The 72,089-nt window shown below is 38.2% G+C and overlaps 3 protein-coding genes across 4 annotated transcripts; 1 reads left to right on the forward strand and 2 right to left on the reverse strand.

The window, feature by feature from the left end:
- Positions 34,853 to 39,469, forward strand: LOC109233092 (E3 ubiquitin-protein ligase At4g11680-like). Its single transcript, XM_019398850.1, has 4 exons — positions 34,853 to 35,391; positions 37,616 to 37,735; positions 38,193 to 38,523; positions 39,162 to 39,469. Exons 1-4 carry the CDS (start codon positions 34,940 to 34,942, stop codon positions 39,321 to 39,323), a joined length of 1,065 nt encoding a protein of 354 aa, XP_019254395.1. The 5' UTR covers positions 34,853 to 34,939; the 3' UTR covers positions 39,324 to 39,469.
- On the reverse strand, positions 41,222 to 43,224 carry LOC109233094 (50S ribosomal protein 5, chloroplastic). Its single transcript, XM_019398851.1, has 2 exons — positions 43,098 to 43,224; positions 41,222 to 41,835 (listed from the first exon to the last, which is right to left on the reverse strand). The coding sequence occupies exons 1-2, from the start codon at positions 43,171 to 43,173 to the stop codon at positions 41,483 to 41,485; spliced, it is 429 nt and encodes a 142-aa protein (XP_019254396.1). The 5' UTR covers positions 43,174 to 43,224; the 3' UTR covers positions 41,222 to 41,482.
- On the reverse strand, positions 46,988 to 51,441 carry LOC109233095 (splicing factor 3B subunit 1). 2 transcript variants are annotated; one of them, XM_019398853.1, is made up of 2 exons: positions 51,329 to 51,441; positions 46,988 to 51,083 (listed from the first exon to the last, which is right to left on the reverse strand). In XM_019398853.1, the coding sequence occupies exon 2, from the start codon at positions 51,021 to 51,023 to the stop codon at positions 47,247 to 47,249; it is 3,777 nt and encodes a 1,258-aa protein (XP_019254398.1). In that variant the 5' UTR covers positions 51,024 to 51,083; positions 51,329 to 51,441; the 3' UTR covers positions 46,988 to 47,246. The 2 variants fall into 2 exon arrangements, with proteins under 2 accessions (XP_019254398.1, XP_019254397.1); XM_019398852.1 differs by having other exon boundaries at positions 46,988 to 51,166.

Raw genomic sequence — 72,089 nt, forward strand, 5'->3', positions numbered from 1 at the left:
CTTTATCAACTTGAAGCGTTTGGTGAGATCTTCCACATGCTGTCGATAGGGAATGAGCTTAACATCTCGAGTCTCCCACTCTCCCTGGGCTTGCCAGATAATCAAATCAGAGTCCCCCATGATCAATAAATCTTCAATATCTTGGTCAATTGCCATATTCATGCCCATGATGCAAGCTTCATACTCAGCCGTATTATTTGTGCAGAAGAATCGGAGCCTAGCTGTAGCTGGGTAGTGCTGACCATTGGGTGATATCAAGATTGCCCCAATGCCTACACCTCTTGCATTTACTGCTCCGTCAAAGAACATTTTCCAAGCACGAGTGTCCTCAGAGACGGCTTCTACTGAATTTACCTCCTCATCTGGGAAATATGTGCGCAATGGTTGGTATTCCTCGTCAACCGGGTTTTCAGCCAAATGATCTGCCAACGCCTGGGCCTTCATTGCCGTGCGAGTGACGTAGACTATGTCAAATTCAGTGAGCAAGATTTGCCATTTTGCCAGTCTCCCAGTGGGCATCGGTTTCTGGAATATGTACTTCAAAGGATCCAACCCGATTATGAGATAGGTGGTGTGGGCTTGAAGATAGTGTCTCAACTTTTGAGCAACCTACGTCAGAGCACAGCATGTTCTCTCCAACAAAGTGTACTTGGCCTCGTAGCTGGTGAACTTCTTGCTCAGATAGTAAATTGCCTGCTCTTTCCTGCCGGTTATATCATGCTGCCCAAGAACACAGCCAAAAGAATTTTCCAATACTGTCAGATACAAGAAGAGAGGTTGCGCAGGCTCAGGTGGGACCAATACTGGAGGATTTGACAAATATTCCTTGATCTTGTCGAAGGCCCCTTGACATTCGGATGTCCATTTAATTGCTGCATCTTTCTTCAACAGTTTGAATATGGGCTCACAGGTGGTAGTCAGTTGAGCGATGAACCGACTGATATAATTTAACCTGCCCAATAAGCTCATCACATCCTTCTTAGTTCTTGGAGGAGGAAAATCTCGAATGGCCTTTATCTTTGTTGGATCTAACTCAATACCTCTCCTGCTGACTATGAAACCCAGGAGCTTGCCTAATGGGACTCTGAAGGCACATTTAGCTGGATTCAACTTCAGATCATACTTGCACAGCCGTTCAAAGAACTTTCTCCAATCTCGAACATGGTCACTCTGAGTTCGGGACTTAATGATTACATCATCCACATACACCTCTATCTCCTGATGCATCATATCGTGGAAGATGGTGGTCATGGCTCTCATGTAGGTTGCCCCGGCATTCTTCAGCCCAAATGGCATGTCCCGATAACAGTAGGTACCCCAGGGTGTAGTGAAAGCTGTATTCTCGGCATCTTCTTCATCCATCAACACCTGGTGATATCCTGTGTAACAATCCACGAAGGACTGTATTTCATGATTGGCGCAGTTATCAACAAGGATGTGAATGTTAGGCAACGGGAAATTGTCTTTGGGACTTGCCCTATTCAAATCTCGGTAGTCCACACACACCCGGGTTTTCCCGTCCTTCTTTGGCACTAGAACCACATTGGCTAGCCATGTAGTATATCGGACCACTCGGATTACCCCCGCCTTCAGCTGTTTTGTGATTTCTTCTTTGATCTTATCACTGATATCAGTTTTAAACTTTCTTTGCTTTTGCTGTACTGGAGGACAATCGGGGTAAATTGGCAATTTGTGCACCACTAGATCCATACTCAGTCCTGGCATGTCGTCATACGACCAAGCAAACACATCTTTAAATTCGAACAGGAGTTGGATTATTGCATCTCGAGTTTGCTCATCTGTGTGAATGCTTATTTTGGTTTCCCTTATTTCTTCGGTAGTTCCCAAATTAACTGGTTCAGTGTCATTCAGATTTGGCTTAGGTTTGTTCTCAAATTGTTCCAATTCTCGGTTTATTTCCCTAAAAGCCTCTTCTTCATCATATTCTGGTTCGTGATTCATTATTTCACAATTAGACAGCGTGTTTGAGTCTGGGCATGAAGTCCGCACGCATGTCATGTTATTTAAAGCCGCATTATTATAACTGAAAAGAAAATATGAAAGGGGAAAAATAACAAAATTAGAAAGAATAAAGAGAAAAATGGACGATGAAATATTGATTTCATTTCTTGGAATTGGAAAGATAACAGGGTTTACATTCAGGAATTTAAAGACAAGAAACTAAAAGAAACATCCGAGTTACGCCCTGAAATAACTCGGGATGCAGAAAAGGTGACAGGGCTAGTCTACCGGGACTCCCGCCTGATCGGGAATGGCGTAGCCTTCCAGTTTTGGAGTTTAGCATCTGGTCCCATATAGAGCACCTCAGCGGTGCTAGTCCCTTCGCTTGGCTGAACCATGTTGATTTCATAAAGCATTTGTCTCATAGCTCCACATATATCTTTGATTTCCTCGGCTGTGAACACCTCATCGTCCTCTTCTTTGCCATACTTAGGCTTGACAAAAGTATCATAGAGATGTGGCAATGGTTGTGGCAGAACCCATCCTTCTTTCTTTCTTTCCTCGGCCCATTTCTCATCTTCTCGGGTAGGGTGGAAGCCTATCCCAAAAAACTTTTCTGCTATGGGTAGAGTTACCGGCTCGGATATTCCTTGTAAAGTTTTCCCTAACCCTTTTCCTGGTTTGAAACCGTGCCTAATCATTTCTTTGGCCACCATGATTGAAGCATTAGACAGGAAAGGCTGAGGACAAGGATTTCCCTCCTCGTGCTGATCTGCCACCACAATTTCAAAGGCTTGATAAACAATATGCTCACTTCCTTCCCTCACCTCCAAGCATGGGATAGATGGGTCACGATAAATGGACTGCTCATCTTCTCCGTGGACCACGATTTCCTGATCTTCATATTCGAATTTTACCATTTGGTGGAGGGTATAGGGCACGGCTCCCGCAGCATGTATCCAAGGCCTTCCTAGAAGAAAATTGTAAGATTGTATCCATGTCCAATACTTGGAAAGTCACCTCGAAATCCACCGGGCCTATGGTTAATATCAAATCATTTTCACCGATGGTATCCCTCTTAATGCCATCAAAAGCTCTCACACAAACGTTATTAGGACGAATCCTTCCCGTCCCGATTTCCATTCTTTGCAATGTGGAGAGTGGGCAGATGTCAACCCCCGAGCCTCCATCCATCATGACTCTCTTGACATAATAACCTTCATACTTGACAGTCAGATGTAAGGCTTTGTTGTGAGCTGAGCCTTCCCGAGGCAAGTCATTTTCACTAAAAGAGAGTTGATTGACGGCGAAGAACCTTTCTGCCATCCTTTCGAGCTGTTCGACTGAAGTTTCAATTGGCACATACGCCTCATTCAAAGTTTTCATTAAGATCTTCTGATGTTCGGAGGATTTCGTCACAAATGATAGCAGGGACACCTGTTCAGGATGTTTCCTCAATTGATCCACTGTTTCATAATCGGGCATCTTCATTTTCTGGAAAAAGGCTTCTGCTTCCTCAGCACTCACTGGCTTCTTGGACGGAAAGCGCTTTCGTGTGGCATTGTTTACCTCCTGTACATTTGAATATTTCTCAACAGAGGTTTTCCCTGGAAATTCCCCCGAAATTTCTTTGCCCTTGTATGTAACCACTGTTTGCTGATAGTTCCATGGCACTGCAGAGGGGTCTGTCATTGGCTTCTGTGGTACGCATCCAATAACCACTGGCTCATTCAGCCGAGGCGGCTTAATTGTCCCACGTACCACATAAGCTCCTTTTGGCACATACATTTGGGTTTCCCTTTTTACTTCAAACTTCTTTGGAGCACTGACAACTAATGGTTTTTCTTGGAGTCCTCGCGGAACATAGAGAATTCCATTTTTAGGAGGTTCCGTCTCTGCTTTTGTTTCAGGTTCTTCTCAGGCTCAGTTTTGAAACTTTTATTCTTCTTCTCCCCTTTCTCTTGCTTCGCGGGTACCTTGGGCTTCTTTTCTGCATCGGCAATAGCAAATATAGCTTTTAATGCTGGATCAAATTCTTTATCTTCACAGATCATCCCGATAATCGACCCGTTGTTGTGAGCGGGCAACGGATTATTGGTCACATTCGGGACTTCTTCGTCCCTCAACACTATTTTCCCTTGTTCAATCAAATCTTCCACAGCTTTCTTCAATGTCCAGCAGTTGTCAGTACTATGCCCTTCAGCTCCTAAATGATAGGCACAACGGACACCTCGTTGATAAGCTGGAGATTACGGGTTCTGCCTGTTTTGGGGGATAGGCTGCAGCAGATTCATCTGAACGAGCTTTGGGAACAGACTGGAGTAGGGTTCACCAATCGGCATAAAATTTGGACGTCTGGGTGATTCCCGAGGGCGGAAGTTATTTTGCGGTGGTCAGGGATTATATTGGTTCTGGTAAGGAGGTTGGTTTCTTTGGAATGGAGGTGGGTTTCGGTTAGCTTGTGGTTGCGGTCGGCCGAAAGGTTGAGCATTCATGACCGCATAAGGTGGGGGAGCGTAAGCCATATCAGTGTAGGGATAGTAGTGTTGAGGGGTTCTTTCAGAGAACACCGGTCTAGGAGCTCGGTATCTTCTTCCTCCCGATGCTGCCATCATTGTTTCTTCTTTCTTTTTGTCTTTGGCCATTCCTCCAGACCCGCCTTGGATGGCTTGGGAGGTTGCTCTTATGGCTGACTGGCTCAAGATTCTACCCGTTTTTAACCCATTCTCTACCATCTCTCCGATTTTTATTGCCTCTGCGAAAGGCTTGCCCATGGCCGACATCATATTCTGAAAGTAGTCTGCTTCCTGGGCTTGAAGGAAAACAGTGACCATCTCTACCTCATCCATCGGAGGCTTCACTCTTGACACCTGTTCACGCCACTTTATTGCATATTCGCGGAAACTTTCTGAGGGCTTTTTCTTTAGATTTGCCAAGGAGTTCCTGTCTGGCGCGATGTCTATGTTGTACTGAAATTGTCGAACAAAGTCTCGGGCCAGATCATCCCACATATGCCAACGCGAGACATCTTGGTCCATATACCACTCTGAAGCGATGCCGATTAAGCTTTCCCCGAAATATGCCATCAACAATTCTTCTTTGCCACCGGCTCCCCGTACCTGATTGCAGTACTTCTTCAGGTGAGCAATGGGGTCACCGTGTCCATCATACTTCTCAAATTTTGGTGTTTTGAACCCTGACGGCAAATGTACATACGGAAACATACATAGGTCTGTATAAGAGACACTCTTTTGCCCGCTCAAGCCTTGCATATATTTAAGCTCTGCTCGAGGCTTCTCATTCTCTTTGCCATCTCATCCTGCTCTGGGGCTTTGGGGGTTTTGTCCTGCCCCAATGTAAGCTCGTATGGTGGCTGCTGAGAGTAGGTATATTGAGTATAATGAGGAGGGTCAGCCTGAAAGACGGGATTTTGGAATGTGAAAACCGAGGGATCGAAAGCATGCTTGGGTAGTGATGGTTGTGTGGTTGCGGAGCAGGGTGGAGCCTTGAAGATGTTGGGAGCAGCTCCGGATGGGAACACCTGGGGGCGAACCTCAGGAGGTGTTCCTAGGAAGTGAGCAGTTATGGTAGGTTGCCCCAAAGGAGTATTTGGGTGGCTGATAGGGACAGTAGTAGCACCTCCAGATCTAGGAAATAGTTCCGGGAATCTAGGGATGGTGTTTGGGGGTTTCTTTCCATTGTTCCAAGCATCCCACATTTCCATGAGTCGCAGGTGCAATACCAGATTTTCTTCAGCTGTAAGGGACTCAGAGGCAGGGACCCCCGAGATGGGGCTGTCTTCGGATATAGGAATTGCAGGCAGGGTCATATCTGTAGACATTTCTATGCTGCCTCTTGATCTGGTGAAGTATTGATGTGATGCCAGCGTACCACAACCAACCACCGTTTCTAAAAGCTAGGCTGGAATATGGACAGCAACAACGGTTAGTTTTGAAACAAAATAACAGATAGGTAACCGCACATTGGAGTGTGATGCACCTATATAGTTAAATGAATATCTACATGTTTGCTTCGGTTGCATGCGTCATCCCGGCTTTTCTCTTGTTCCTTTTCTTTTTTCTTTCTCTTTTGTTTTGTTTTCTCTTATTTTCCTTTTCCTCATCTCTCTTTGTTTTCATTTTCTGCTTTTTCTTTTCTTTGACCATGGTTTGTCTCTCAATGCCTTATTTTCTTCTTTTGCGTTTCTTTTTTCTCTCTTGTTTTTCTTTCATTTACTCCCCTCGTATTTTCTTCTCTTTTTTTCTTAGGGTTACGGTCGAATCCTATGGAGATTGCCTACGTATCATGACCCCGCATGAATCAGACCAAGCGTAGTTCTTGCAAATAAGGTAAATAAACTAACTCTTTTTTGAATTTTTTGAAAGAAATGCTTTAGAAGGAAAAAGAAAAATATTTTTGATTTTGATTTTTGATTTTTCTTTTTCTTTTTATTTTTTGAAAGAAAGAATTCTAAAAAAATTCCTTTTCTTTTTGTTGGAACTTTGGGAATTTTAGAAGTAGAAAGAAATATTTTTGTTTGAATTTTCATTTATTTTCTCTTTTTCTAACACGAAAGAAAAATATTTTTTATTTTTGGATTTTGAAAGTTGCCTCTTAATTTTCGGAAGAGGGACTTTTACGAAAAATGTTTTGGATTTTTGAGCAAAAATATTTTTCGGACTCAATTTTTCAAAATTTGTATTATTTTTTTATTTTTTATTTATGAAAGAAAGACATCTAAGGAGTATTTTAATGATTTATTTTGACCTAAAAGGAAAAAGTGGCTATTTAAAGTGATTTAACGATTCGTTTTGTCCTAAAAGAAAAAGTGGCTATTTTTCAAAAATTTTATTTAAGAAAACAAAGACTCGATTTTGCGGATACGGCCTTTCAGCACTTCGGGAAAGAAGATTTTAAGACTGTGCCCGCTAACCAGTTAAAAATGACTCAGGGTGGCTGTTCTTGCAAAAACAGCCTTCCGGCGTCCTTTTTGGGGACATTCGGCTTTTTTTAAAACAAGAATGGCATCACCCGACTTATTTGACAAAAATTAAAATTTTGGTATTTTTTTTGGCTATTTTTGCAAAAGGATGATTGGACCGATGAGGGTTGCCTACGTATCTTGTCACGACCCAAATCCACTACGGGTCGTGATGGTGCCGGACACCGTTGTCAGGCAAGCCAACTAAATTATCAATTAAATTCTCTTTTAATACCTTTGAAAATCTAAGAGTTTTCCTTCCATTTTTCATATATAAAACAATCTCTGTTTCAATTCAAATTAAGAAATAACTATTAACACACATCTTTCGAAAAACCATCCCAGAACCCGGTGTCACAAGTGCATGAGCACTACTGATAAGGAAAATAAATTACAATGTCTGTCCGAAATACAGTGGACAGAAAATAAATAAATAAAGTACTGGAAGGGAACTACACTAGCTGCGGGTCGCCTCGAACAATGCAGCTCACCTAGTCCCCAAATCATCCGAGTTGCTATCTAATGTAAAATATACCTGTGCAACAAAAATGCACAGAAGTGTAGTATGAGTACGTAATCAACGTGTACTCAGTGAGTATCCCGCCTAACCCCGAAAAGGTAGAGACGAGATGGTCAACCTGGACACTCACTAGCGGTCCAATAATAATATACTAAACGTGTGAGGAAATCATGGATTCATATAGCATGTTCTAATTCACAAAGCTGTAAAACAGGTAAACACCTTTTAACAATTAACAAAGGACTTTCAAGATTTTACTTTTCTTCATTTAATCAGTTCATTTCAAGCCATGAAAGGCAATGTCATCATTTAAGATTCCTCATGCATCAATATATAAAAGATATCATGCGCAAATCATACCGAGGCGACAGCCCGATCCAACAGAAAGTAAATGTGCACTTGCCGAGGGTCGACGGCGCGCCTATAGATGCGTCTATTTTCTGCCGAGGCGTTCGGCCCGTTCCAAAATAAACACATATCCTGCTCGCGAATCATACATGCGATGCAGGTACACATAGAGATACATGCTCAATCAATCAAGTAAGGATTTATCAGGGAGTGTTTATCAAAATATATCCAGCTTTCTTTTAACAAGTTTTAAGAAGTAAGGTTAAATCCCTTTAGAAATTAATTTACAAATTCCATGTGATATAAGCGATTTAAGCTATCAAAGAGTTTATAATTAATCCACGTATTCATGCTTTTGGGTCCTAGACTACCCGGACAATAGCATACTAGTAGATACGCACGGACTCTCGTCACCTCGTGCGTACGTAGCCCCCACAAATAGGAGCACATAACCAATTAAACTCACCTATGGGGTAAATTACCCCTCACAAGATTAGAAAGGAGACTCACCTCGCCCCGAAGACTCATAACCGGCATTCTACATTCTTCCGAAGGCTTGAACCGACGCACAATGCACCAAAACTAGCCAATTAACGACAAACTAATGAGAACATGCTCAAATACTTGTTAGAAATTCAAATTATACAGATTCCCAGCTCCGCTTAGTGAAATGAACAAAATACCCTCGGGCCTACGTGCCCGGATTCCGAAATTTCTCGAAGAAAAAGGTTACCCATAACCTTAGGAACTCAAATATATGATTTTCTCCTAATTCCATACTCAAAATCGTGGTCAAATTCGAAGAAATGTAAATTCCTAGGTTTTCCACCAAAACCCCAAATTTCCATAATTTCCTTGCCTAAATCCATGTATAAACCTTGTATTTAACTCAAAGCTAGCATAAATTACTTACCTCATGACAAGTGACGAAAATGGCATCTCCAAGCTGCTCCCCATCGACTCTAATGGAAGAAAAATGGGGTTGAAATGAACTCAACCCCGAACTTAAAACATCTCACTGCCCCAGCTACTCCCGCTTCTGTGGAAATAGTTCCGCTTCTGCGGATGTCGCTTCTGCGACTTTTTGCCGCTTCTGCGGCTTTGGGCAAAAGGAAGCTGACCGCTTCTGCGGTCTGGGGCCGCTTAAGCGGAACCGCTTCTGCGGTCCCTCGGCAGCTTCTGCGGTTTCCTTGGACCTAGCCCCCTTCCGCTTCTGCGAGCTTTTGACCGCATCTGCGGTCCCGCTTCTGCGGTCCAAGAACCGCAGATGCGGTTATGACATAAGCAGCAAATCTCAAGCCTTCCCAAATTCCATTTTTTTGATCCGTTAACCACCCGGAATCCACCCGAGGCCCCCGGGACCCCGACCAATCATACCAACCAATCCCAAAACACATTACGGACTTGCTCGAGGCCTCAAATCACGTCAAACAACGCTAAAATCATGAATCAACCCCCAATCCAAGCTTTATGAACTTTAGAACTTCCAACTTCTACTTTCGATGCTTAAACCTGTCAAATCACGTCCGATTGACCTCAAATTTTGCACGCAAGTCATATTTGACATTACGGACCTGCGGCAACTTCCGGATTCGGATTCCGACCCCGATATCAAAAAGTCAACCTCCGGTCAAACTTCTCAAAAACCTTCAAATTTCCTTCCTTAGTCAAATGGCTCCAAAATGTCCTACGGACCTCCGAATTCACTTCCGATCGCGCCCCCAACTCCAGAATCACCATACGGAGCTATTCACAGTCTCGAAATTCCAAACAGACATCGATAACTCTGAAATGCACTTCGAACCAAACTTATGAAATTCCTTCTAAAAGGCTAACTTCCACAATAGGCGCCAAAACACTCCCGGGTTATCCAAAACCCGAACCGGACATACGCCCAAGTCTGAAATCATCATACGAACCTGCTGGAACCTTCGGATCCTGATTCCGAGGTCGTTACTTAAAATTCCAATCCTAGTTCATTCTTTCAACTTTAAGCTTCTAAAATGAGAATTCTCTTTCTAAATTAACTTTGAACTTCCTGAAACTTAATTCCGACCACGTGTACAAGTCAAAATACCTGAAATGAAGCTGTTCATGGCCTCCGACTGCTGAATGGGGCACTAGGACTCAAAACGACCGGTCCGATCATTACATATCTCACATCCGGTGAGAATCAAACCAGCGTAGCTCGGACAAAATTGGGAATTGAGTAAACTAACTCTTCTTTTTCTTTTTATAAAACTCAGACCATGAAAGCTTTAAGGCAAAAGAAAAATATATTTTTTTTAATTTTTTTGAGAATTTTTTTTTTCTTTTTTTTTTTTGGACTTTTCTAAAAATGCTTTAAAAGAAGAAAGGGAATTTTTTGGATTTTTTATTTTGACTTTATTTTTTGTTTTATTTTTTAAAGAAAGTCTTCTAAAAATATTTTTGGATTTCAATTTTTCAAAATTTTTATTAACATTTACAAAAGAAAGACTTCTAAAGAAGAAAAGAGTATTTTTGGATTTTTGTTTCTGATTCTTTTTGGATTTTTTTTTTTTAAAAAAATACTTCAAAATGAAGGAAACCCGTATTTTTGGATTTTGATTTTTATTGATTTTTCCTTTTTTGTAGAAAGACATTAGAAAGAAGGAAACCATTTTTGAGTTTTAAAAACTTCTTTTTTTTTTGAATATTTTTTAAGGAAAGATTTCTAAAGAAAGAACTGAAAGAAAATATTTTTGGATTTTTTGAAAATTGGGGTCGAAACCGATGAGGTTTGCCTACGTATCTCACATCCGGTGAGAATCAGACCCGCGTAGTTCGGTGAATTTTTCCAAAATCAAATGTATATTTTTTGAACAACAATCTTTTCATTTTTTCAAATATTTTTCTTTTCCATTTTTTCAAAAATTTGGCAGCATTTCGGTACTGTTTGGGCATTGGTTTTTCAAAATAAATGGTTATCTTCACTTAGTCCTAACACTCTATTTTTCTCGATTTTCTCTCATTATATACAAGCCGGTCAACATGCAAAGTCGAGCAAATAAATGCGCAAGTAGCACGTAAGATGCATCAGGATGGTCTTTTTCATTTCAGGTCACCTGTCCTAGACGGCCCCAACCCCTGTGTTGAGTCCCTAAAGTCAAATGCACATGATGCAAACAAACGTTCCTACTAGGGATCCGGCATGAGGTTTTGTTCTTCTAGGTTTAAACCCTAGGTTTATTGGTCTAGACCTGGCTTACTCGAGCGGACAACTCGAGCCGAGCGGGAGGCAACGTACCGGGGATATAGAAGCTCCGCCGGCTTAGCAACTTATCCAAACCTCGTTCTAAATGGGAAAAGACTCTAAGCAGAAGAGAAGCTACACGAAGTGCACCCTTCTCCATGATGTAGAAGACTCAGAGAGAGGAAGGGTTTCGTAACAGTTTATATATACAATTCAACAAATATCAAAGCGGTAAAACATTTAGCACATATAGCATGGAACATGTAGGAAAATTAGATAAAGCCAAATATAACAGTTATACTAAGCTCGAATTCTTGAACCCTGAATCGAAATTCTGGGTTCGTATCCCCAGCAGAGTCGCCAGAGCTGTCACACCTCCTTTTTTACACACCTACCCCGAAGGATAAATGTATAAGGGAGTTTTTCCATTTAAAGTGACATTATTCGAAATGGGAGTTATTTATTTATTTTTAGACTCGCCACTTGGGATAGGATTGGCTTTTGGTGTCCCAAGTCACCGGTTTAACTTAAATCCCAAATCGAGGAAAATTGTCGACTTCCCAATTGGAATCTGCGAACCAGAAATTCTGAATAAGGAATTCTGTTGACCCGAGGGAAGGTGTGAGGCACCCCCGGATCCCGTTGTTCTAGCACGGTCGCTTAAATTATTATAAATGGCTAAAAATCTAACTTTTTTGCATGTTCCAACCTATAGTGCAATTTTAAGATTATTTACCGCTTTTTAGTTAATTTTTAAGAAAGTGAACAGTCGTTTAAAAACGTGTTTTCGGATCGCGTCACATGAAATGCACCCGATCCTCGACACATTCTTATTCAACATTTTGGATTTGGATTTGGGTTGCATGAAATGCACACCCATATTTAAGAAGGTAAAATTATTAAAAAGCGCGCCTAAAGCGACTAATTGGTTATTATCTTTGCGGAGGGCCATGAAATTCGCTAAACGGCACGCCCCAAATTCTAAGTATTTTAATTAAGCATTTAATGAGGGCCCCGCAATTTATGCACTTTTGTTTGGCGAGGCTCATCTCACTTTATTGTCCAACCTAAAGCAAACTACGATTTTCTATTTATGTTTGTCTCTAAAAGGGCCTAATTAATTCACATTTATAAATCCGGGCCCCGAGTTCAAGTCTGGATTCAAACAAAAGGGAGGACCCTCTTAATTTGAACCCACTACCTAACTCGAAAACCTAAATTCATATTGCAAATTAATTCTCATATTCCTAATATAGTTTTAAAAGGGTTTTTAACTTCTAACAATTTTGGACCTTGTAATTTGAAATTTCCAGCATTTATTGGGCCTAAGAATCAGCCAGTTAATCTGCCATACTACAGGTCCAAATGGGGATAAGCCATGACCTGAAATGTGGGCCTTGTACTTGGGCTCAACCTGAAGAGGCCAAAGTCCAGTTATAGACTAGACGGAACCCAGACAGTATTGAAATGAAGCACATTGCTAAAGTCAGGCCCAATAGTCCAGTCATTAAGGGATACCCAACGACTTGGGCCTGCCTTGACTTGTCTTCTTATTTGTTTTACTTACTTAGCCTAACGTGTTGAATATAACAGTAATTGAGTAGTTCCAGGAGGCATATAAGCTAAAACACGTAATGGTTAATAAGCTAAATATAAAAAAAAACAATAAACTGTTGGATATCAATATGGTTAAGTATGGGAATATGAGAATGTTAATCACTTCCTACCCGTTCACAATCTCTGAATCTCTAGGTGATGCTTAATAGTAACATGGAATACATAGACCTGCATTTTTAATTTTTATCGAGCTATGGGTTCATCAAGTGAATCACAGCACTTCAACTCCTCATGTATGACCTAATCTAAAGCATGCTATGAATACCACAAACTCCAACAGTATTTATCCATTACAGAAATTAAGCTATACTAAACTAAACTAATGAAACAAAATGCAATCAATCTAGAGTTTAAGAGTCCAATTAGGTACAAATGATGAAATGTTCAGGTTATTTAAATTCCAAATACCACCACTACATAACCTAACACTCGACCTAACATGTATACAAGTAAACTAATAGGAAAAATACGCGAACAGTGTGTCATTTCTTCAATAGTCCAAAACATTTGTTGATTCAGTTCTTCACATATCAGTTGAGGCTAAAACTTACCTGGAAATTAGAACAAAGTGAGGAAATAAGAGTCAGCTAATTAGCTGTGCAACAGCAGATACAGCCAGCAAATCTCAGCATGATTCCAAGTCAAAATCCAGGAGAAAACAGAGAATAATTGGCAGTAGCTTCTAAATGACTTCAAACCACCAACAAACAAGCTGAATTGGAAAATCAAGCTTGATGAACCCAGGCAATTGGACAAACAACAGATCTGAAAGGATTTCTTATATTATATTTGGTTTGATTTTCAGGATTTCAGGTTTTCTATGATCTAAGGTTTGGTATCTAACTATCTATTCCTACCAGAGAATTTTTTTTGATTTGAATTCTGAAGTTTTCAGATTTCTCTAAGCTATAGGATTTTATTTTTTTCAAACTTCGGGGGCTCTCTCACTTCTAGAAACTTGTGGGAATTTTCAGATTATTCAAAACTTTTGTTTATCAAGGCACTAGGCCCCCCTTTTATAGGCAAGAATAAGGGTAGAAGGTTCTAGAGGTTTTCACTCATTTTTCTACCCCCCCCCCCCCCCTTTTTATTTCAGAATTTAGTGATTAATCCCTGAATTTGTGGCTTGTTGCCCAAGTTACTGCTCTAAGAATCCTGAAACTTACACTAAGACCCCCTTCTAGAAGGACCTAGGATATTCTAGCTTTGTTTTCTACCTATAGTATACCTATACTACCCTTATTTCTATTCTGAAATTACTAATCTTTAACAAACCAGCCCATTTTCAATGCCTAAACTACCCTTGATTGCCCCTGAAATTACTAACCCAACCAAACCCCTTTACCTTAGTCAATAACTGTGGTTGAACCTACTGAATCTGAATCAGCTATATCCAAACCCTAAACCTAATTACTAATTAAGACTAAATGCTGAACTAAAGGAATACTCGTTTCAAAACAAAACTAATTAAAAGCAACTAGTAACAATCATAAGGAAATACTGAATCGACAAATTAAGATCAGACAAACCCAGACAAGGTCGATTGAAAAATTATGAAAACAGAAGAGTAAACTATTATCTAAAATTTAAATGAAGCAGAATTAAACTAAAAATAGAAGAATTATAAGACAGAACAAGTATCGAAACAAATCCTAATATGATAAAATTAAACTAATAACCAAACTAGAGTCAAGGATCAAAGCGGACTAAAATCTAAACAGACGAACAATCAAGCACAAATCAAAACACAAAATCAGCACAAAATTGACCCAAAATTAAAATGCAAATTAAACTAGAACTTAACAAATATGAGAACAGAGGCAAAGAATTAAACCAAGAAAAAAAAGGAAAGAAACAGAACTCACAGATATGGTTCGACTTCGAATTTGATGAGTTTCCTTGGCATTTTAGATCACAACCGTCCTTAAGCATGTGTTTTCATAAGAAAACACATTATTAAGGGCTATTATAGCCCAAAATCAAAGAATCCCCAACATTAGGGTTTTAGGGTTTTTCGGCCAAAATTCAATTTTAAAATTCGAAAAGCTCCAGTGATATTCGATGAAATCTGGTTGGGGACTGGAGATGAGAGAGGTTAGGGGAGTGCAGGGTGTGAATTTGGGGTCGTTTGGACAAACTTGCGTTTGGTCTGAATTTTCGATCCAAGATTCGAGAATTTGGTTATGATTTGAGTTATGATATTTGGGGATTTGGAAAGAGGAAGAAAAGGGGAGCTTGTGGTGAAATTTGGGCGGATTTGGAGCATCGCCGCCGCCGCCGGCGATTTCCGGCCGGCGGCGGACGGCGGAGGAGTGACGCTGACGTTATGCCGGCGTTACAGGGAGACACAGTACGAGGAAGAAAGGATGTGTTTTAGGTTTTGTATGATTTTTCGGACAGTTTTATGTAAATACAAAAATCAATTGTGGCCGTTGGATTAGAGAAAATTGACGCCTTGGATTGTGTGACGCCAAACGGCGTCGTTTTATCATGGGGGAACTGGACCGGGTAATGGGAGATTGGGCTTGGGCGAACGGGTTCCGGTGGAAATTTCTTGGGCTGGGGAATTAGATTAAAACTTGGCCCAAAGGTGGGCATATCACTAAGCCTATATTTTCCTTTTACTTTTTAATTGTTTTCTTTTCTTTTTCCTTTTTATTTCTTTTATTTATTTTGTTATCATTTTGTATTTTTATGTTTTCTGACTTTAGTAAAATGCAAAATTAAAGACCTAATTTATTTCCAAAATTAACCTAATTAATTCCTAAAATTTTATTAAATCCTAATTAAAAGCAAACCCATGACAAATTCAACATTTAACAAAAAATGAACTATTTTTGTTATTTTTTTTATATTTTGGTAATATTAATTAACTAGTAAGACTAAAAATATAAAATCGAATTCTAGATGCAAATGCACTATTTTTGTACTTTTTATGAATTAGGGCAACTAAGATGCACACAAAAATGCAAACAAGGCACAAAATCATGCAATTAATTCAAATAATAAAGAAAAATCCTAATTCTAAGGAATTTATAGGAGTAATTTAAGCGTGGCAAAAATCACGTGCTCACATCCGGTGTCACAAGTACATGAGCAATCTTGTGGTCACTTAATTTACAAGTCAATTCTGTGCTCCGAGGTCTTAAAAACCTCCTTTTATCTCACCTCGATCTACGTGCACGGTCCAGGCGTATATCCTAAATGCTTTTATGTGAGAATTTGATAAAAATGCTAATTTTGCCTTTAAAATTAAATTTAAGTTGACTTCGGTCAACATTTTGGGTAAACGAACCCGGACCCGTGATTTGACGGTCCCGGAGGGTCCGTAGAAAAATATGGGACTTGGGCGTATGCCCAGAATTGAATTTCGAGGTCCAAGCCCGAGAAATGAATTTTTGAAGAAAATTGTTTAACTGAAATTTTAAGAGTTTTTGAAAATTTAAATGTATTAGAATTTGATGGTATCGGGCCCGTATTTTGGTTCTGGAGCCCGGTACAGGTCTTATATGGTATTTAAGTTGTGCCTGTAAAATCTGGTAAGAAACAGACTTCATATGACATGAATCGGACCCTCGGTTGAAAAATTTGAACTTTAAGAGTTCTTGAGATTTTTCTTTGATTTTGATGCTAAACTCGTAGTTCTAGATGTTATTTTGGTAATTTGATCGCACGAGCAAGTCCGTATGATGTTCTTGGACTTGCGTGCATGTTTGGTATGGAGCCCCGAGGGCTCGGGTGAATTTTGGATAGGCCGCGGAGTGTTTTGAGACTTAAGGAAATTGCTGGTATGATTGCAGGTCTGGCGAAGTCTGGCTCGCAAATGCGAGCACCGCAATTGCGAAGACTCATCGCAATTGCGAAGACTGGGCTGGGCAGGGGACCTTCGCATTTGCGAAGTTCATCGTTGCAAATGCGACATGCACAGTAGTCGCAATTGCGAACAATGTTCGCATTTGCGAAGGCAGCACGCCAAGCTAACCTTCACATTTGCGAAGCATTGGTCGCATTTGCGAGTTCGCAATTGAGAACACTTTATCGCAAATGTGATACCTGCAACTGTGTAAATTGAAACTTAGACAAAATTTCTTCATTTTTCAAACTTTCTCAAAACCTAAACTCTCTTGGACGAAACTTTTACATGATTTCAACTCAAAATCAAGGGTTTTCATGGGAAATTGGGTGATTATGGGTAGAACTTAGGATTTTCAAATTGTGGGGATTTGGACCTCGATTTGAGGTTCGATTTCAAAATAAATTATATATTTGAGTTTGTGGGTGAATGGGTAATCGGGTTTTGGTTCGCACCTCGGGTTTTGACCAAGCGGGTTCGGGGGCGATTTTTGACTTTTTGGGAAATTGATAGAAAACCTATAATTTAGCATTGGGATTGAATTCTTTAGCATTTATTGATGTTGTTAAATTAATCTGGGATAGATACAAGTAAATTGGAGGCGAATTCCAAAGGAAAGGCGGTGTTTGAGGCTTGAGTTGGCCGTGAAAGTTCGAGGTAAGTGTATGGTCTAACCTTAGCTTGAGGGAATAGGTGTTGTGCCTTATTTTCTGTGTGTTAGTGTAGTGTACGACGTATAGGTATGGTGACGAGTATCTATACGTTGATGTAAAGCATGCCCGTGGGTCTTAAATTATGATCGTCGTGTTTCTTAATAAGTACTACGTATGCCTAAATTGTTGGTTATCCATGTTGAGTAAGATTTATGACCTTCTTCTTGATATTGGGTTATTGTTGAACATTGGCTCTAGTTGAGGTGTGATTGTGAAGTTGATTATTGGCACAAGTTTGGTTATAGCTGATTCCCTTGCCGGGACATGTTTAATTCTTATTGTTGATTCCCTTGTCGGGACGTATTTATACTTGTTGTTGATTCCCTTTTCGGGATATTGTTGTTGCTATTGTTTGGGTGAGGAAAGAGTGATAAAGCACGAAGGGTGATGCCGTGCACATTTACATTCATACTTATGCATATGGTGAGGAAAGAGTGATAGAGCACGAAGGGTGATGCCGTGCACATTTACATTGATATTAATGCATATGGTGAGGAAAGAGTGATAAAGCACGAAGGGTGATGCCGTGCACATTCATACTTATTTATATGGTGAGGAAGAGAGATAAAGCACGAAGGGTGACGCCGTGCACATTTTCATTACTTGATTGCATTGGTGAGGATTGATAGTAAAAGCACGAAGGGTGATGCCATGTCCTTATTTCCTGTTTGTTATGATTTCTTGCTGTTTTTGGTTTAAATGCCTTAATTGTCTTATTCCACTATTACTGCCATTCTTTATGTTGGTATTTCCCCCATAGCATGTTACCCCTCCCCGTTACTTTTGAATTACTTCTGTTACTGTTATTCTGCTAGATACTGTGTAACTACAGGTTAATTATTTGTTGCGTCCTAGCCTCGTCACTACTTCGCCGAGGTTAGGCTCGACACTTACGAGCACATGGGGTAGGTTGTGCTGATACTACACTCTACACTCTTTTGTGCAGATTCAGGTACTGGAGCATTCAGACCTTAGATAGTGGTTGCTGCCTTCGGTCCATCGGAGACCTGAGGTAGTCCTGCAGGCGTCCGCTGGCCTTGGCGTCCCCTTCCTATCTAGTTTTTTTCTGCTATTTTCTATTTCAAAGATAGACATGTATTTATTTTGTTCAGACCCTGTTTGTAGTATTCTTAGATAGTCCGTGAGATTGTGACACCAGTTCTGGGTAGTTTACGTTTATGGATTCGTATTGGTATTAGCTAAACTGTTAAATTTTGTTCTTCCGCTTTATTATTTCCGCTATTTATAAATGTTAACTTGCGCTTGTTAAGAGGTTAAAAGTAAAAAGGGTAATTAATCGAAATAGTCCGCTTGCCTAGCTTTCACTAGTAGGCGCCATCACGACTCCCGAGGGTGGAAAATCCGGATTGTGACAAGTTGGTATCAGAGGTCTAGGTTGCTTAGGTCTCACAATCCACGGACAAGCTTGGTAGAGTCTGAGGGATCGGTACGGAGACGTCTGTGCTTATCCCCCCGAGGCTACAGAGTTAGGAACACTTCTATTTTCCTCTGTCGTGCAATTTGGTTTCTCAATGCTAATTGAACTTCTACCCTGTTCTTTCGCAGATGGCGAGAACACGTGCTTCCTCCTCCGCTGACCAGCAGCCCGAGCCCCCAGTAGCAGCTCCGACGAGGGGCAGTGACGAGGCCGAGACCGTGCTAGGGGCCGAGGCAGGAGCAGAGCTCAGCCCATAGCAGCAGTACCAGCGGCGGAGCCTCAGGTTGAGTTTGATGATGAGGCTCCGGCCCAGACAGTTCCGGTGGGCCCAGCTCAGGTCCTAGAGGGGTTCATTGCTACCCCAGTACTCCAGGATGCTTTGGTCTATCTAGTGGGCCTTATGGAGAGTGTCACTCAGGCAGGCTTACTTCCTGTAGCACCAGTAGTCTCTCAGGCTGGGGGAGGAGTATAGACTCACGCTACCCGCACTCCGAAGCAGATGGCTCCCCAGTTTCAGACTACAGCAGCTCAGCCAGTTGGAGCAGATCAGCCGGGTGTGATAGCTCAGACCGGTGATGGAGCATCTATGTCTGCCGATGCCTTGTGGAGGTTGGACAAGTTCACCAAGTTGTTCACTACTACTTATGGTGGTACATCTTCAGAAGATCCCTAGGATTATTTAGACAGCTGTCATGAGGTTCTTCGGAACATGGGGATAGTGGAGACCAATGGGGTCGATTTTGCTGCTTTGTGTCTATCAGGTTCCGCCAAGAAATGGTGGAGAGATTATTGTTTGGCCAGACTAGTTGGATCACCAGCTCTCACTTAGGACCAGTTCTCGCAGCTATTTCTCGAGAAGTTTCTTCCAGTCACTCAGAGAGAGGAGTACCGCAGGCGGTTCGAGTGTCTCCAGCAGGGTTCTATGACTGTCACCAAGTATGAGACGAGGTTTATTGATTTGGCTCGTCATGCTCTTCTGATACTTCCCACCAAGAGAGAGAGGGTGAGGAGGTTTATTGAGGGACTCGCTCAGCCTATTAGACTGCAGATGGCTAAGGAGACAGGTAGCGAGATTTCTTTCCAGGATGCTGCCAATGTGGCCAGGCAGGTTGAGATGGTTTTAGCTCAGGGGAGTGGTCAAGGGTCTGATAAGAGGCCTCGTCATTCTGGCAGATTCAGTGGTGCCTCGTCTGGAGGCAGGGATTCTATTGGTAGAGGCCATCCTCCTAGGCCCTTTCAGTTAGCACTTCAGGTTTCTCACGGTGCTCCAGGTGGTCGTGGTTCTCATATGTAGTATTTTGATCAGTTGCCCTACAATGCACCACCAGCTCCTACCAGTGCTCCTCCGCTCCAGAGTTTTCAGGGTGGTTATCCAGGCCGTCAGGGTTAGTTTCAGGGTCAGCAATCTTCGCAGCCCAAGTCTTTCTATACTTGTGGTGATACAAGGCACATTGTTAGGTTTTTCCCTCGAGCCTCGAGCAGTTCTTAGCACTAGGGTTCTCGTGTTATGGTTCCAGCACCGGGTGTTCCACCGCCCGCTCAGCCAACTAAAGGTAGGGGTAGAGGTGTTAGAGGTGGAGGCCAGGCCGCTAGAGGTGGAGACCAGGCAGCTAAAGGTGGAGGCCAACCAGCAGGAGGCCGATCTAGGGATGCAGTTCAAAGTGGTGGGGCCCAGCCCCGATGTTATGCTATGCCAGGCAAACTAGAGGCTGAGGCCTCCGATGTAGTTATCACAGGTACAGTTTCAGTGTGCAGTAGAGATGCCTCAGTTCTATTTTATCTAGGGTCCACGTATTCTTATGTATCATCTTATTTTGCCCCTTATCTAGTTGTGCCTCGTGATTCTTTGAGTGCTCCTGTATATGTGTCTACACCGGTGGACATCCATTGTGGTAGATCGTGTTTATCGTTCTTGCATGGTTGTTATTGGGGGTCTTGAGACCTATGTTGATCTCCTACTTCCCGATATGGTGGATTTCAATGTCATTCTGGGGATGGATTAGTTATCCCCTTATCATGCTATATAGGATTGTCATGCCAAGACCGTGACCTTAGCACTACCGGGGTTTCTTCGTTTAGAGTGGAGAGGGACTCCTGGTCATTCTACCAGCAGGGTTATCTCATATATGAAGACTCGACATATGGTTGATAAGGGGTGTTTGGCCTATTTGGCGTATGTTCGTGATTCTAGTGCTGAGGTTCCCTCTATGGATTCTGTGCCCGTTGTTCGTGAGTTTCCTAAGGTATTCCCTTCAGAGTTGCCGGGGATGCCACCCGACAGGGACATTGACTTTTGCATTGATTTGGCTCGGGGCACTCAACCCATTTCTATTCCGTCATATTGTATGGCCCCGCCAAAGTTGAAAGAATTAAAAGAGCAGTTGCAGGACTTGCTGGATAAAGGCTTTATTAGACCGAGTGTCTCGTCTTGGGGTGCGCCGGTGTTGTTTGTTAAGAAGAAGGATGGGTCGATGAGGATGTGTATAGATTACCGGCAATTGAACAAGGTCACAGTCAAGAATAAGTACCCATTGCCGAGGATTGATGATTTGTTTGACCAGCTTCAGGGTGCCTGAGTGTTTTCTAAGATCGACTTGAGATCTGGCTACCATCAGTTGAGGAATAGGGCATCCGATGTCCCTAAGACAGCTTTCCGCACTCGGTACGGGCATTATGAGTTCTTGAAGATGTCATTCGGGTTGACACATGCCCCAGCAGCTTTCATGGATTTGATGAACCGAGTGTTCAGGCCTTATTTGTATTCCTTCGTGATTGTCTTCATTGACTATATTTTGATCTATTCCCGCAGCCGGGAGGAGCACGACCAGCATCTTCGAGTCGTTCTTCAGACTCTGAGGGATAGTCAATTGTATGCTAAGTTTTCGAAGTGCGAGTTTTGGTTGAGTTCAGTTGCATTCTTGGGCCATGTTGTATCTGCGGAGGGTATTCAGGTGGATCCGAAGAAGATAGAGGCAGTCAGGAACTGGCCTCGACCCACATCAGCTACAAAGATTCGGAGTTTCTTAGGTTTGGCGGGTTATTACCGTCGGTTTGCGGAGAGGTTTTTATCTATTTGCAGCCCTGATGACCAGGTTAACCCAGAAGGGTGCCCAGTTCAGGTGGTCGAACGAGTGTGAGGCGAGCTTTCAGAAGCTCAAGACAACTTTGACCATGACGCCGGTGTTGGTATTGCCTACGGGTTCAGGACCTTATACAGTATATTGTGATGCATCGCGTATTGGACTTGGTGCGGTGTTGATGCAGAATGGCAAGGTTATTGCATATGTTTTGCGACAATTGAAGATCCACGAGAAGAATTATCCAGTTCATGATTTGGAGTTAGCAGCCATTATTCACGCGCTAAAGATTTGGAGGCATTATTTATATGGCGTGTCGTGTGAGGTGTTCACGTATCACAAGAGTTTGAAATACTTATTCAAGCAGAAGGAGCTAAATTTGAGGCAGAGGAGGTGGTTGGAGTTGTTGAAAGATTATGATATCACCATCTTGTATCATCCGAGAAAGGCCAATGTAGTGGCCGATGCATTGAGTAGGAAGTCAGCCAGTATGGGCAGCCTTGCGTATATTCCAGTCGGTGAGAGGCCGCTTGCTTTGGATGTTCAGGCTTTAGCAAATCAATGTGTGAGGTTGGATGTTTCTGAGCCCAGCCGTGTGCTAGCTTGCACAGTCGCTCATTCTTCATAGCGTATCCATGATCGGTAGTATGATGATCCTCATTTGCTTGTCCTTAGAGACACAGTGCGGCACGGAGGTGCCAAGCAGGTTACGGTCGGAGATGATGGAGTTTTGGGTATGCAGGTTCGTATTTGTGTGCCTAATATGGATGGACTTCGTAAGTTAATTATAGAGGAGGCCCATAGTTCCCGGTATTCTATTCACCCGGGCGCCGCTAAGATGTATCATGACTTGCGGCAGCATTATTGGTGGAGGAGAATGAAAAAGGACATTGTTGCCTATGTAGCTCGGTGTTTGAATTGTCAGCAGGTAAAGTACGAGCATCAGAGACCTGGTGGTTTGTTCCACAATATTGAGATTCCTGAGTGGAAGTGGAAACGTATCACTATGGACTTTGTTGTTGGACCCAGAGGAAGTTCGATGCAGTATGGGTTATTGTTGATAGGCTGACCAAGTCAGCGCATTTCATTCCTGTGGCAGTTTCCTATTCCTCGGAGCGGTTGGCTGAGATCTATATCCGGGAGATTGTTTGTCTTCATGGCGCGCCCATGTCTATCATTTCTGACCCGGTACGCAGTTTACCTCGCATTTCTGGAGGGCAGTTCAGCGTGAGTTGGGTACTCGGGTCGAGTTGAGCACAGTATTTCATCCTCAAACGGACGGACAGTCCGAGCGTACTATTCAGATTTTGGAGGATATGCTCCGAGCATGTGTTATTGATTTTGGAGGTTCTTGGGATCAGTTCTTGCCATTAGCAGAGTTTGCCTATAACAACACCTACTAGTCGAGCATTCAGATGGCCCCCTATGAGGCATTATATGGTAGGCGGTGTCGGTCACCGGTTGGGTGGTTTGAGCCGGGAGAGGCTCAGATGTTGGATACAGATCTAGTTCAGGATGCCATGGATAAGGTGAAGATCATTCAGGATAGGCTTCGTACAGCTCAGTCCGGGCAGAAGAGTTATGCTGACCGCAAGGTTCGTGATGTGGCATTTATGGTCGGAGAGCGAGTGTTGCTCCGGGTGTCGCCCATGAAGGGCGTGATGAGATTTGGGAAGAAGGGCAAGCTAAGCCCTAGGTTCATTGGTCCTTTTGAGATTCTTGATCGTGCGGAAGAGGTGGCTTACAGACTTGCGTTACCGCCGAGTTTATCAACTGTGCACCCAGTGTTTCATGTGTCCATGCTTCGGAAGTATCACGGCGATCCATCCCACGTGTTAGACTTCAGCACTGTCCAGGTGGACAAGGACTTGACCTATGAGGAGGAGTCGGTAGCCATTTTAGACCGACAGGTTCGGCAGTTGAGATCGAAGAAGTTCCCTTCAGTTCGTGTTCAGTGGAGAGGTCAGCCTGCCGAGGCAACTACCTGGGAGTCCGAGTCTGACATGCAGAGTCAATATCCCCATCTTTTCCCCGACTCAGGTACTTCCTTTCTATGTCCGTTCGAGGACGAACGGTTGTTTTAGGGGTGGAGGATGTGATGACCCAAAAGGTCATCACTTGATTTACAAGTCAATTCTGTGTTCCAAGGTCATAAAAACCTCCTTTTATCTCACCTCGATTTGCTTGCGTGGTCCGGGCGTATATCCGGAACGCTTTTATGTGAAAATTTGATAAAAATGCTAATTTTTCCTTTAAAATTGAATTTAAGTAGACTTCGTTCAATATTTTGGGTAAACTGACCCGGGCCTGTGATTTGACGGTCTCGGAGGGTCCGTAGAAAAATATGGGACTTGGGCGTATGCCGAAATTGAATTCCGAGGTCCCAAGCCCGAGAAATGAATTTTTGAAGAAAATTCATTAACTTAAATTTTAAGAGTTTTTGGAAATTTAAATGTGTTTGAATTTGATGGTATTGGGCCCGTATTTTGGTTCCGAAGCCCGGTACAGGTCTTATATGGTATTTAAGTTGTGCCCATAAAATTTGGTAAGAAACGGACTTCATATGACGTGAATCAGACCCTCGGTTGAAAATTTTAAACTTTAAGAGTTCTTGAGATTTTTCTTTGATTTTGATGCTAAACTCGTAGTTCTAGATGTTATTTTGATGATTTGATCGCACGAGCAAGTCTGTATGATATTTTTGGACTTGCGTGCATGTTTGTTATGGAGCCCCGAGGGCTCGGGTGAGTTTTGGATAGGCCGCGGAGTGTTTTGAGGCTTAACGAAATTGCTGGTATGATTGCAGGTCTGCAGAATTTGCAAAGTCTGGCTCGCAAATGCGAGCACCGCGATTGCGAAGGCTCATCACAATTGCGAAGACTGGGCTGGGGGCGATTTTTGACTTTTTGGGAAAATTGATAGAAAACCTATAATTTAGCATTGGTATTGAATTCATTAGCATTTATTGATGTTGTTAAATTAATTTTGGATAGATACAAGTAAATTGGAGGCGAATTCTAAAGGAAAGGCGGTGTTTGAGGCTTGAGTTGGCCGTGGAAGTTCGAGGTAAGTGTTTGGTCTAACCTTAGCTTGAGGGAATATGTGTTGTGCCTTATTTGCTATGTGTTAGTGTAGTGTACGATGTATAGGTATAGTGACGAGTATCTATACATTGGTGTCAAGCATGCCCGTGGGTCTTAAATTGTGATCGTCGTGTTTCTTAATAAGTACTATGTATGCTTAAATTGTTGATTATCCATGTTGAGTAATATTTATGACCTTCTTCTTGATATTGGGTTATTGTTGAGCATTGGCTCTAGTTGAGGTGCGATTGTGAAGTTGATTATTGGTACAAGTTTGGTTATAGCTGATTCCCTTGCCGGGGCGTGTTTAATTCTTATTGTTGATTCCCTTGCCGGGACGTATTTATACTTGTTGTTGATTCCCTTGTTGGGATATTGTTGTTGCTATTGTTTGGGTGAGGAAAGAGTGAAATAGCACGAAGGGTGATGCCGTGCAAATTTACATTCATACTTATACATATGGTGAGGAAAGAGTGATAAAGCACGAAGGGTGATGTCGTGCACATTTACATTGATATTAATGCCTATGATGAAGAAAGAGTGATAAAGCACGAAGAGTGATGCCGTGCACATTCATACTTATTTATATGGTGAGGAAGAGAGATAAAGCACGAAGGGTGATGTCGTGCACATTTTCTTTACTTGATTGCATTGGTGAAGATTGAGAGTAAAAGCACGAAGGGTGATGCCGTGTACTTATTCCTGTTTGTTATGATTTCTTGTTGTTTTCGGTTCAAATGCCTTAATTGTCTTATTCCACTATTACTGTCATTCTTTATGTTGGTATTTCCCCCATAACATGTTACCCCTCCCCGTTACTTTTGAATTACTTCTGTTACTGTTATTCTTCTAGATACTGTGTAACTGCAGGTTAATTATTTGTTGCGTCCTAGTCTCGTCACTACTTCGCCGAGGTTAGGCTCGACACTTACCAGCACATGGGGTCGGTTGTGCTGATACTATACTTTGCACTCTTTTGTGCAGATTCAGGTACTGGAGCATTCGGACCTTAGCAAGTGGTTGCTGCCTTCAGTCCATCGGAGACCTGAGGTAGTCCTGCAGGCGTCCGCAGGCCTTGGCGCCCCCTTCCCATCAAGTTTCTTTCTGCTCTTTTCTATTTCAGAGACAGACATGTATTTATTTTGTCCAGACCCTGTTTGTAGTATTCTTAGATAGTCCGTGAGATTGTGACACCAGTTCTGGGTAGTTTACGTTTATGGATTCGTATTGGTATTAGCTAAACTGTTAAATTTCGTTCTTCCGCTATTTATAAATGTTAACTTGCGCTTGTTAAGAGGTTAAAAGTAAAAAGGGTAAATAAATCGAAATAGTCGCCTTGCCTAGCTTTCACTAGTATGCGCCATCACGACTCCCGAGGGTGGGAAATCCGGATCGTGACAAATCTAGAGAATATACAAAACTGCTAAAACTATTGTCCAAATGTAATAGACAGGAATAGAAAATAAGATGGAAGGAGACTCCGGTGCTGCAGATCGTAGCAATGCAAGCAGCTCACCCCTAAGTCTCCGAAGATGATAGGCTACACGTCCACGTGACCCCTGGTGGATACTGTCTCAGTACCAGCATATCAATGCAGAAGTGTAGCGCGAGTACGAAGAACAACGCGTACCCAGTAAGTATCTAGTCTAACCTCAAAGAAGTAGTGACGAGGGGTCGACTTGACACTTACTAGAGGTCAATAATAACAATAAAAGTGCATATAGACATGGTGAGCATACAACAGGTATCAATGAGACAATTTAAAGCAATACAACAGGGGTCTGTAACACATTACCAACATCTCATAACCGGCCGTAAAGGCACTAACCCAATTATTCAAACTAGAATCCGTTTCGATTATTAAGCACGAAGTTGCCGAGGCGAACGGTTTGATCCTATAAGAATAGTGGTACTCAGTACTGCCGAGTCAAACGGCCCGATCTCATAAGAATAGTATTACCACCAAATTGCCGAGGCAAACGACCCAATCCCATAAGAGTGGTGTTATCATGCTGCCAAGGCGAGCGACCTGATCCCATAAGAGTGGTGCTACCATACTGCCGAGGCGAACGACCGATCCCATAAGAGTGGTGTTATCATACTGCCGAGGCGAACGGCCCGATGCCACAAGAGTGGTGTTATCATACTGTCGAGGTGAACGACCCGATCCCATTAGAGTAGAGAAGTTTAACTCGCCAGCGGAAGTACATGCCAGGCGAGAAGACATGGATTTTTCATAGTTATTAAGTATTCCTCAATTTTCCAAAATAAGAAGGCTAAATCGATAATTGCAACTTTAATCCTTCGTTTCAGCTCTATTCAAGACAGTCAATACGCAAGATAAACACAACAGTACAATTAAAAGCATGATGTGGATCTAAGTCTATCCGGACATATCATGGAATATAGCTACGCACGGACTCTCAACACCTCATGCGTACGTAGCTCCCCACACAAGTAATACACAACAAATATACACCTAGGGGAATGAATTCCCTCTTACAAGGTTAGTCAACAGACTTACCTCGTTCCAAAGCTCACTTTCCAACCCACAAATTTACTCTAAAGTTTCAAGTTGGTGCCGAACAATCCAAAGCTAGCGAAATATTACATAAATAAATCAATATACACTCACAAGTTCATAATTTAGCTATTAGAGTAATCACCCAACCCAAATTGGAAGATTTCTAAAATTTACCTCTGGGCCCACGTGCCCGAATTTTGGAAATTTTCGAAGATAAATATTACCCATAGCCTCACGAACTCATATATATAATTTTTACTTAATTCCATAATCATTTTCGTGGTCAAAATCCCATTTTTACCAAAACCCTAGTTTTTTTCTCAAAATCCCATTAATTTCACCATTTTTCCATGTTACATCTACCTATGATTCACGTATTTAGCTAAAGAATTGATATGGATCACTTACCTCTTGATATTGATGAAATCCCTCCACAAAATGCTCTCAAAATCGCCCAAGACCAAGTGGGAAATGAGGGAAATAAAGCTAAGTCCCGCAATAAAAAGCTCTTGCACCAATCGCACATGTCGCATTTGCGGCATCTTGTTCGCAAATGCAATAAAACCATCACAAATGCGAAGGCTGGTCATCTCTGCCATGGTCACAAATGTGACCAAAACTTCGTAAATGCGAAGAGGGGCAATTCGCAAATGCGACATAATCTTTGCAAAGGAAAAATCCTTACTGCCTTCCCAACTTCGCAAATGCAAACAAAACTTCGCATTTGTGAGACCTGCAGCACCAGCCCAGGAAACCAGAAAAACTGAAGTCCTTCCACCCCTCTGAACGCGTTTGAAACTCACCCAAGCCCTCGGGGCTTCACACCAAACATCCACACAAGTCTAAAAATATCTTACGAACTCTCTCGCACGGTCGAAACACCGAAATAACATCTAGAATCACGAATCGGATGCCAAAACACATGAATTAAATCATGAAACTAAAAAACACTTCCGCGCATCCGATTCCTATCAAATTAACTCGGAATAACGCCAAAGTTTGTGTGCATGTCATAAATCGCCATACAGAACTACTCCGAGGCTCGGAATCTCAAATAGACCTCGATAATACCAAAGTCTACTCCAAACCAAACTTAAAGAACTTGGAAAACCTTCAATGCGCCTACTTTCAATATTAAGCGTTGATACGCTCCTGGGTCATCCGAAACCCGATCCGAACACACGCCCAAGTCCAAAATCATCATACGAACCTATTGGGACCGTCAACCCGGTTCCGAGGTCGTTTACTCAGAACGTTGACTCAAGTCAAACTTAACCATTATAGGCTACTATTAAAGGAACTAAGTGTTCTGATTACAATCCGAACTCTTCCAAACCCGAACTAACCATCCCGCCAAGTCATAAATAGTAGAAGCACATACGGGGAGTCTTAATTAGGAGAACGGGGATCTAGAAAGCAAAACTACCGATCGGATCATTACACTGTGATAAATCTTTTTAAACAAAATATCAACGTAATAAATACATACTCTACGGTGATTGAAATGACAAGTACATAAGTGCTAGAAACCCCAAAAAACCAGGCGTTACAAGTACATGAGCAATCTAGAGAATATACACTACTAAAACTACTATCCGAAAGTAATAAACGTGAATAGTAAATAAGATGGAAGGAGACTCCGGTGCTGCGGATCATAGCAAGGCAATCTCCATAGATGATCCGATACGCGCCCGTGTGACCACTGGTGGAACCTATCTCAGTACCTGCACATCAGTGCAGAATTGTAGCGTGAGTACGAAGAACAACGCGTACCCAATAAGTATCTAGTCTAACCTCAAAGAAGTAGTAACGATGGGTCGACTTGACACTTACTAAAGGTCAATAATAATAATAAAAGTGCATAAAGTAGACATGGTGATCATACAACAGGTATTAATGAGACAATTTAAAGCAACTACAATAAATACAGCAAGGGTCTGTAACACATTACCAACATCTCATAACCGGCCGTGAAGGCACTAACCCAATTATCCAAACTGGAATCCGTTTCGATTATTAAGCACGAAGTTGCCGAGGCGAACAGCCCGATCCCATAATAATAGAGGTACTCAGTACTGTTGAGGCGACCGGCCCGATTCTATAAGAATAGTGTTTCCATCATACTGTCGGTCCGATCCCATAAGAGTTGTGTTATCATGCTGCCAAGAATGGCCCGATCCCATAAGAGTGGTGTTACCATACTACCGAGGCGAATGACCCGATCCCATAAGAGTGGTGTTATCATACTGCCGAGGCGAACGGCCCGGTCCCATTAGAGTAGAAAAGTTTAACTCGCCCGCGGAAGTGCTTGCAAGGCGAGTGGACATGGATTTTTCATAGTTATTAAGTATTCCTTAATTTTCACAAATTAGAATGCTAAATCGATAACTAAAACTTTAATCCCTAGTATCAGCTCTATTCAAGACAGTCAATACGCAAGATAAACACAATAGTACAGTTAAAAGCATGATGTGGATCTAAGTCTATCCGGACATATCATGGAATATAGCTGCGCACGGACTCTCGACACTTCGTGCATACATAGCTCCCCACACAAGTAATACACAACAAAGATACACCTAGGGGAATGAATTCCCTCTTACAAGGTTAGACAAGAGACTTACCTCGTTCCCAAGCTCACTTTCCGGCCCACAAATTTACTCTAAAGCCTCAAGTTGGTGCCGAACAATCCGAAGCTATCCAAATATTACATAAATAAATCAATATACACTCACAAGTTCATAATATTGCCATTAGAGTAATCACCCAACCCAAATTGGAAGATTCTAAAATTTACCCTGGGCCCACGTGCCCGAATTTCGGAAATTTTTGAAGATAAATATTACCCTTAGCCTCACGAACTCATATATATAATTTTTACTTAATTCCATAACCATTTTATGGTCAAATCTCATTTTTATCAAAACCCTAGTTTTTTCTTCTCAAAATCCCATTAATTTCACCATTTTTCCATGTTAAATCTACCTATGATTCGCGTATTTAGCTAAAGAATTGATAGGGACCACTTACCTTTGATGTTGATGAAATCCCTCCACAAAATGCTCTCAAAATCGCCTAAGACCATGTGGGAAATGATGGAAACAAAGCTAAGTCCCGCAATAAAAAGCTCTTGCACCAGTCACAGATGTCGCATTTGCGACATCTTGTTCACAAATGCAAAGGCTGTCCATCTCTGTCATGGTCGCAAATGCGACCAAAACTTCGCAAATACAAAGAGGGCAGTTCGCAAAAGCAGCATAATCTTCGCAAATGCGAAATCCTCAGTGCCTTCCCAACATCGCAAATGCAAATGGTTCCTCGCAAATGCGCGCTCGCAAATACGAACATAACTTTGCATTTGCGAGACTTGCAGCACTAGCCCAGGAAACTAGAAAAACTGAAGTCCTTTCGCCCCTCCAAACGTGTCCGAAACTCACCTGAGCCTACGAGGCTCCACACCAAATATCCACACAAGCCTAAAAATATTATACAAACTCGCTCGCGCGATCAAAACACCGAAATAACCTCTAGAATCATGAATCGGATGCCAAAATGCACGAGTTAAATCAAGAAACTCTAAAACTTCTAAAAATACTTCTGCACGTACGATTCCTATTAAATCAATTAGGAATGACGCCATATTTTGGGTGTAAGTCATAAATCGCCATACGGAACTATTCCTAGGCTCGGAATCCCAAAAGGACCTTGATAACAGCAAAGTCTACTCCAAACCAAACTTAAAGAACTTGGAAAACCTTCAATGCGCCAACTTTCAATACTAAGCGCTGAAACGCGCCCGGGTCATCTGAAACCCGATCTGAACACACGTCCCAAGTCCAAAATTATCATAAGAACCTATTGGGACCGTCAAATCTCGGTTCCGAGGTCGTTTACTCAAAACGTTGACTCAAGTCAAACTTAACCATTATAGGCTACTGTTGAGGAACTAAGTGTTCCAATTTCAACCCGAGCCCTTCCAAACCCGAACTAACCATCTCCGCAAGTCATAAAATAGTAAAAGCACATATGGAGAGTCTTAATTAGGATAACGGGGATCTAGAAAGCAAAACAACCGGTCGGGTCGTTACAATATTTCATCTCAAACCTCCTTCTAGAGGTGAGTGTGGTATATTCACTACCACTAGCACGTTCATATTCTTCCAAGAATGTATATGTATCCATAAATCACATGTTGTCCCATTCACATCATGAATGGACCATAATCATTTGTATGTGATTTATAAAAACTCATGTCAAATCGATGACAAACATTACTTTCACAAAGTAAAGGATTATTTTGAGAATTCTTATTGGGCTCATTACCATATGATGACGATTATAATTTTGTCTATTGCCACGTCCACTTCTATTGATACCTTCACGGTAATAATTTTGTCTTCTTTCAGACTTATCACATACTGCTACCGCATTCTCCTAAGAGAACGAGAATAAAGCAAATTCAATGGGATGTGTTTCCACTTCTTGTGCTCACAATTTTACATGAATTTGATCGTGGCAAGATATAGAAATTTTATCACTTTGGGTGGATATAATTTCTTACAAACTCTATTAGAGTTATATCAAAATTTATTGTCTTTGCTTGTATTTAAAATCAAATTATAGAATTTCAAGAATTTAAAAGAGAAAAATAAGGTAAAATACTTTCTTTAAATCCAGAATTTATTCCTGAAGGAAGTTCATAGAATAATTGACAATCATTATGCTCAAAATTATGTACAAGTTGAGCACCATACACGTATCTCAAAGCCTAGTGATCAAAGAAGATGCCTAATATAGAAATATCAATGCATGCACGCAAGAGCTCACACAAATTCCTATATATTCTCTCCACGGGTGGTTTAATTTCTCAAACATTTGACAACTAATTAATAATATATCTATAAATTAAAATAATCGTCCGCTACTCAATTGGTTAGAGTCTTGTGCTGATAACGCGTTATAAAACAATAAAAGAAGAAGAAGAGTATTGCATAAAAAAGTATAGAGAAAGAATTCTTATTCATTTCGGATGAATTACAATGGAATAGAATCTCCTCTATTTATTGGGGAGAAGTGACTTAGCCATAAAATAACAAACTCTAAAATCTCTCTGAAAGATACATATTCACCGTAAACGAAGTATTACTATTTATAACAGTAATCAAATTTCTTTTTTGCCTTCTGGAAAGCAATTTTGTAAAATTAACCTACTTCACAGAAAATCAATAAATAGTGGAGTAGTAGTAATAAATAAATTGAGAAAAGATTCTAAATCTGTTTACTGTATATTTGGTAAGTACGCCTTAACAATAAAATTCTTAGTGCACTTTAACAAACTACGACATTCAAAAAGCAAGTCCTTAAAAGTGTCTGGTGTGATAACAATTTGGTTTAGCATATAGTATCTAATTAAAATTCTATTTAAATATTCAGCAGTACAACCATATGGTGTAAATTATTAATTAACTGTCCGACAAGATATACTAGAGCTGTTAATATGGGCTGGGCCGGGCTAGCCCAGCCCAGCCCTCGTGGGCTTTAACAATTGACGAACTGGGCTGGGCTAGCCCACCATTTTGATGGGCCTTATAATGGTCAGCCCACCTCAGCCATATGTCGGCCCCGGGCCCCCACGTGCCGGTCCATCATTTTTAAAAATATAATTTTATATTTTTTCTTTAAGTTCTGACCTAAAAAAGATAATTGTTTAAAAGTTAAAAAATATCTTATTGGAAAAATTCGTAAAACTTAATTATTTTTTATATTGTTTCAATATATCACAATAAACACTAAAAAAAGTAAAAGACAAGACTATATTTCATTCACTTAAAGTCAAAACTCAAAACAAACTATTCAAGAGAACGTCCATGATGCTTATGAGATATCCAACACATCATCTTCAACAAACACATTTGAATCCGCTTGTGGCAAGGTTGTCTTAACATCTTCATTTTCATCTACATCTATAATTCATATGCAATATTAATTAGTTAAATATTAAGAATAATTTAAAAACTAATAATATTTAAATTACATAAAAAAATATTATCAGTTTGAGTTTGGGAAAAGCTGTGCAGTCGATTTTCTAGTAACAAGTGTTTGGACATTTTCATAATAAATGCAACTTATGTACTTTATAGGAACTCGCCACGAATGCTAAATGTTGATTCTAATGCTACAATGGTAATAGGAATACTAAGTACATCACGCACCATCACTGAAAGATCAAGATATTTTCTAGAATGGTCCTTCCACTACATGACGACATCCATCTCTTGAAACTTCTCAAGATCAAGTTTTGGTTCCTCTTAGTAAAGATCCTATTCTAACTTTCCATCTCTAGAGACAGTATACTTTTTATTTTTTATATATTTTAAATAAATATTTTATTAGACCCACGGGCGGGCCACGGGCTTACTCGGGTCAGACGTAAAAGCCTCATTTTTAAATGGACTCCAAAATTTTTAGCCTAACCTTGCTAAATTACGGGTTGAGCTGGGCTGACCCAACAGACCAAGTCCACATTGACGGCTCCAAAATATATGGAGACTTTGAGAGGAAAGGTAATTAAGTGTATTATTAAAACTGGATATGCATCCCTTAATCATGCCAGCCAAGACAGAAGGTCATTATATTTTACCTTATCTGATCAAATTAATAGGATACTATTTTGAATCAATGTGAATGTGATTTTCTTTCTTTTCTTGCACTAAAGTAGGATATTGGATTGTATCTTGCTCTTCATTATCGTCCCATCCTTTTCACATGGTAAAACCGTAAACCATCAAATATTGACAAAGAAAGGCTATATCATTATATTTCTAATGTCATGGATAACGATAAAATTGGAGAATTTTTTTAATACCTAAACTCAATTTAGGCGCTAAATACGTATTGATTTATCATGATTAAGTGTTAGATTTGCGTAATAATATTAGTTATTTATCATGATTAAGTGATAGTAGAACTTATATGACAAAATCATATTACACATTTGCTAGTTTGGATTATGTATCGAATCGAGTAAATATTTATCCAAAAGTAATGTACCAAAAATTACAAGTATAACCAATTCATAACAACCCTCTCCCAAACCTTGTCCTCCAACCATGTGTTATGTCTCCATCCTTAGATAGTTGTTTTAATTTATTCTTATTTAGAATTTGTGTCTAGATAAGTAAAATTCATAATAACATCACTATATATACACACTACAAAGAAAAACAGAGTTTTGAATGGAAATGCTTAATTGTTTCACTTGACTTATAAGTTAAAATTGACTTAATTAAACAAATAAATTTGAAAATTAGAGGAAATTATGCAACTCAGATTCTATAATTGTTTTTTTTTTTTTTCCTTTCCTTCACTTCATAATTTATGCATATGACAAATTTGGACCCCGCACTCACAAGAGTGCCAGTGGCACTTACCAAGTATTACCAGAATTTCTGCTGATTTTGCTTTTTCTCTCACCCCACTATATATAGCATTCCACCAGTTCTCACCCAAAACAAAACAACTAGTCATCACTTTCATTCCACCCCCCCCCCCCCACCCCCCACTTCACAAGAACACTTGAACAAGCAAAAAGATTCAAACTTTATGCAGAATGGACCAAGAATTTCAAAGAAATTTAATTAGTGAAAATGGTGGTTTTGAACAAAGCTATTTTAGAGGTTTAGGTACCCCCTTTTCTTGGTATTTTTCAAGAATGGCCTCTTTTTTGAACCCACAAAACCATCATCAAAGTTTTGATGATGATGGGGTTGTTTCTTATGATGATGATTATTCATCACCATTTAGTTATTGTGGATACTCAAGACCCATTGTGGTTCTTGATGTAATATGGAACTTGGCATTTATTTGTGTTTCTTGTTTTGTACTATTGACCACTTTAAGTGAAAGGCCTTCTACTCCTTTGAGACTTTGGATTGGTGGCTATGCACTTCAGTGCCTATTGCATGTGGGTTTTATTTGGATTGAGTTTCAAAGAAGGAGTTTTGATGATTTTGATGCTGTCAATTTTGATGGGGTTTCTTCTTTTTCACTGTTTCAGAGCAGGTAACTCCAGTTCAATTTGTCTGATTTTTAGGGTTTGATAGTTGGTATTGGGTTTAGTTTTTTAATTTTTTTGTCTTACTGGATGGTTTATGCAGCTTTCTAAACAGGGAAATTTTTTTGTTATAAAGAAATAAACTTTGCTTGTAGTTGACCTGTTGCATGGTACTCTATACCTAGGAAAATGTTCATTCTCTTTTCCATTTCATCTTGCACCATTTTTTTACTAGTTTACTGCCATTCTGTGGTTTGTTTTACAATTGTTCTATTTGCAGTAAGTTTTTTGTTTCTCTTTAGGGTTGGGACTGGGATGGGGTGGGAGTGGGGGGTGGATAGTTCATAATCCTAGTTTGACTAGTAAATTGTTGTATTTTGTCTCTTTTCCTTGTTGGGTTTCTGATTTTATTCAATCTTTGCCCTATACCTTTGCTGTCATAGTATTCTTAGTTTACTGACTTTCCGAAGAATAATAATTGGATAGCAGCATAGTGTGCCTTTAACAAAGATGAGGAAGAAAAAGCATCCCTTTTTTGTTAGAATGTGTGAAAGCTATTGCAAGACCCCAGCTTTTGTGGTACATATTACATATATCTCGGGTAACGTCTATCTAGGAGTGCTTATATCAAAAGACATAATTTCCCATTGCTTCCCTTCATTTGAATCTAAGATCCTTTGAAATAAGTGTAGCCTCTAGCTCTATGTGTTTTTCTTTAATAATAATTAAAACCAAGTCTAGCTTCTAGTTCTTGGATACCTAAAAGTTAACCACCTTAACACGGCTTTGTATCCAGAGTGGTCTGTTTTATGGGTAGATTGAAAAGCAAATCTTGTTGCAAGTCGAATGTCCTTAAGCTAGAGTTGTTTCTCTTTGCTTTGTGGTGCCATGACATAACTCATAGAGTGAGGGCCGTGGGATTGAACCATTCTGGTATTGTGTCACTAGGAGTGTAAAGCTCTTTTAGCAGTCTATTTTTACTGGATTTGGTGGATCTCTTTTCAGGAATACTAGGATATTTGAGGTCAATACAGGCCTATAAATTGTATAGCATGAAATGAGATGTCTTTTAACTGTTTCTGGGCTTTAGTTGGCCTTCCTAAGAAATTATTCTTAAGAGGCTATTAAATGAGAACGATTGCCTTTAGTATTTTGGCATCTTTCTGATACATCTCCGTTGAAAAGCATTGTCCATCTGCTCTGAAAATTTTCAGCTATAACTTAAGAGAGCTCATGATTCATCACACATAGACACATACACAAAAGGGACTTTAGAAGAGGTCCTGACTTTCAATCATAGGGAAATCTAGGGACTTTTTCTCAAATGGTCAATTTTGATGGAGATTTTCCGGAGTTAATAGTCCTGTTTGTCCATGTAGGGATAAGTGAGACTTAGAACCTCTAGTTTTAGAATCCCTAAGTTGTCTTTGAAAACAAAGTATTAGTAGGAGTGAATTGGACTCCAGTAGAGTCCAATTGAATAGAAGATTCATATAGCCGAATTAGACTAGTTTGGGATTTAAGTATAGTTGATTGATTGATTGATATATCTTGTCAACAAAAACTCTAATGCAAATGCAGGCGCTGGCAAGGGTATTCTATCCCTAACTTCGCTAAGCCGATATCATTGCTCTTACTTAAAATAGTACATGCATCTTTCCTTTTTTGGAGAAGATTTGGTTGATAATCTTTTCTCCTCCATTGCGTCTAGCGTTATTTGCCCTTGTCTCTTAAGATTTAGATTTTCCATCTTAAGAAGGAAACATCGGAAGAAAAGGGTAGTAATATTTTAACCCAAATTCTTGGGTTAGAGATTATAATACTGAATTGACATTCAGCTGTGGTTGTTAGCGTGACGTATCAATATGCCCGAGCTTGTTTGCACCAATAACCACCCCACTCCCACTACACCACAATAGAATGATAATAAAAGAAGAAAAAAGGGCAAAAAGATCAATTACTTTGTTGTTAAAGCTCAAGAGAGGGAAAGAAAAGAAAATGGCAGCGGCTCTTTTTCTCTCCTTCCCAAAAATATCGACAGTTCATATTTCAATGCTACTTCACTTTCGAGCTCCTCTTTTGCCCAGCGTATAGATATTTTGCTTTGTTTTAGTCCTGGAGTTCATGAACTAAAGCTCAAAATTCTGATTGACCTTTACTATTTTGATTGTGAAATGTTATCACTCTTAATAGATGAAATTTATGTACTTAACTTTCTTCTTTTTGTAGCAGCATCATGAAGAGGCTGGAATCAGTTAATACTGTGGTTTCATCTATCTGGTGGGTGTTTGGCTTTTACTGGATTGTTATAGGTGGCCAGCCACTTCTGCAAGACTCACCTCGTCTTTACTGGTATGAGCTATGCTTTTAGAATTTGAAGCTTTTTTTTTCTTTGTAATTACTTCTGTGAGCCACGATTTCCCTTCCTCCTATCCCCCCAAAATCAATGAACAAGAAAAATTAGGAAAATATACAGAGCTTGACTAAATGGAAGCTTCCCTAGATGTATGTAGCTGAAGAAATTAAGTGGTGGTTATTATTTCGACACTTTCCATTTACACATGTATGTTTATTTCTGAAAAGTATGGGTGCAAGACTTATCTTTTTTGCTTTTATAATATTTGTATAATAGACCCTTCTGGCCCTTCCCTGGACCCCGTGCATAGCGGGATCTTAGTGCACCGGGCTGCCCTTTCTTTAATATTTGTATAATGTATGTGTGTGTATGTGTATGGTGGGAGTGGCAGGGCAACTTAAAAGTATCAGTATGTTTGATAGCTTAAATAACAGTATCCTTAAATTGTTGCAGGTTATCAGTGGTCTTCCTTGCATTTGATGTGTTCTTTATGGTCTTTTGCATTGTGATGGCATGTGTACTCTTCTTCGCGCTCTTTTGTTTCTTTCCATTTATAGCAACAGTTGCATATGCCATGAGACTTGGAGATGGAGCATCTGAAAATGATATCAAGACTCTTCCCAAGTATAGATATGGTCAATCAAATACTTCAGGGAACCTTGTAAATGTGAAGACAGGAGAAGATCGCTTAAATGTTAGTGCGAAGACAGGAGAAGATCACTTAGTATCACAGTTCAACAGTAGTGATTCTGTACCTGAGCTTGCTCTTCAACCAGATGATTCTGTAAGCATGTTTCCTCCATTTGAATCTTTTCCTCTTAGTTTACTGTTTTCTCTTCTCTTGTGTTTGCTTAATTTGAATTAAGGATAATACTGTAAGTGTGGAGGGAAGTAGGCTCTTTAAACTGTTATTAGAAACATAGAGAGATACAATTATTAGGAGACTCTGGAGACAGAGAAATAGAGAAGACTTTCTTCGTAACTAAGGAAATCTTTTGAAGTATCGAGAACGAAGATTCTAGTGCGAGTTGTTTCGAGATCATTGAATGAAGGAACCTGGATTTTTCTCAGATTTATTTGACAAGGGCACTATTTCTCGAAGTGTAAACGTACAAGCTATTTTGCTCCGAATCTGTCTCTAAGTTTTGGCTATTTAATTTGGTATCCAATTCAATGAGCTATTTTCTTCTCTTTATCTGATATTACTTTAATATGGATTTTAGAGTGGAAAAAGTAGAAGAAGGGAGAGTCAATGTCATATCCAGATGGAGTAGTTTGAGTTATATCTTTCGAGGAAAAACAGGATGATCCACCTTTCTTTCTAGAATCTATCATGCTCTGTTGAAAAGAACCCCAAAAGCTTTGCAACTTGTGTCAAACTATATTGTTTTTTGACCATAGTTGCTAACTTTTTTGACACAGGAGTGCTGCATATGCCTCTATAAATATTTGGATGGAGTAGAGCTATGTGTCCTTCCCTGCAATCATCATTTCCACCATGGATGCATTAGCAAATGGCTAAGGATAAATGCAACCTGCCCACTCTGCAAATTCAATATTCTTAGGGCTGAAACTCTAGTCTGACTATTTTTGTCAATCAAAAGACTTGAGATTATACACAGAAATGTTAGCTTTTCCATATCTAATGGCAATATGTAATGTATTTAATGATCTGATTTGTACACTCCTTTTTCAGCGCAGTATTGATAATGGAGTTTAGGTTCTATGCACTTCACTTGACGGAATAAAAACTACTTAAAAGATAATTACAGGTAAAGTATATGATACAACAACTGTGCCTCAGAGTTAGGATTGATTTGTATGGATTCTAATTTCTCCTTAAGCTCAAATCAGGTCATCAAAATCAAAACCCTTCACCTCTGGTCTGAATTGTAAAAAATAAATGGTACTTTGCATTTTCTTTAACATTATCAGTGTATATGACTTTTTATCTTTGATAATATTAATAATTTCGCCATTGATGTGGCTGATAAGTAGGCTGACGCAAGCAAACTGGATAAAAGCAACTTAGTGGACTGTAATTTGATAATTGCAGTGGAAAAAGTCGGTGGAGTTGCACCTTTTCGCCTTAGTCTCATCATCAGTGAATTATCCAATTTCACTACTATGGCCATTCTACGTACTAATTTCGCATAGGGGCGTAGGGTTGGACCAAAGTTACTGCCTTATTTAGATTGGGAATCCAGAGATTTGTTCTCTGAGCCTATAATTGAATAGATGGACTTGGACTTTAAAAGAGGGAAAATGACATTGAATAGCCACTCTCAAAATAATAGCTGAAAAAATGTTTATTTTTTTTGTATATATATACATTATGTATGTTACATACAAAAAATTTATATACTTTTTCGGCTACTGAATGTAAATAGTTTCTGCTGCGGGTACAAGTGAAAAAAAGCCCGAAAGATTTGGCTTACAAAATGCATCCAGAACCAGATGATAATGCTCCTGCTTAAGTATTTAAACCTTCAGACTTGACAAGGAATTTACTGCTCAGAATAAAGGGTGACTGTAGAATTAGAGGCAAGATAATAAGATCATAGCTCCAGAAGGTGTTTTATAATTAGGGAAAACCATAACTGGAAAAGATACAAATAATCTACAGGCACAAGTGTTGGGCAGAATATGAATGACCACTTTGATTTGAAGGAGACTAGTCAAATAGATTTACTTCTAATTAAGTAAATCAATTTACTTTTTACAGGTTAAGTTGCTCAAAATGCAAACTAGATTGGCATAAAGTAATTTGTTTTTTCCTGAATCATAACCTCATACCATTGGAAAATAATGTTGGTTCAAGCAGATGGTTTCAAAAGTTTACCATTACAATTAGTCCGATCAAAGGTTTCAGGATAGTTGTTTTGTACTTCCTCTAATGAGAACATCAGTACAAGAGCAGCTAAGAGCTTATGACTGCAACAAAGAGGTTTTCCAAATTTCAGCACAAGGATACTCATAAGATGCAAGCAGGGATTGAGCTTCAAGGTTATATTTCGAGGAACAAAGATTACTCCATTGTCTTCCAGGCAATACAATTACATGTAGCCATACCCTAAAGTCACAATACCAAGTCCTAACTAACATATCCAAAATAATGATCAGAGAGCCATGGACTCCATATGCACCTAGCAAGTCTCATCAGTTTAGTGATGATGGTCTATTTACTCGAGGAAACTTCCAAGCTTTTGAATGCCAAACTTGATAATGTAGATACTTGGTTTCAATTTCCAAGTCTGAATCAAATGAAGAACTACCAAAAAGCACTGGGAACATCACTAAACCAAGCTAGTCTTGTTATCTACTTGCCTAATCCTCTAATGTGACAATTAGTACCAATTTCCAGAGCCACCAACATGTGTTACAGGAAATAAAACCTCCAAAAATTCAGACATAGCTCCCAGAAAAAAACTCAACAAAATGAGCAAAAGGGAACTCCACAAACAGAAAATGAAGAATGACCGTCCATGGAATATATCCAAGGGAACTTCCTGAATCACCATTAGAAATTGCATAGGATGTTTCTCAATCAAGTAATAACAAGTACAAACTCAACCCCTAACATATTCGATCACAAAATTAAGAAATTTAATCAGGAAAAGAATCTAATTAATTTCTTGAAATTTTAGATACAGATTGAAGAAAATTATCTTAAGGTCACAGCATTGCATTAATAGAAGGGACACAAGACAGCAGATAAACCTGCAAGATATCTCAGGTTAAGCCTAGACATTCTTGTTCTTCTTCATCTTAGAAGGTGGCCATCGCCCTTTCTTCCTTAGGTGGCGCTTCCTAACGAGTCTCTTCCTTCGTAGTCTGATCTTCTTTGCCAATTTCATTTTCATCTTTTGATCAAGCTTTTGCTGAAGCTTAGACTCCAGGGGCAGATTCTCAACAGGCACACTTTCTTCATTGTTCTCTGGTGCCGGCTCAGGATTATCAGAACCCACACTATCAATGTCCGCAGCTGCCTTGGCGATCAATGCACCTCTCTTGTTGAAGATAAGAGGTGCTTGAATATGGTAATTGGCATATGACTTTAGTTTCAGAGTAATGTGACTGTTGCACAACCTGGAGGCTAATACAGAATAGATTACCATGTTCAGAAACCTTTTAGAGTGGGTCACATGAACAACCAAAAGAACAATCTAGTATACTTTCTTTTTCTTCTTTTTCCCCTTCTGATTTCCAAGAATCCACCATATATCAGAAAAAACGTGCCCCCCATTTTCTCATAGATATAGATTTCCCATCAGTCGCCAACTTTGGCTTGAATTATACTATCTATGTAGCGTAAAATCATGTATACTGAATATATCCTTGTTTGGAATAGTCAAGTGATGTATGTGCACAGAAAAGAATACCAGTAATTTCGATGGAATGCCTGAAAGACAGTGCACCATCAGAAAAGGGATGGAATCACATAAAGGCGCCCATTAGCATCAAATTGTGATGGACAGTTCGAATCCAATATAATGAGAAATGTAAGCCCCGACACCCACCCACCTGCCCGCCCACCCACCCGCAAAATCAACTTCGTTTAATCTGAAATTAGTTGAATTCAGCTACATGAATCCTCTATATTAATTTGCTCTACTCACATTCATTTGAATAGAATACAACTCAACTCCCTCTGTCCCAAATTATGTGACACTATTTCATTTTTAATCTATCCCAAAATGAATGAAATAATTTAACTTTAATTTCGCATTTTATCCTTAATGAGATGATTTATAGCCACAAAAATGTCTATGGATTGTTTTAGACCACAAATTCCAAAATTCTTTCTTTCTTAAACTCCATTTTCAGTCAAACACACTCACATAAATTGGGACCGAGGGAGTAAAGATTTTGTCTTATAAGTCAAATTAGGGGTTCTTTATAAACGGGGATAACAAAAGCCTAACACACTTGCCTTTTTTGGCAACCAAACAAGCAAAAAGGATACTCTTCCCAAATTGCATAGTACATAGCAAGGAAACAACTAAGGGGACAAAAAGCTGAAGAAATAAGAAAGGCCCAAAACCCAGCTCGAAAACCTAATTCAAAATCTCTAGAAAAAGAAAAAGAAAAGAAAATGCGATCAACAACATGTATCGAGTATTCAAAGCACAACACAGTCAACTATAATGAATTAAGAAAATCCATTTTTTTTTTTGGAGAATGGTATATATTAATGAAATAAGAAAAATTCAAGCAGCTGCAAAACAAAAGAGGAATTCAAGCAGAAAACCCAGAATCCAAAATCCCGTTAACAAGGTCACAAGAAATAGCCCGAAATAAAAAATAATACAGTTGCAGAGTATTGATTGGAGAATGTTATTAAGCAATAATACTTACATGGGAATGCAGAAGTAGAGGAAGAATGAGAGGAGAGAGGAACAGAGGGAGCAGTGGTGAAGATAAGGAGAGACATTTCCCCTGCTGTTTTGAGATTGTTTTTTCGGATAAGCTTATTCTACAGCAAGATATATGAACACTGGGTTTTACTTGGCAATTTTACCACCTCCCTTTTAAATTTTTATATTACATTGCGCAAAGGGAATGTTACTTTGTTTTTTTTACATGATATTAGTGATATTGGAAATAAATAGAAAGAATTACAAGAAAATACACATGACTTCGCACCATAACAAAAAATGGTTTATGTTTTTAAGTTTTACCCTACATAGCTCATATTGTACATATTTTGAAAACACTAACTCTTGCAAATTTAAAATTTGTGTTCTTACAACCATTGCTTCTAAAAGCTATGGAGTTAAATCTTTGTTCTCACAACTATTGCTTTCACTCTCTCTTCTTCTCACATCTTCTACATATGATTCAAGTTGACGTTCGCCATTACTGCTTCTTTCTCTATATCATCTGGTTGCAATGTAAAAAAATCGAAGAGTACGTAAAAGTCCACCATTGAAGGTTATTCAAAGCTTTGCTTTCAAAAATAGAATTTTTTTAGTTTGCTAGTTATTTGGATTGGGTGTTGTTCCAATTCATTGAAAATATCAAAAGGTGTTCAAAGTTTAAATTTGAAGTGATTTGGAGTAGATTTAAGCAAGATTTGAGTTAAATTTCAGAAAAGACGTCAGTTTTTTGTATAATTATGTATAATCTTGTATAATAGTGTATATGAGTGTATAAACACAACTTATACACTATTATACACTTTTATACACCTTTATAAAAGCGTCTGTAGACGAACTTCTTCCACGATTTTCAGTTGTAATTCTTGTTCAAAACCAGTCCAAATCTCCATTAAATGACTTCAAATTTTATATACAACCTCCTTATACAATTTCTAACAAGTCTAAATAATACCCACTCCAAATTTCTCACAAAATCAAATTCAAAATTTAAACCCACATATTTAAGCTTGTAAAAATCTAATTTTCACCACCCAAATGGATTTGGTTTGTTGAACTAATATTTGAGTCACAGTTACTGATTCGAAAATTAACTTAAAAGCTTGAGCAATCTTTTTTAAAATTAAATAGTAATTTTGAGAACCTATTGGAGTTGGATGTTGAATCTTAGCCTATATTTTTGGGCTAGTTGGTTGTAAATTGAAATATGGGCTATAAAATTGAAAAGTAGGAAACTCTGTTGTTCTTATGTGAAATTTTCCCAAATAAATATTGAAAAATAATACTAGATAAATATTGGTCAAATACAAATTTTTGGTCGAAATTAATTGCATTCCTTAACCAAATTCAAAATCGCTGAGAGGTAATATTCATTCATTGAATTTTAAGGCTAAAGATTTATCATCTCTATGGGATTAAATCCCAAGTTATTGTGAAGTAAAAAATCGATAAGATTATGGAAGTAAATATTCTTGCATTTATTGCTACTGAATTATTTATTCTAGCTTCTATCGCTTTTCTACTTATCATTTACGAAAAACAGTCAGTCAAAACGATTAATTATCAACTAATTTGAATGAAACTTAACTTCTGAGTTCTTAGCCAAAATTGACGAAATAAAGTGAAAAAGATTCTAATTTCATGTCTTATATAGATAGTATGGTAGAAAGAAAGATTCATCTATTTCTACGTACCATACTATTTATTAGTTAAATTGTAGTTATAAAGTTGCACCCTAGAATAAAATAAAAACTAGAAGCCGCATTTGATATGGATTTATAGATCAACCTACAATATTATCTTGATATATCTGAATATCAATTCTATATATGGGATTGATATAGCATTCAATTTTATTTATTTGCTATATCTATTTGTTCTTATGTCTTAAGTTTGAATTACTAGATTTTTTATTTCCAATCTGAATCTCGGTATCTATTGAAAGAATCAAATCAATGAAGGAAAACGATAGATATAGGCAGATTCAAAAAATCACGTATTAATATTTTTTTTTTAACATTCCTAAGAAGTAATTGAGTGAACAAAGAAAAATATTATCAAGACAAGTGAATAGATTGACCTTGAAACAATAACGATTAGTTACTCTTGCTATAATACAAGCTCGTATTTTATATTTGTTACCCTTTCTCAATGCTGAAAAACAATTTGAAAGAATCGAGTCGATCGCTAGAACTACTGATTTTATAGCTCGAAATTAATAGGCTTACTTTTTCTTCACTTGAATCATAATTACAAGAATCTAGATTTGAGTATCGTGTGCCGTAGGAAAAATAAATCAGAAAAAAGATTTCATTTTTTATTGAATTGAACGTGTTCATTCATTTTAAGTACTTTAGCATATTTTCTCATACTAATTTCTATTCTACCTTTCCGGAGTTCATTCTCGAGGGAACTCCATTTAAATTTACATTCCAAGAAAAAAAAAAGGAGGGGGAGGGGGGGGGGGGTGGTCTACTGAAATAGAACCAATGATGTCGAGAGCATCTTCATTCCTACATAAAATGGTAGATGTAAAAATTCACAACGAATCTTGTCGTTCAAGTCGCACGTTGCTTTCTATCACATCGTTTCAAACGAAGTTTTACCATAACATTCCTCTAAGAACCGATATGAAATTGATTCAATTGTGGAATGAATAGTCATTGTTTGGGCTGTTGTATAAACACCATAATCTGTACTTTGTTCTATATCTATATACTTAGATGTAAGTTACTATAGAGATAGGTGGATAAATATTTTCTTTAGTGAGACTATATCGCTAATATTAATTTATCTAACATATCAATTAATATATAAATTATTCATTTAACATATTAATATTAATATATAAATTATTAATTATTTATTTAACATATTAATTAATATATAAACTATTAACTAATATTTAATATATATAATATTTTATTTAAATATATTTATATAAATAAATTTATATAAATAAGACAAATAAATGAGTCCTGTTTTATTCTGCATCTTCACGTGATTCAATAGGAGAGATCGACCTATTTCATAATATATATTAGTTTGAGACAAGATACATTGTATGAAAATTTAGAATTTCACTAATTATTTAAAATTGTGAAAATAGTGAAATTGTGATTTAAAAGAAGTTAAAGTAGGTAGGTAAATAATGAAAATGAGAAGATAAAAGATACTATATATCTTATCTCATGTTAAATAAGTCTCGACTCTCACATAAGTCTCTAGTCTAAATGATAAATCCCGACAAGCTAAAGGGTTGTATTCAGCCCAAAGTGCATAGATTGGTTCCTTACCATAATTGATGTTTGTACAATATAATCATTAAGTTGTAGATACTATTACTAGAATCGTATATATGCTTTGAAACATGTCACGTCAACTAGGAAAGAGTTACTGTGGATGTTTTTAAACAAGATTAGTTATCCTTCTGTAAAAATTAAAGTGAAAAATAAAAAGGCAATATAGCAAACAAAAGAGTAGCAATATTGCACCCCCTACCATTCTACCCACGTTTGTTAGATTAAGGTGAAAAATGGACGATTAAGGTTTTGAAGGAGGGGGCAGATATGCTCTCATAGAATTTTTCAGTGTAAATCTAACTTAAAAACTGGTCTTTTGATCACAAATTAATGGTCAAGGATCAAGAATATGACAATTTCCTACAACCTCATTTGATATGTCTGAAGCTGTCTTGGACTTGGGTGCTCTTCCAAACACGTCAGTCAAAAAATTGACAACTTCAAATTAATATAGTATGAAACGAAAACTGTCTTTTAGTAGCTTTTTTTTTTTTCTTCATGAGATTTGGTAAATTATTTATAACCATCAACTAAAGCTCAATGCATCAGATTGGTGCACCTCATGAAATAAGCTAAAATAGCAAAAACAGTAGAGATCCCTAGAACACTTGATACAAAATCTTAGTATTCCTTAAAGTATGTCATGCAATAAGGAAGATAAGATACTACACTACATCTCAAGAGGAGCTTATGTCTCAAAAGCAACAACCAGAACACCAAGCTTACATCACAAGTCTTTAACAAATAATAAAGACTATTACACTACATTACGCTGCAACAAGGAAAACAGCTTTAAAAATGGTAAACCAGCAATAAGAGGCGAATATCTAAATAAACATGTTGAGCTCAGGCCTACTGAAAACATTGGTTTCATCATCTTCCAGAATGGGATAAGCAGCTACAAGTGCATCCTGAGCGCCAATGTACAGCGAATTGTAAATCTTCCAGTACACTTCCCTAACTTTCCTTGCTGGATGGAACAACCCCTGCAGACAATAGTTAAGGATTACGGCTGCTCCCAGTGCAACCCTCATTCCTTCAATGGCTTCCATAACTGCATTGATCACATGTGGAGAAGTCTCAAAAATGTTTGGCCAGACGTAGTTCAAAAGGTGGACAAGCGCATCTTCACATCCAAGACCAGCAACTCCAAGAGCCATGTGCTTCACAGCAGAGGCAGCAGTCTGCCTGTGTACAAGATCTCTGTCCATTAGAGCATCTTCCAATAATGGAGTCACAGCATATATATAGTCCTTGCCCATTTCTCCAATGTACTCGAAAAGGAAGGAGAGAGATTTCAAGACACCATTCTGGACATTAAGCTCGGGGACTCGATACTCGTTCATCAAGGCAGGCAAGACTGTAAAGGGAGAACAGGTTTCTGCAACAATAGCAATGGCAACAGTGGTGCAGACACGGTTCTGACGTTCCTGCACCTTAAGGTTGTTCAACAATGTTGCAAGCACATCCTGAGGCCCAATAGCCTTAGCAATGTACCCAAATGTGTTCACTGTTGCTCGACGGATACCTTTCTTGTGGGCTTTAAGCATCTCAAGAAGCTCAAAACAAATTCTCATCCACTCCCTTGCAGGAACAAATTCAGCTCCACGATCTGCAATTCGACCAACAAGGTCAATACAGTTCTCCTGAACTTTCTCGTGACGATTCTTCAAAATTGGGGTCAACCGAGGAAGCAAGTCCTTAATTGGAGGTGTCATCTTGGTCATACCAATAACATTCACAATAGCCTTGAGAGCCCCCAGTATAGATCCTAGAACTTCTGGGTATTCTTCTCCCAAGTACTCATACAAAACAACACCAAGATGGCCCATTAGTTGCTCTTCCCCACACTGCTTCATAACCACTGCAATTCTGGATATCAGATCTGCAGCTTGCTGTCTCACCTTTGCACTCTTGTTGTTCAGTCGCCATTTTATGGTACCACAAATCTGAGGAAGGTATGGTTTAACTCTTTGGCCAAGTGCATTTACAACAGCGCCAAATCCGTTAAGCATCACATTGGCATCGTCACTGGTCTGCTCTTGGAAGGCATAAAGGATTCCATCAATTAAAAGCTCTTCCAATCGAGCATCAATATCAGATGCACCAAGATTTGCAACCACCTTCTCAATGGTCTCCATGACCATTCTTCGGTATGGTTCACTTTCATCTTTAAGGTCTTCCACAATTCTCCCAACTATATCAGCTACACCAACTTTGTTCGCTATCTCCACAGTGGTTTCAACAAGCTGCTTGTAGTTTCTGCGGTCCAAAGCCATTCTTCTGACCCAGAAGTTCCTGAAGAACTCTGGAAGTATGTCTTGACGGATGTAATCCGGCTCCACACCTTCTGTACTCACACACTGCTTCACCACTTTCAACACAATTTTCTTCATCTCCTCATCAGGTGATTGAAACTCACGAATAAGAATAACCATAACTTCTTTGGTATAGTAGCTGGCATATACAGCATCCATAAGAGGAATGATGAAACCTATAGCCTTTAAGAAGGCAGCCAAAACCTTGCCACGATGTGATCTAATACCCTTCCATAAGGGCTTCAAAACTGAATCAAAACTCTCAATACCGTATGGCGCAGCAGCTTCAGCAAGAGCAGCCAGAGAAAGAGCTGTAATAGTTCTGACCTTCTGGTTCTCATCATTGAGACCATGTTCAATAATTTCCACCAAAGACCTCAAATGTGGAAGAACAGCACAACCAATGAGAATAGCGATCTGCTGAACAATCTTAATACCTGTATGACGAGCCTGCCAAGACTTCTTACTTTGACAAACTGCTTTCAGGAACGGCAGCAAAGCAGGAATACCGAGTGCAGACGCTACAACACTAAAAGCTCGAGCAGTCGTGTTCCTGACATACTCATCAATGTTGTCAATATCTGGACGCATGGCAGCAATCATAGTAGCCAAGCCAGCTGCCTTGCTAAGATTAGATATAATTTCCCTTCCTTCAACACGAGCATAATAATCTTCATCAATCAGAAGAGGTTCAATCACGACAAGAATCTTGTGCACATACGGGCGAACCAATTCATCCAATTTGTAGAGTACCCTATCAATAACTTTAACCAGCAAGTGCCTTTCTTGGTCTTCCAATGTGGGTTGCATGAGCAATGGCAGAATTCGATTAAATAAGGGCCCCGCACCAAATTCTCTGGCCTTATCAGTAAGCTGTCTCAAAGCAGTTTTCCTCTGAGGGGGTGTGCCGTTTTTAACCTTGAGCAGAAGCTTCATAATCTTCCGCTCCTTTTGTTCGTCGGGAGACAACTCCTCTTCATCTTCCTCGTTCAACAAGGAACCAAAATACTGATAATCCTCAGGCTTCATAAATGGCAAGCCACCAGGCATTTCTTTTGGTACATCAAACTGTTGACCCCGATTTTCCTCAGGAATAGAATACAAGGGAGTCCCTATAGGAGTAGGTGTGGCAAGCAGCTTCCTGGCAGGTGTTCTAATGGGAACATAAGATGGTGGAGGCTCCAAAATCTTATAACCTTCCTGAGGAAACATTGCATCAAGCTCCTCATCAGTCAAGGGCCGATTTCTCTCTTCAATGTCCTTCTCCCACCTCATCAAATTGTATTGTTCAGGAGTCATCGGACCACGCAAATTGATGGCCCCAGGGGTTGGTGTAGCTAATTCAACTCCCCCAACAGGAGTAACACCTGGTGTATATGCTGCTGCCGGGGTAGCACCTGCCATGGGAGTTGCACTTCCCATAGTGGCTGGAGTCTCATCCCACCTTGACCTCTGTCTTTTAGGTGTGGGGGTAGCAAGACCTGCCAGCTTCGGTGTAGCATCCCAAGACATACCAGCTGGGGTTGCTCCTGGAGTAGCACCACCAGCAGGGGTAGCATCAGAATCAGCAACCCTACCAGGCGTGGGAGTCTCATCCCACCTATTCTTCTTCACCGAAGGAGTTGCATCACCGACCCTGCCGGGTGTTGGGGTTGCATCCCACCTCCCAATACCAGGAGTTGAGTCAGGCAAATCCCAATCTGACCCAGCTTTGGCCTTCTTAGCACCACCATCATCCTGAGATTGGTCCCACCTATTCCTCCTCTTCTGAGCTGGCTTCTCAACCTCCTCCTTCTTATCCGCCGCCTTCTCCTGCTCTTCCTTCTTCTTCTTTGCAATCTCCTTCATCAACTCTTCCTTCTGTCTCTTCAAAGCCTCCTCCCTCATGACATCCGCATAGGTCCTCACTTCCGGTCCCGGGGTCTTATCCAAAAAGGGATCATTCCTCTCAGGGGAAATCACACGATTCAACCTCCTCCTCCTGTAATCATCCTCCCTATCAATAATCTTACTCGGTTTGTTAAACCCCGTTGGCTCATCCTCTTCCCCAGCCCGCGGGGCCTCCTTGAAGAACTGTTTCGGAGCAGTGAACGATGCCATCTTCCTGGCAACCTCATTCTCCGTGTCGAAAGTATCATCATCATCATTCACTGGTATCGACTTCTCATAACCCTCAAATCGGTTGGTATTATACAGATCAGTATCAAAAGTCACCGAATTCATAGAGGCGAGCTGCTCCTCCATCTTCTTCCTCTCCTCTTGTGTCTTCTGAATCTCATCATCCATTTTTATATGCTCAATCAATCAAGAGTTCCTCCAGCACCCGAAGCTTCAAAAACCCTAACCCTAATTGAAGATTTATTGAACCACCAAATGTAAGCTGAATCAGGATAAATAAAGGAATATGCTGATATTCACTAATTAAGCACCTGAATTCACAGAGAAAATTTAACAAATAATAAGAATGTTAGCAACTATATAATATAATCAGTTTGAACATTCATAAAAGTTCAAAACCAATCGCAAAAACCAGATTAACATGATAGGATAAAATTCAGGGATTTTAATTTATAGAAGCATTTGAAGAATACCTGATAGAATAGGATAATATTCCGAGCCCTAGTGCTCGCCGGCGTTGTGGAGTGGGGGTCTTACTATATGTTGAGAGCGAGGTAAGATTATATGACAGTTGAAAGATCCGTACACCGCCTCCGGAGTGTCGGCTATATGGACTACCCGACCCGTTGAAGGTATATGTAAATAATCTGGATTCTGGCTAAATAAGGATTAAAAATTACGCCTCAATTTCAATTTTCAAGTTAATTAAAATCGAATTTCACTATTTATTATCGCTTCATTTAGACTCATCGTTATTTATAACGTTATGTTGTTTGCATAAGGAAAAAATCCCCACATATTATTGCTACTTTTAGTTGGCATAAAAAAATAATTTTCATATATCTATATCTATATCTATATCTATCTATCTATATCTATATCTATATCTATATTATATTAAAAGCACGAAGGCCCTTAGTAAAATGTCGTTCGCCTTTTTTACCCATTAAAAATAGATTCCACAGTGGATAAATTGGTAATTTAATTATTAGTTTAAAATCAATTAAATTATTAATTATAATTATTAATTCTTTCCTTATTTAAACTATGTAAAAAATCTAAATATTTTAAGAATTCAAAATCAACTATGATTTTCTTTACATAAATTCTTTCCTTATTTGAATTATAGTAATATAATTTTTATCCTTCCATATTATTTGACTTGATAGTATAAAAAGACTTGCTAATTAGTAGTACTTTGCCTACGAAATGTGATTGCTCCTTAGTAGGTGAGTTCTTTATACTTTTTTCGATCGTTCTATAGAATATTGTTGTTATCTTTGGAGTTTTTTCTTGTTTTAAATGATTTTATATGGCTTTTGGAAGAATTATTTTTCATTAATGTCTTTCTCTTTTCTTATTGACCATCCAATTCAACTTTTCAGGAGTAAAAGAATATGCTGATTTTGGATTAAAGATGTTACACATTTAAAGACTAATGTAGTTCAATATGGATTTCTGTGACTAATCTGCAGGTTTTCTTTCTTAGTCAGAAGCTTCTAAAATCTTTGAGGCTACCTTCTTTCATGTTCTTACTTTACATCCAATTTAATTTTCGTTTAGTAATAAAAGATTATGCCTTTTGAGATTTTGGGTTAAAAGAGAATTTCTCATGTTTGACAAAAAAAATTCAAACACCATTGTAATTTTTTCTACGTTACAATCAAATATTTCATGCTTAAGATGAGCTAATATTAAGAATTTTGATCAATTTATCCATACTATATTAAAAGCATGAAGCCCCTTAGCGAAATATTTTTCGCCTTTTTTACTCTTTAAAAACTAATTTCTTTTTTTGGTTAAATGCTTAAACTTTATTTAACCAAGAAATAATATTTACATCCGCTAGTTCTTTTTTTGACTCTAGAACTAGATTCTATCTATTACATTTCTGAATACTCTCAGCTATCACTTTCTGTTTACATATCCATCCTTCAATTACTATACTCATTCTATACTATACTTGGATAATTCTTCAGTCTTGCTAGTTCTTTCTGCCATTTTCTTTCATTCTGTTCAGCCAGGTGCATTTCCAGCACTCTGTCTTTTATTTTCTGCCTGGCTTCTACTGCTTTTTCTTGGAATCTTCTGTTGTTTCTCTCTATCCAAACGTGATACACCATGGCTGTGAATAAGAACACTAGTATTTCTCCACAGATTCTGCTTGGATTTCTGCTTGTCAGCCATTTAATTTCATCATCCCACGTACCAATCTGATGTTTTTCATTCAGCCAATTAACCAGTATATACCATATTGTTTTGGCATATTTGCATCCAAACCATATGTGCTCCATTGATTCTTCCTCATTTGTATCACATAATACACACTCATTGTCAACTATATTGCCCCATCTTCTTAGCCTGTCCACTGTGGCTAGTTTTCTGTGAACTGCTAACCAAAGTATGAATCTATGTTGTATTGCTTTCGATCCTGCTGTAATCTTCTTCCACCAAACCTTATGGAACTGAGGTCTCATTGCAATATATAGCTTTTTAATGCTAAACTTACCATTACTTTGGTATTGCTCCAGCTCATTTCTTGAGTGTTTTTCCAAAAACCATTGCCTAGTATCAAAGATTTTTTTCACTATCCAACATGCTTGTTTAGGAGTATCCATTATCATCACATCTTTCTCTTTGACATAATAACTATGGACCCATTGAATCCATAGTGTATCTTTCTTTGCACTAATGGCCCATAACAATTTGCACAATGCAGCTTTGTTCCATGCATAGATGTCCATAATATTTAATCCCCCTGCTGACAATGGCATACATATTGTGTCCCCATGCTACCAATGCTCTCCTTGAAAGATCACTTTTCCCTGTCCACAGAAAGGTTCTACATACAGTAACAATCATCTTGAGTATCTTCTTTGGCAACAGAAACACTTGTGCCCAGTACGTTTGCATCTCAAATATCACACTCTTCAATAATTGGAGCCTTCCACTATATGATAATCACTTTGTTGTCCAGCAGTTTATCCTTGCTGTTATCTTTTCGATCAAGGGCATACACTGCTGCACTGACAACTTTTTTGAGGAAAGTGGGACACCAAGATATCGAAATGGTAATTCTCCTAAAGTAAACTGCATCTCATTCAGTATCCTCTCCTTGAATTCCTTTGTAACACTTTTCTCTATATTGGCCTTCAACCCTGATACCTCTGAGAAGTGGTTGAAACCTTTCAACATCAATTTGATAGACACCTCATCTGCTCTTGAACAAAGAATTAAATCATCTGCAAAACAAATGTGAGTAATATTATTCCTGGAACACCTTGGATGATGATTGAAGTCTGGATTGTCTTTTAACTTCTTTAGAGCTCTGTTCAGATACTCCATCACAAGCACAAAAAGGTAAGGAGACATCGGGTCTCCTTGCCTTAGCCCTTTCTTCCCTTGGAATCTGTTTGTTAACCCTCCATTTAGGATCAAAGAGTAACTAACAGTAGTTACACATACCATAATCAGCTCCACAAACTTCACAGGCATACCATACTCTATCAATATCATTCTAAGGAAAGGCCATTCAACTGAGTCATAGGCTTTTCTGATATCTATCTTGATACAGCATCTAGGTGACACTCCCTTCTTATTGTACCCTTTTACCATCTCATGTGCTATGATCACATTGTCCAGTATGTTCCTTCCTTCGATAAAAGCTGACTGTGATTCTCCTACAATTGAGTCTACCACCAATTTCAATTTTGCTGTGATGATTCTTGATATGATCTTGTATATAGTTGTGCAGCATGTAATAGGTCTAAACTCTTTGACTGAATTTGGGCTGGCTACCTTTAGGATCAGTGTTAATGTTGTACAGTTAACACTCTTCAATAGCTTCCCATTGCTAAAGAATTCTAGTACTGCTGTTCTGACCTCATCCCCAATTGTAGACCAATATTCCTTAAAAAATTCTGCAGTAAAACCATCTATCCCTGGTGCTTTGTCATTTGGTAACTCCTTCACTGCTTTATCAACATCTTCTCTTGTTATTTTACAATTCAGCATCTTCTATTGCTCCTTTGTGAGACAGTGTCCATTCTTAGCTATGTCCAGGTCAATGCATGGTAGTTCAGTTGCTGCACAGCCCAGTAAGTTCTGAAAAAAGCTTTTGAACTCATCTTCAATCTGCTTTGGCTCTGTTACTCTTTCTCCCTGCTCATTACAAATGGAAGCAATTCTGTTTCTAGCCTGTCTGTTCTTTAGCTGAGCATGAAAGAATTTGGAGTTTCTGTCACCTGCTTTTATCCACACTGCTCTAGATTTTTGTCTTAACACTTGTTCATGTATTCCTTCCCATTTCTCTGCTTGCATTATCATTTCTTTTTCCTGTTCAATTAGCTGCTGATTCAGTGGATCATTATCAATCTGTTTTTGGATATTCTGCAACTCCATTATGATTTTCTCCACCTTCTTTTCTAATGAGTTCATCTCTTTATTCATCAGCCTTGCTCTGTCCTGTATTCTTTGTAGTTTGGTCCATATGGAATGCATAGCATGCATTTCAATTCTTTGGTTCCATATTTCTTGCACACTCTCTTGAAATTTCTTTTGGTATATCAGTACATTATAAAGTCAAAAAGATTTTTTCAAGTAACTTCTTACCACCTCAGTATTTATTTCAATAGGAGAGTGGTCTGAAACACCTGGTACCTCATAAACTGCTTCTAAACTACTATATTTAGTAAACCAAGATGCATTTCCAAACACCCAGTCAATGTTACTGTATATTCTTTTTCCAGCATCTCTTTAGTTGCGCCACGACCACTGACACCCTTTTCTATTCAATTGCCCCACTCCAATATCCTTTATACAATTCTGAAAATCTACTATCTCATTTTGATGAATAGGCTGACCATTTATTCTATCATTGACAGATAGAACACTGTTAAAGTCTCCTATCACCAACCAAGACTCATGCATTGTATTATAAATCATCCTTAGTTGATCCCATAACTCCTTCCTTTCATGTAACTTATTTTTGCCATACACAAATGTAATACAACATTCAAATTGGGATCCCTTGTCCTTCATTTAGAAACTAATTTCATATTGGATAAAATTGTAATTTTAGTTGTTTTCCTATATTTACGACTTCTAAATCAAATAAAATTTTAGTTATTAAATTTTTCCTTTTTTGAACTAGGTAAAAAATCCTAATATTTAGAACTTTAAAAAAATAATATTATTTTTCCATGTTTAGATTTTGCAGAAGTTGTAGAAGCATGTATAAGCACACTATTATGATAGATAGTGGGTACAAAGTTTATGCGTAGAACAGTGGCTAGCACTTTAAAAATTTATCCCATTTTCAAAATCAACTAAAAATTTGTTATCCTTTGAATCATGTAAGAAATATTAAACATGAATTTAAAATAAATTAGTATTTTAATTATCTAATATAAATTATTTACTTATTTAGAGAAGATGTAACATAATTGTAATCAATTAATTTTAGACGTAATATAATGGTTAATACTATAGAGAGTTATCCCTTTTTGAAATTAATTATAATATTATTTATGAAATCATTCATTATTTAACTATGTAAGAAATCTTAATATAGGACTTTAAAATCATTTAATATTTTAATTATCTAATATGAATTATTTATTTATTTGGATAATATAACATAACTGTAATTCTTTTCATATATATATATATATATACACACTAATTATTCTACATATAAAGATTCAAATGTGAAATATGAACATATTAGTTTTTTTTATCCTTTTGAACATAGAATTCATAGTATATACTTATAATTATACTTAAATATTTAAACTATGTTATAATTTTGAATCCTATTTAATTCTTTTTCAAATTTATCATAAAATAAAAATACAATTTCAAGTTGACAAACTCTTTATTAGGGTGCATAAATTTATTTTTATAGAAAGAGCACTGGTAGTGAAAGAAATAAGAAAATCAATTATAATATAGTATGAGCGTCAGATTTATAAAAGTAAATCTGAAGTAATAAATATGAAATAGTAAAAGATAAGTTGTATTTTATTTGAGTTGTCATAAATTAACTTTTTCTTTATTTGCATTTATTTCAGCAAATGATCGGTCCATTTTTTTTATATATTAATTATTTGTTGTAAATTGTTAACTAAACGTTAGTCAATTTTAGATTTTGTATTGTCATGTATCAAATTAATATTTAAGAGCTATAAACTAAACTTCTCATTTCCAAAACTCTAAAAGATCAAAGATTAAATTTCTTGATGTATATTATTCATCAAATCATTAAATAATAGTGGTAAAAATATATTTATATTATTTATTTTCAGTACAATTTTCTTAAAGATTCTCATAAAGTCCTTAAAATCACAATAAGGCATTTGCAGAATTTAAGGGGACATGATTACTTCCTTTATTGAGCTATAGTGGGATAGGGTCAATATTCATTATTTTTAGGAACTTATAATTTTTTTTNTATAATGGTTAATACTATAGAGAGTTATCCCTTTTTGAAATTAATTTTAATATTATTTATGAAATCATTCATTATTTAACTATGTAAGAAATCTTAATATAGGACTTTAAAATCATTTAATATTTTAATTATATATATATATATATATATATATATATATATATATATATATATATATATATATATATATATATATATATATATATATATATATAGATGCATCTATTGTATGGTCATATGTGCGTTTGTTGTCAACTTGCAGTTTGGATTTTGCAAGATTGATTGCTCAAATTATTAGAGCAGAGTCCAGAATATAAATTTATCTTGATAATGTTGGTTTAAATCCAAGTTGGTTTAGCAGAGATTGTATGCCTCCAATTATAGCTAAATCATTGGTTATGAGAACAAAATTACCAAAAGGAAATTTGGTATGAGATGTATTAGTTAATATAGAGCGGCACTTGTACGCATCTAGCCAAATTATGATAAATTTTCCCCGTCACAATTGGTTCAGGGTCAGGAACCAAATAATTTCCATCTTGAAATATAGATGTGCTATATGATTTAATTGTGACACCACAATGCAAAAAGATGGGTTCCCAAATAAGGTTGAGAAATGTGTTGGTGATCCTAACATTAGGGGGAGAAAATGGGCAGTTGAAACAGTGATACGTGGAATGAATTATTATGAATACATCTAGATCCTCGTACAAGAAAATGTGAACTTATGTGAACTTGAAGTTCAAGTATAATTCATTTCCAAAATATTGCCAGGAGCATTTGCTGACCAAAAGCTAAATGTCATATTTCAGCTGTTAATGCACCCAAATAGAATAAAGTCCATGATGGACAGAGTTTATGACACGCATGAAGCGTAATAGACTAATCGGTTCCAAAGATAAAACTCCTTGAAGAAGGAGAGGAGCAAATGTTCAAGATGGTCACAATAAGGAGGCAAGTGCTTTATAAGAGCACCATGACATAACACTTTATAAGACCTCATGGGAGAGGCTCAGGTACCTGAAAATAATGAGATAAAGAGATCTCAATAAGTTATGTCTTTAGTGGGTAATGATGGAACCGATGTAAAATAATCATTGACGATATTGTTTATATAATGTAGCGCCCAATATTATTAATATTGACGAGGATGTTGAGCTCAAATCTGTCATGGAATTTGGACAGATAAATGATTGGCCAAATGAAAAATATGCAATGAAAATTGACTTCGTCTGAAAAATATGAAGTTGGACGAATAGTCCCAACAACTGAAAGTATAAAGGCTATATGGAGATATTGAAATATGATTAATATTATATTGCAAAAGGAATCCTTGATATAGATTTGTTTATTCTAACAAATATTGTCAAGGTTTTGTTGGTTATACAAATGCAGGGCATAGTTCGTTGTTCAAACAATCTATTTCCATGTGAGGACGTGTGACTTTTCTTTGAAGAGACGATTCCAATAATATTGAAGACGATGATGCTTGCATAGCTCAACTAAAAAAACGATATATTGAAGAAAATAAAATAAAGCACATTTAGCCAAAGTTTCTTTGCAGAGACAATCTTCAATAGAATGATGAAATAGATGTTCAAGAAATTCCTTCAAGTGATAATTTGGCAGAATAATTCACGAAGGCATTGCCGATCTCAATATTAGAGAAGTTGTTATACAAGCTTGGAATTAGGCGTCTCTGAGAAATAAAGTGATATTTTCATCAGGGGGAGGAAAATACGCGTTGTACTCTTTTTTCCTTAGCTAAGGTTTTATCCCACTGGGTTTTCCTGGCAAGGTTTTTAATGAGGCAGCAAGTAATGCGTATTACAANAATTTCAACATAAAAATTTTTTGGCTACGCGCCCGGACTGTGCACGCAAATTGAGGCAAGTAAAAATGAGGTTTTCAATGCCTCGGAAGCATGGAACGAGTGAGGAAACAGGTGATGACCCTTTGGGTCGTCAGACTTTGATAACCATTTCAAAGTTCCAATTGGATGTACACTTCTTTTCTAATTTTTAAATATTTAAATTATTGTATATATGTAAAATTATATAATTATTTTATCAAAAAACATACTTCTATCGTTAAATATTTAAAGTGTAGTCCATATTTTGATTACCTATAACTTTAATATTTTCTGACGGTAAAACACTATATCGTACTATGAATAATTATAAAAGATAATATTTTAAACAATATGGGAGAAAAAGATGAAAAAATAATGAAAACTATATATACAACCTACTATAGTCTATCATTAAAGAATTAAACATATAATCCATAGTTTGACTACCTATAACTCTTAACTGACCATAACAATTTATACTACTATGAATAATTCTAAAAGTTTAGTTTTGTGAAAAATAATAGAGAAAAGAAATGGAACAAATAAGAAACATAAATATACAACTCACTGGAAACAAGGTAAGATATTCTTAATTTGGTCATCTATATTTATATAACTAAAATAATGTACAATTTTCTCAATATTCTTCTTAATTCTAACCAAATATAAAGATTTTTTCAACGTTAATTCTAACAAAATATAAAAAATGAATAAATTATTATTATAATCTTATTATTACTTTCTTTATAATAAATTCCGCTAATTAATCGCGCAAGAAAGAAGATAATCACTTAACTTCGTGAATTGAAGGTAAAACTTAAATAAGATGTCAGAGGTAGGTGGGCCGAAAGTTATTCTTTTATTAAGCTTGCTAAATCGATTAACTTCAACATTGTAAAAAACTTACCCTTATTTATATATTTATTTATTTTATAGATCAAAATAAGATTTTAATAATTTTTTACTTAAATCTTTTAAGTTGTATACTCAATGGTATGGAATATACGTACAATAATTTGTTACTTTTTATACATATTTTTATGAATTGACGTGTTATACACGTGCAACGCACGTACACTAAAACTAGTCTAATGAAATATTGCATAATTTTTACAATAATGTCATGTATTATTTATGAAAAAAAAGTAGAACAAGAATGTATAGTAATTATAGGTAAATAGGGATATTTTAAAGATAAAAGTGCCTTTATGATAGGTAATACCTACATAACATTTACTGTATGATTTTTTAACTCATAATAATCGCTACATTATTATGTAACGTATAAAATTTATATATTATTATTGTATAAATATTCATGTATTATTAGTCGAGTAATATTATGGTACATTTGTTGCGCGTGTACCGTTATTAGTGAGTACGTAATTTTCATGAATTACATAAATATTATTAAATAATGTATTGTTATAAAATAAAAATTAAAAATTTTATTTTCTTGAAAATGATGTATGTTAGATCTCATTTGGCTAGCTCAACAACAACAACAACAAGAAGAAGTCCATTGAAATCCCACAAGTGCGGGTCATTTAGCTTGCTCATTATGAAAAAAAAAAAAGTCATGTCCTATAAAAGTAGGGGTGTTCAAAACCGATCCGAAACCGAAAACCGAACCGAACCGAAGCTTAATGACTTACTGATAACGGGTTAACGGCTTAACGGACGGGGAGCGGATTGAAATTTTTTTATTAACGGGTTATCGGTTTGGGGGCAGATTATTCAATTTTTTTAACGGATAATCCGTTACCCCGTTAAGAATTAATATATATAATATATATATATATATATATATATATATATAATTTATTTTTATTTATATGTATATTAAATATTTAAAAAAAAACAAAAACCCTTGAATAATCAAAAACAAAAATCCTTGACCCGTCTGTCTCTATTCTCTAAGACTAATGCATTCCTAATTCTAAATAATCAAAAAGACAAACTCATAGAAACCGGTCTTCCTCTCGCCGTCTCGCCTCTCCCCTTTCGCGGCTTCTTATCTTCTTATCCAAGTACTCTTAGTTACTACTACTAGTTTGCTTAAGTCATGAATATGACATAATGATCTCTGCTTATTGCTATTCCTTCTCAGAACATATAATATGTGAACAAGATACCTTGAAAAACGAAAAGAACCCATATTTCCAATTTCAAGCTCGGAATAACTTCTTTCCTAATTTTTGTCCCTCCTTTTCTCTTATTTGGGACACTGTAAATATCTGTCGGTGCTGTGAAGCTTACACAAGATTAGCCATCTCCTACTATTAAAAATTGGTTGTCCAATTTAAGTTTGCTTAAGCCATGAATAACTGTGTTTTCATCGTTTAATTCATTGTTATTTGCTAGAACATGCTCTAGTTTTGTTTAAGGAAGGGCAAGAAAAAGGATTTAAGTACCTTAAAATTGAAAAAGGAGAGGCTAGTCTTGTTTAAAATTTTGGTACTTGAGTGATTTCTAGGCTAAGATTACTCTGAAATGAACATGATAATGGTTGCTGGACCACAAATATTGGACCTTGGACGTAGCAGGGCCAAAGGTGAAAAAAGAGAGAGGGTTCTCTATCATTTGATCCTCTGTAATTGGAAATCCAAGAACTCACAAGTCCTTCTTGGTTGCTGAATTCCATGGCACAAGTTCCTTCGTGAGTTTTGTTTTGAGTTGTGCCACGAGCTTTTCTTTTGGGGAATGGTCACAATCTGGGAAAAAGTAAAGTGTTATTCTCATTCCTAAACTATTCTATCGATTAATACATGGCTAAAAACTAGTCCATTACAACTTGATGTCTTAATTCTCATTCATTTTCTTTTCTTGTTGCAGTGACTCATACATGGCTAAAAATATGCAAAGTGATAAGGTGATGATGGGTGAAAGTGGGGCTTCTAATTCAAACGCAATAAGTCAAGCTCAAATAACGGAGTCAAATATAACCAAAAGGGGAGAAAAAGGTCTGTTGTGTGGGATCATTTTAAAGAAATTATTACTTCTGAAGGGAGTACAAAAGCAAAATGTGACTATTGCTTTATTGAGTATGTATTTAATACCAAAGACGATACGTCGACACTTCTTTCTCATATTCTTAAGTGTCCTAAACGCCCTGCTATTGTTGATAAAAAAAACAATCAAATTTAGGCTTTCTCCGGGGGTAGTCAGGAGGACGTCTTCTTGATTCATTTAGGAGTTCATTAACTCCTAAATTGGTGCAAGCTCTAGTGTGTCTTCAAGATTGACTTCGAAATGAAAAATTAAAACAACCTATTAGTATTGAGGAAGATCTTGATATAATCGAGCAGCTTGAACAAGGTAATAATATTGTTACTATATTTGTTTTATATAAGTGTTGTTGATATGCTTATATTGCACGACTCATTATTTTAATTTTTTTCTTCAGGTTTAGCCAGCAATGGAAAAGACCCTTCCGTAATTGACGTGTAGTGTTAATATATCTGGTAAGAATTCGAATTTAGGCCTATGTGGTGCCCTCTAACATGTGACATGTACACTTTCCTATCATTCAAGATGTGCCTGAAGTTGGAATTCAAGCCCTGGTCCGAGTGGCTTTTTCTTTGTATTTATTATCGATGCTGATTATGCTTGCTTGTTCACTCACATTTTGTTGAGTTATGATATCAGGAATATTACATATTATTGAGTTAACAAATCATAATTACTATGTTTTTAATGTTGCTCATCTGAGCAATTCTTGCTCTCTGGAGGTCACACAGAAAGCTGACTATAACTGTAGTCGACTAATATGTTGTGCATTCATGCGTGGGAAGGTTATGTAATATTCACGTTGGTGTAAGGTTTATGCCTCATCTTTGAAATTACCAGCCTTACAACATATATTAAGATATTATTAACAAACCAAGAACAGATAACAGAAGCAGGAAAATATACTCACTGGAACTGAAATTATAATTGGATAAAGATTCTTCTCAGCAAAATAAGTAACTTGATGTGGTGTTCCCTTCAGTGGTATCTGCATCTCAGTCCCAATGCTGATTATCCTTGCTTGTTCACTCACATTTTGTTGAGTTATGATATCAGGAATATTACATATTATTGAATTAATAGATCATAATTACTATGTATTTAATGTTGCTCATATGAGGAATTCTTGCCATGTTTATTTTTTTTGGTTATTTTCATCTTGGCTACTTCCTATCAGTTCTCTTTTTTGGATGATTGATTTATATCCGTTTGCAGATCAAGAGGCTCAACAAGTTGATGGGGATACATGGCATGACCTTGCATTGGGAAATCCATGACACTAATGATCAAGCTTGTGAATTGGATTTCTAAAGATTGTCAACTTGTCTTCAGTTGTAAGTAAATTGCAAGTATTGCTAGTCATGTACTTGATTAGCATTGAACGTTGTATCAAACTATGAGACTGTGATGGCTGCCATTTCTTTGATGTTGAGCATGGCCATGGTTCCTATGGTGGCTGCCATTTTTTTGTTGTTGTTAGGGATTTCTGGCTTTGAAGTTACAATTTGGTTTGTTTTTGTTTGCTATAACTGAAGTGAGAAATGTGGAATATAAAAAGAAGAAGAGTCAAGTGATAAAAATGAGATGTCCAATAGGAGTGTGGATTCCAATTGAGCGGCGGCTTTTTCATTCTTGCCTAGTTCTGCTTTTTTAAATCTCAAATGATATGTAATCAGTAATCAGCCTAGTTCATTTCGTTTACCGTGACTTTAATTGATGCAGACTCATATGTAATCAACCTAGTTCTGCTTTTTTCAATCTCAAATGATGTGTTTTGTTTTTTTTAACAGTGTAATTTCGATTTCTGAATATGTATGCTAGGCCGTTAAATCGCCGATAACCGTCCGAAAAGAGCTAAACCGATACCAATCCACCTGATATCTTATCGGGTGGCTAGCAGATTAATACATTTAAAAGCCGATAACCGATAAGCCAAATCGTTAAGAGTAAATAACCGCCCAATCCGCCCGATAAGCAGCCCAATATAGAAGTCCTTAGATATCTTATTGTACTAGGACTTTTTTGAAGATATATATTATGAAAATTGTTGTTATTGTATGACCTAATTCTCGAAACAAACAAGTGATACAGAAATAGATTATGACAATTCTCCAAAGATTTGTCAAACAACGCAATTGAAAAATTAAAGCTTTTGATTTTTTAAACATTTGAGAGTGGAGAGGTTGGTTTTATAGCTCATAAGAAAATTAATAAGTGACAATATAAAGCTAAAAATGACCAGTGTTCGAGTTAAAATTTTGCAATAAATAACATATATATAAAAGATATATGGGGACTTGTCATTTGTTAGACAAGTGCAAAGGAAAGAAAACTAATGATAACTCATTTAGAATAGATTTTGTCTTTAACTATTTCATCCATATAACTTGAAGTATGCATTTTTATCGACTTGATTCTCAATACTATATTTTAACTAATTTTACTTTATCTTCTTATTAACTGAATTGGATTCCTAGCTAATTAGTTGATTCAGATTATTTTTTACAAAAATAGGTCAAAAACATAATTGTTTATTCTCAACAATAGAGGAAATAATTTTTCTTCGTTGAAATTCTTAATATTAACTCATCCTAAATTTTTAATGTTTAGCTATAATATTTTATCCAATATGAATTCCATGTTCAAAGGATCGATCTACCATTTCACAAAAATAATTTTATTTGATATTAAAATTCTAAATATTAGAAAGGTAATTAAATCACAAATTTTTTCAATGTAAAATCTATTTTATAGCGCGTAAAAACTAGTGACCAACATATCATTACAATAAATTATAAAATTTAATTATTGTTAACCACTTTGTTAGAGTGTAAAATTCCAAATCTCTCAATATGTTTAAATAAATCCAAAATAAAAAGAGACTAGCTTGGGTCATAATGCCAACTATATACGTTTGAGAAACTTAGTTGTGGTGGGATTAATTTATATAATTAAATTATGGAAAATTTTACTAATAAGTAAAGTTTCCATTGAAAGTCCTAAAAATTAGGAAAATAATTAAATAATTATTCCTAAATATTATAAAATTAATTAAATAAATATTCCAAATATTAGAGAAATAATTAACTGACTATTTTATCTGGTGTGAACTTTATTTTTGAAAGATAAAATAAATGAACGACATTTCGCCGACAGCTTGTTTGGATGGTTGTTATGTATCTTTCATAATGTATTATATCGTATTTTATTGTATGTACTGTCTCTTTTTTATATATACAATGTTTGGAGACATTGTATTGTTTGATGTCGTTTTACGATGTCATGCACCAACAATATAAAGAATAAATTTGTAATATTATAAAAAAAAATTAAGGTACGGGGTATATTTATTATAGGGTAAATGAATAAATATGATTATTCAATAACAAAAAAGTGCAAGATGAGAGAAAAAAGTAAGGTAACGACGCGACCACACAAAATTGATCGTTCCATAAAGTGGCACTTTTCATTGTTACATAATAACAGATTTAACGATACGATACAATAAAATTTAGATATAAAAACAAACATTATATTTAAAGTAGCAATATGTTACAATATAACAAGTAACAACCATCCAAACAACATGTAAAGGATATAGCTAATATCCTCTTGCAACAAAGAGACTCGATGTAGTCTTCTTGACCAGAGGCGGATCTACGTTGTGGGTTGAGGAATCATGGAACTGTCACGATCCCAAAACCAAACCGGTCGTGATGGTGCCTGTCATGGAATTAGGACAGCCGACACATTCCCAAAATAATTCGACATTTCAAAATAAAGATGTTTTTAAGCTATTAATTAATAAAACTTAATAGCATAAGTCTAAATAACAAGGCGTGGAAAGAAACAAAAGCCCGACATTGGGATGTCACAAGTCACGAGCATCTATTAAGGACTATCCGATAACAACTAAGACTATTATAGTCTCGAAAACACTAATATAGTCTAAAGGAAGATAGGAGGGAGAGGAGCAAGCTTGTGATCTCCATGCAGCTACCTTGCCAACTCCGAAGTATCCGCGCCGGATGAAAGATCAGCGGTCGCTATCACGTCCAGCAACCCCTGGATCTGCACACAAGGTGCGTAGGGAGTAATGTGAGTACACCAACTCAGTAAGTAATAAAGGTAAATAAAGATTGAGCAGTAAGAAATACATGAATCCACGTCATGAAATCTCAGTAAATACATCATGTTTTCAAATCAGTATATAAGTCAAATCATCTCGTTTAAAATCCAATTTTGGTAATAGTCATATGAACAATAAATAGTTTCAACAGAGGTTCAATGAAATTTAGAGTAAAAGTGATGAAAACCATAAATAGCCCCTCGGGCAAAACATTATCATAAACCGCCCCTCGAGCATAACATCACTCAGAATCAGCCCCTCGGGAAAACCTCACAATCCCTCATAATCAGCCCCTCGGGCACAACATAAATCAAGAACAGCTCCTCGGGCAACATCATATCACTCACTCAGGGTACCCGCGCTCACTGGGGGTGCACAGACTCCGGATGGGCTCCTACAGCCCAAGCGCTATAACAAGCCACCTCATGACATAATCAATCAGGCCCTCGGCCTCTCATATATCATAAATCAGTAACAACTTGATGCAGCGCGCAACCCGATCCCATAGTATCCTCACAACACAAGACCTCGACCTCACTCAGTCAGAAACCTATCAAGCCACTCAGACTATCAGTAAAACAGGGCGCTCAGCCCAAAAATATCATTTTATGCATCAAAACGGAGTGATAAAGACTGAGTTATGAAATCAGTAAAACATAGCATGACTGAGAACATATCTTAAGTCAAAACAGTGAGGAAATAATAAGAAAAGGCCCCTAAGGGTCCAAACAGCTTGGCACGAGGCCCAAATATGGCATTCAGCCCAAATTATAGAAATTCTTTCTAAAACACAAAAGTATCATATAGTTTCTGGTCAAATACGCAACTTAATAGTTGCTACGGGGCGGACCAAGTCACAATCCCCAATGGTGCACGCCACACGCTCATCATCTAGCATCTGTGTCACCTCAAAATAGTGAAACGGTGTGTAATCCAGGGCTTCATACCCTCGGGACAAGATTTACAATCATTACTTACCTCGAACCGGTCAAATCCCTACTCCGTGATGCCCTTACCTCTGGAATCGGCCTCCAAATGCCTCGAATCTAACCAAAAGCAATACAATATGATCAATATAGGCCACATGATCAATTCCAAACGAAAAACTATCAATTTATATTAAAATCTCGAAATTCATCCAAACTCGCCCCCCGGGCCCACATCTCGGAATTCGATAAAAATCACAAAACTAGAAACTCCTTTCACTCACTAGTCTACACATATCAAATTCATCAAAATCCGACCTCAAATCCCCAAATCAAACTCTCCAATTTCAAACCCTAGTCCCCTTAATTTCATCCCTAGTTTCTACAAAATTCATGATTAATCAACGGGAAATCATCACATATACAAGTATTAGGGCTCAATCCCCTCACCTTGCTGATAAACCCCTGAATTCCTCCTCAAAATAGCTCTCAAAAGCTCCAATGCCGTCTAAAAATAGTGGAAAATGAACTAAAATTCGTGAAGTCCACCTTATATACATTCTGCCCAGAACTTCCGCATATGCGGTCCACATGTCGCTTCTGTGACGCTGCACCTGCGGAAAATCCATCGCAGGTGCGTTTTCACTTAAAGCTCGGAAACCGCTTCTGTTATCAAAATTTCGCATTTGCGATCTCGCAGGTGCGGTCCCATATGCGCACCTGCGGCTCCTGCCCTTCTCAGCTATGGACGTTTCTACGATTGCTCTCCCGCTTTTTCGAACCTCGCACATGCAGTACCCACTCCGCAGGTGCGGTTATGACAGTTGAAGAAAATCTTCAGCATTTCCTCAAATCCCGTCCTTGATCAGTCAACCTCCCGGAATCAACCGAGTCCCTCGGGACCTCAACCAAACCTACAATAAAGTCACATATCACCATTCAAACTTATTCAAACCTTCGGAACACCCAAAAAAACATCAAAACACCAAATCACCCACGGATTCAAGTTTAAGAACTTCCAACTTCTGAATTCCGCAAACGATGCCGAAACCTATCAAACCTCGTCCGAATGACCTGAAACTTTGCACACGCGTCAAAACTGACACTAGGGACCTACTCCAATTTCCAGAATTCCATTCCGACTCCGATATCAAGATTTTCACCGTCGACCGAAAAATGCCAAATTTCCAATTTCGCCAATTCAAGCCTAAATATACCACTGACCTCCAAACTACATTCCGAACACGCTTCTAAGTCCAAAATTACATAACGGAGCTAACCGAACTGTCAGAATTCACATCCGAGACCTTTTACACATAAATCAACATTCGGTTGACTTTTCCAACTTAAGCTTCTAAATAAGAGACTAAGTGTCTCATTCCACTTCAAAACCACTCCGTACCCGAACCAACCAACACGATACAATAAAATACAGCTGAACAACACATAACGAAGCAGAAATGGGGTAAACGGGGCTATAACTCATGAAACGACCGACCAGGTCATTACATCCTCCCCCTCTTAAACAAACATTCATCCTCGAACGAGTAAAGAAAACATACCTGAAGCCTCAAACATGTGTGGATATCTGCTCCGCATCTCTCGCTCGGTCTCCGAAGTAGCCTCCTCTATGGGCCGACCTCTCCACTGCACTTTCACTGAAGCTATATCCTTAGATCTCAACTTTCGGACCTGCCGCTCCAAAATAGCCACTGGCTCCACATCATAAATCAAATCACTGTCTAACTGAACCGTGCTGAAATCCAAAACATGAGACGAATCGCCAATATACTTCCGGAGTATAGAAACATGAAATACCGGATGCACACTCGACAAGCTAGGTGGCAAAGCAAGCTCAAAAGCCACCTCCCCAATCCTCCGAAGAACCTCAAAAGGCCCAATGAACCGAGGGCTCAACTTGCCCTTCTTCCCAAATCTCATAACACCCTTCATGGGTGAAACCTTCAGTAGAACCTTCTCCTCAACCATGTAAGACACATCACAGACCTTCCTGTCAGTATAACTCTTTTGCCTCGATTGAGCTGTACGAAGTTTCTCCTGAATCACCTTCACGTTGTCCAAAGCATCCTGTACCAATTCTGTACCCAAATCCTGGCCTCACCTGGCTCAAACCAACCTACTGGAGATCTACACCGCCTCCCATATAAAGCCTTATATGGAGCTATCTGAATACTCAACTGATAATTGTTGTTATATGCAAACTCCGAGAGCGGTAGAAACTGGTCCCATGAACCCCCGAAATCAATTACACAAGCGCACAACATGTCCTCTAATATCTGAATAGTGCGTTCTGACTGTCCGTCCGTCTGAGGGTAAAAAGTTGTGTTCATCTCAACCTGGGTACCCAACTCTCGCTGCACGGCCCTCTAAAACTATGATGTAAACTAAGTACCTCTATCTGAAATGATGGAAACTGGGACACCATGCAGGCGAACAATCTCTCGGATATAAATCTCAGCTAACCGCTCTGAAGAGTAGGTACACACAGGAACGCGGACTTGGTCAGCCGATCCATAATCACCCAAATAGCATCGAACTTCTTCAAAGTCCGTGGGAGTCCAACTACGAAATCCATGGTGATCCGCTCCCACTTCCACTCTAGAATATCCATCTATTGAAACAATCTACCCGATCTCTAATGCTCATATTTCACCTGCTGATAATTGAGGCACCGAGCCACAAACCCCGCTATATTCTTCTTTATTCTCCTCCACCAATACTGTTGTCTCAAATCCTGATACATCTTCGCGGCACCCGAATGAATGGAATACCGCAAGCTATGGGCCGCCTCCAGAATCAACTCCCGAAGTCCATCTACATTGGGCACGCATATCTGGCCCTACATCCTCAATACCCCATCATCACCAATAGTCACATCTCTAGCATCCCCGCGTTGAACTCTGTCTTTGAGGACAAACAAATGAGGATTATCATACTGGCGCTCTCTGATACGATCAAACAAGGAAGACCGAGAAACCATACAAGCTAAGATCCGACTGGGCTCCGGATTATCCAACCTCACAAATCGATTGGCCAAGGCCTGAACATCAATTGCAAGAGGTCTCTTCCCAACAGGAATTAATGCAAGACTGCCCATACTCATCGCCTTCCTACTCAAGGCATCGGCCACCACGTTAGCCTTTCTCGGATGGTACAAAAGAGTAATATCATAATCCTTCAGCAGCTCCAACCATCTCCGCTACCTCAAATTGAGATCCTTTTGCTTGAACAAGTTTGGAGGCTACGATGATCAGTAAACACCTCACAAGACACACCATAGAGATAATGCCTCCAAATCTTCAACGCGTGAACAATGCCAGCCACCTAAAAATCATGAACATGGTAGTTCTTCTCATGGGGCTTCAACTGACGAGAAGCATAAACAATCACTCTACCCTCCTGCAACAACACACACCCAATACCAACTCTAGAAGCATCACAATATACCGTATAAGAACCTGAAACTGATAACAAAACTAATACTGGAGTTGTGGTCAAGGCAGTCTTGAGCTTCTGAAAGCTCGCCTTACACTCATCCGACCACCTGAAAGGAGCACCCTTTTGGGTCAATTTGGTCAAAGGTGATGCTATAGGTGAGAACCCCTGCACGAACCGATAATAATAACCCTCCAAACCAAGAAAGCTGCGAATTTCTGTGGATGCGGACGGTCTAGGCCAACTCTAAACCGCCTCTATCTTCTTCGGATCAACCTGAATACCCTCACTGGACACCACGTGCCCCAAGAACGCCATTGAGCTGAGCTAAAACTCGCACTTGGAGAACTTTGCATAAAGCTTTTCCTCCCTCAATCGATGCAATACAACTCTCAAATGCTCAACGTGCTCCTCTTGACTAGGCGAGTACACCAGAATATCATCAATGAATACAATAAAGTCGAGATAAGGCCGAAAAACGATGTTCATCAAATGAAAGAACGCTGCCGGGACATTGGTCAGCCTAAACGACATCACAAGGAATTCATAATGACCATATCAGGTCCTGAAAGATGTCTTAAGAATGTCCGAGTCCCTGATCTTCAACTGGTGGTACCCCGACCTGAGATAAATCTTGGAGAACACTCTCGCTCCCTGAAGTTGGTCAAATAAATCATCAATACGAGGCAAAGGATACTTGTTCTTGATTGTGACTTTGTTCAACTACCTGTAATCAATGCACATCCTCATTGTGCAATCATTCTTCTTCACAAATAGGATAGGCGTACCCCAAGGCGACACCCTAGGTCAAATAAACCCCTTATCAAGGAGTTCATGAATCTGCTCTTTCAACTCATTTAACTCCACCGGTGCCATATGATGATAGGCTATAATTACGTATTTTAGTCGCTTATTATACTGTAATTTACTGCACTTTAATTGAGTTTGAGCTTTAATCGCTAGTGTCTTGCGCTAACTGTGTGTTTTATGCCTTGTAAGAGCGATTCCGAGCTATGTAGATGTTATGGAATGAATTCAAGTGATTTAGAGCTTTGAAGTCTGAGTAAAAGCTCAAGGAATTAATCCGGGATCGTGTTTGGGGGTCAATGGATGATAGTTAGAGCGCTCGAAGAATCGAGTAGGCATATCACGCACTGTCTAGTAAAATGGATATAACTTTTTTCTCAGAACTCCATTTGGGCTCCACAATATATGGTTGGAAATATAACTCAAAGAGATACAACTTTCACGTTTTACGTTTTTCCAAATTCCAAAGGAAACAGGGTCAAAAACGCGATTGAAACTGCAACTGCGAACCTGACGCGGATGGAGATAGAATAAAACCCAACTAGCGCGGCCTTAGCGCTGGCTTAGCGCGGCCGCGCTAGTCCAGACGGAAAAACAGATCTGA

This window comes from Nicotiana attenuata, chromosome 10 (genome assembly GCF_001879085.1).
Source record: "Nicotiana attenuata strain UT chromosome 10, NIATTr2, whole genome shotgun sequence".
NCBI lineage: Eukaryota > Viridiplantae > Streptophyta > Magnoliopsida > Solanales > Solanaceae > Nicotiana > Nicotiana attenuata.

What these genes read in the sequence shown, in the direction of transcription:
- LOC109233094 (XM_019398851.1), bottom strand. Translation starts at nt 43,173, where the DNA reads ATGTCTCTCCTTATCTTCACCACTGCTCCCTCTGTTCCTCTCTCCTCT. An exon ending in CTCTACTTCTGCATTCCCAT is followed by an intron (nt 41,836 to 43,097) that starts GTAAGTATTATT and finishes ATTCTGTATTAG; the next exon opens with CCTCCAGGTTGTGCAACAGT.
- LOC109233095 (XM_019398853.1), bottom strand. Translation starts at nt 51,023, where the DNA reads ATGGATGATGAGATTCAGAAGACACAAGAGGAGAGGAAGAAGATGGAG.
- LOC109233092 (XM_019398850.1), top strand. Translation starts at nt 34,940, where the DNA reads ATGGACCAAGAATTTCAAAGAAATTTAATTAGTGAAAATGGTGGTTTT. An exon ending in TTTTCACTGTTTCAGAGCAG is followed by an intron (nt 35,392 to 37,615) that starts GTAACTCCAGTT and finishes TTTTTGTAGCAG; the next exon opens with CATCATGAAGAGGCTGGAAT. An exon ending in CTCTTCAACCAGATGATTCT is followed by an intron (nt 38,524 to 39,161) that starts GTAAGCATGTTT and finishes TTTTTGACACAG; the next exon opens with GAGTGCTGCATATGCCTCTA.